Source organism: Pinus tabuliformis, chromosome Q, assembly GCF_031772625.1.
Source record: "Pinus tabuliformis cultivar Carrire ecotype Pingquan chromosome Q, CPIR1, whole genome shotgun sequence".
Lineage (NCBI taxonomy): Eukaryota > Viridiplantae > Streptophyta > Pinopsida > Pinales > Pinaceae > Pinus > Pinus tabuliformis.
In genome coordinates, this window is record NC_142296.1 from 519,505,025 (window position 1) to 519,577,113 (window position 72,089).

Below are 72,089 nucleotides of genomic sequence, written 5' to 3' on the forward strand. Positions count from 1 at the left end.
AATCATGAAAACATTTAAAAAACACTCTAGATATGCTAGAATAAATGGATAAATTCTAATGAAATGAAAATTTAATCCTCCCATTCTATTGATGGGCCAAGGAACTAACATCTTCTTTTCCAACTTGCTACTTTAATTTTTACTATTTTTATCCTATAGGAACCTTCATAGTCATCATTTCTATATACTTTTATAACATTCCATATGTACATTTTCCATTTTACCTACAAAAGGTTAAACGTAGGTAATGATTCCATTATTCTACAGTTTTATGTGCTTTTCTTTATAAAAAGAGACTAATCTGCGGACATTGTAGAAATCAACAAATTTCTACAGTTTTATGTGCTTTATTGTCAAATTGTAGCCGATTCAATGGTTAGCACATCTCCTAAGTCAATGAAGACAAACGAAGCATATATATGGGTGGAAAAAGTTGAAAGGATGGTGAATCACTTATCTAGTGAATCATAGAAGTAACTAAACTAGCGATTGCACCACATGTTGCAAAGGAATGCCGTAAGGCATAATTCGAGAAGCATCATGACATAAAAATTAGCAAACAAAATGTTGTTCATCTGTCTTAAATCATAAGCAACAATTTCATGTGAGCTATTAAATCCTTGAAAGTGTCCATTGCCAGTGGCATATCTCTGAAATGAAAATTCATTTAGCATCTGAAATTTGACAATCATATTCTATTAAGTTAAATTTGAGAAGCATCGTGACAAAAAAGATCATGAAGATAAAATTAGTAAACAAAATACTATTCATATGTCTTAAATCATAAACAACAATTTCATGTGAGCTATTAAATCCTTGAAAGTGTCCATTGCCAGTGGCATATCTCTTAAATGAAAATTCATTTAAATTCATTTACCACCTAAAATTTGACAATCATATTATGAATATCTATTTCCTTACATAAAATTATCAATTAAAAATTTAATTGAGAGTCTGTAAACAGAAGGGACCGAAACCAGATCTACTGCCTAGATTGAGTTATGAGGTCTGTTTTGTTCAGATCCATAATTATTGTCTAAGTTGACCTAGGTTGACTTGTGAATATTAAAATGTACCTTTGTTGAACTGAAGAATTTCTCCTAGAAAAGATTGTTGGGTTTTCTCTCAAGTTTGGGCTTCCCAGGTGAAAATAATTTTGTGTCTCTTTGTACGCTAAGTGCTTGGCTGTCTCTTTATGATCCTACTGTCATTATTGCATTATGGTTAAGAACTTGTTTAAGAGATCATTGGAAGTAATTATCAGATTAGAAGATCGTGAAACATCAACATGGTATCAGAGGGATGGTAAAAAAGCAGCCTTAATAAAGTTCTAGTCCAAGTTTTGTCAACAATGCTTTTGACCAGGACAAAGAGAGACCACAATTCTGTCTAAGGCCTTAGAAGGCTGTGACAAAGGGCCAATAGGTCTCAAGATTGACCTCAAGAAGGCCTCAAGACTGATTGAACAGAGGCCGAGCAGCCTCAGAAGTGGCCAAGAGGTGCAAAGGCCTGTGAAATAGCTAGTGAAGTTCTTAATAATTGGACCAAGGATATCATCAACATAATTATAAGCATTCTTAAAATCCTTTTGTTACTGATGAACTTCTAAATTGTTTTTCCAATAGGGATCCTTTGGGAGGAGGATGTTGACATTGAATTCTTAATTTGGATTCCATAAATCTCTAGCTGCTTACGAATGATAATGACATAAGCTATTGTGCAAAATCTTGGCCATGAGCAGGTCAGAGCTTGTACCAAACTAGGAGAGTGGTGATACAAGTTAAATTGTCTAAGAGGATTTGAAATCTTTTGCATCCCTGTTGATGAAAATTGTTTCACCATTGATTGCCTTTAGCTTCAAGGATTATATCAGAGGACACGCAGATAACATTTGTGGATTATATCTTCTACTTGCTGCATGTTGTAATCTATGTACTGAAGGAATTTTTCATAAGCTAATGGTTCATCTGAGGATCTAAATGTGTAGATTACATAGGACTTGTTTAGGCCTGCCTCTGAGGGAAGTCTGAGGATCTCTTATGATATTTGGAGAAAAGACCTACAATTGACACAAAGTAAACTCTTGTTCACTATCTATGCAACAAATTCCAGGGGATCAATGAGAGGTTTGAAATGATATGATGGCATCCAATATTGGCTACAGCAGGATAAATTTGCACATGTCAAGTCTGATGAAATTTTGGGCTTCGGGTTTGTAAGCCCTAGAAGACCTGAAGCAAGTCCTGAGTTAATTCTAACTTCTGTGACATTATTGAAGCCGTGGCATAAAATTGAATATTTTGTAAGAAAAACCTGAGCCCCATTCTAAATTGATCTTTAGACTTTTGCTGTAGCGAGTTTGTGCTTGTTGATATTCAATGCTTCATTGATAAACTGATGTTTAACTTTCCATGGCTATGTTGAGCTCATAATGATGTCATTGACTATAGTAAGATTGTTGGCTGTGTCATGATTAATGTACTTAAGTATGCTGAGTGAAAGGCTACCTGAGCTAAGATGACAATTGTTGCCATGATGACCAGGAAGAGGTTTTATACTGCAATGTGTATTGCTCTATCCATGATTTTTTTTTACTTAAGTCTGCTACTGCCCGTTTTGTTGAAACGGGAAGGGTATTTGGAAGAATCATTTATAACAGGAGTGCATGTAAGTATAATCTCCTCAAAATAGGCTTCCAAGGTCCTAACAGGTGTTTTATGAAAAAAATGTAGAAAAAGTGGATCATCTCTTTCTGACATGCCCATTTGTAGTCTCGATTTGGAGAGGAGTATTACACTCTTAACCTACAAGCAGCATAGCATTTGAGCTCCATAGATAGGTGCATTTCTCTGTGGGTTGAGGAGAACAGGACATTTCAAACATTACCCTTCAATATTCTGTGGGCATATGGAAAAGTAGGAACAAGAAGATATTTGAAAGAGACTACCCCAGATACAAGAGGCACCTGTTTAAAGATCTCTGCATATTTTATGGAAATAGGGCTGACAAAAGAGAAGGTTAACTCGATACAAATCCAATATAAAGAGATTTGGTCACAAAATCCAGATGATTTTTTTAAGGAGCTTCTACTAACAGGATCTGTGGCAGGGCAATTTTTCTTGTATAAAATCCTGGCAACTACTTTCAATTTTGTTGGAATAGTGGTACATGGACTAATAAAAGAGCATCGCGATTAGCTCTTTGGGGGGCACTCCTATTTGCTAACTGCCTAGCTATAGAGGATTTATTAGTTTTGGGAACCCCAAAATGATTCTGGATTGGGTACGGAGATCCACTTTTGGGGCAACCTTCCCTTATCTTCTGGATGCTACGCATCAGATCTTTCATGGGATCCTTCTAGAAAGTGACTTTCAGTCACATATTCAAAGAACAGAACCAAGAGGCAAATTTTCTCTCTAAAAAGAGTTGTTTCCAAGCACCGGGAAAGATCTTATTCACCGATTTTGACAATGGCATCCTCATCAGCACATGGAGTTTTAATTATTAAGGACATCACTGACTATTCACTGAGAACGATCCTCATATGTCTTTTCAAGTTTTCTGTTTATTTTCTTTTCTTTTTGAAGAATGGATGGGAAATAATATAACAATGTCGCTGAGAAGGAAAATTAGAGAGGTAAGAAATCTGTAATGATGTTATAGACCTTTAGAGACGCTAGTAGATACATACTGATTAAGATTCAAAATTATAATATCTTCTGAGTTTCTACTGAGACTTATCTAGAACATAGAGTTACATGGACATAAGATTTGTCACTACTACAAATTTATTTACTTTTATTTTGATTAATGGAAGTTAGGAGGTTTTTTTTCTCTGAAAAATCACAAATGTTTAGCCTACAAATAAATGTGCAAAAGTATCATATATAAGCCAATAATAATAATTAATTCTCTATCTAATCATAACCTCTTAAACAATATATTTAAATTTAAACCCCAATTCAACATCTACAACTTGTGCAAAGTAAAAAAGCATCAAAATACATCTTAAACACAAAGTAGCATGAAGTTGCATCCAAAAAGGCAGGGAAAAGACTACAGAGTAAACAAAATGAATAATTAATGTTAACCCTGTAACCTCTAACCACCCTTCCTTTGTCTAGCAGAGACATAAAAACTCTGAATATTCAATTGTCAATAGGTGGGTGGGGGTTGCTGCGTTGGCAGTAAGCCAAAGCGCTTCTTTAGCAAAGTGCAATGCTTTGAGTATTTATCATCTGGAGAAAATCGTGTTGTAACACAAGAAACCTCATGAGATAAAAGATTTTAAAAACATCAGTGCAGCAATGCTATCACATGACATCAAATAAAGTAGTATTATCATAAAAATAAAGGAGACATACCAGGGTGGGCTGACTGTGTTGGAGACCCTACGGGGGAATCCTTCTGCAAGAAAAAAACACATTAAATTAATGTGTGACTCAACATGTAAGTTAGTTTACGCTACATTGCATTGAATATAGAATATAAAAGCACTCATTCGTATCCCTTCATATCTACTTCCTAGCAACAGTGTGGAAGAAAACTCCACACATAAGACAACATGCCTTCAACCAAAGGTCATTTACATATCAATCTCTGCGTAATTTATGCCAAGCAACATACATGACTATCTAGTATCCAGGTTTCAAGCTTGATCAGAAAAGCATTAAAACAGGCAATCTGGGTAGCAGAGTTTAAGAGCGACGGGTTTCTGCTTGTAAGAGGCTGAATGGACTCAGATATGGAGACCTTGTTTCTATGAAAGAAAGACCGAAATAATTTTTTTGTGGATGGAGCGAAGTTCAAGAAGGATCTTATCTCTGTAAAGATATTTTATCTTTGTTGAAGGGCAGAATCCCTAGAAGATCCGAGACCTTTCTTTTCTATGGAGGGTCGAAGCCCTAGAGGAGGCCAAGAACCTCAGTCTGTAAACAGAAGGGACCAAAACCAGATCTACTGCCTAGATTGAGTTCTGAGGTCTGTTTTGTTCAGATCCATAATTATTGTCTAAGTTGACCTAGGTTGACTTGTGAATATTAAAATGTACCTTTGTTGAACTGAAGAATTTCTCCTAGAAAAGATTGTTGGGTTTTCTTTCAAGTTTGGGCTTCCCAGGTGAAAATTTTGTGTCTTTTTGTACGCTAAGTGCTTGGCTTTCTCTTTATGATCCTACTGTCATTATTGCATTATGATTAAGAACTTTTTTAAGAGATCATTGGAAGTAATTATCAGATTAGAATATGGAAACATCAACACATCAACATGGTATCAGAGGGATGGTAAAAAAGCAACCTTAATAAAGTTCTAGTCCAAGTTCTGTCAACAATGCTTTTGACCAGGACAAAGAGAGACCAAAATTCTGTCTAAGGCCTTAGAAGACTGTGACAAAGGGCCGATAGGTCTCAGGATTGACCTCGGGAAGGCCTCAAGACTGATTGAACAGAGGCCGAGCAGCCTCAGAAGTGGCCAAGAGGTGCTAAGTCCTGTGAAATAGCTAGTGAAGTTCTTAATAATTGGACCAAGGATATCATCAACATACTTATAAGCATTCTTAAAATCCTTTTGTTACTGATGAACTTTTAAATTGTTTTTCCAATAGGGATCCTTTGGGAGGAGGATGTTGACATTGAATTCTTAATTTGGATTCCATAAATCTCTAGCTGCTTATGAATGATAATGACATAAGTTGTTGTGCAAAATCTTGGCCATGAGCAGGTCAGAGCCTGTACCAAACTAGAAGAGTGGTGATACAAGTTAAATTGTCTAAAAGGATTTGAAATCTTTTGCATCCCTATTGATGAAAATTGTTTCACCATTGATTGCCTTTAGCTTCAAGGATTATATCAGAGGACACACAGATAACATTTGTGGATTATATCTTCTGCTTGCTGCATGTTGTAATCTATGTGCTAAAGGAATTTTTCATAAGCTAATGGTTCATCTGAGGATCTAAACATGTAGATTACAGAGGGCTTATTTAGGCCTACCTCTGAGGGAAGTCTGAGTATCTCTTATGATATTTGGAGAAAATACCTACAATTGACACAAATTCAAACTCTTGTTCACTATGTATGCAACAAATTCCAGGTGATCAATGAGAGGTTTGAAATGATATGATGGCATCCAATATTGACTACAACAGGATAAATTTGCGCATGTCAAGTCTGATGAAATTTTGGGCTTCGTGTTTGTAAGCCCTAGAATACCTGAAGCAAATCCTGAGTTATTTCTAAATTCTGTGGAATTTTTGAAGCCGTGGCATAAAATCGAATATTTTGAAACAAAACCCGAGCCCCATTCTAAATTGATCTTTAGACTTTTGTTGTAGCGAGTTTTCACTTGTTGTTTTTCAAGGATTCATTAATAGACTAATGTTTAACTTGCCACGGCTATGTTGAGCTCATAATGATGCCATTGACTATAGTAAAATTGTTGGTTGTGTCATGATTAATGTACTTAAGTATGTTGAGTAAAAGGCTACCTGAGCTAAGAAAAAAATTGTTGTCATGATGACGAGGAAGAGGTTTTATACTGCGATGTGTATTGCTCTATCCAAGAATATTTTTTACTAAAGCCTGCTACTGCCAGTTTTGTTGAAACAGGAAGGGTATTTGGAAGAATCATTTATAACAGGAGTGCTAACATTATGGCCTAATAGAAAAATGACTGATTTAGTACTAAAGCAGCAAGATTGATAGTAATCAAAAGGACAACTTGGTACAAAAATTGAAAATCCTAGACCTATATTCAACATTATAGGTCTTGATTAAGGTACTAAAGACTGGTGATACCAAAAAAAATGGAGTTTCCACCTCCTACACCTTTCACGCCATATAACTATTGTGAATGGAAGCGAAGGATTCCACTTTAACGTGTAGACTTTCTCTCAAAGCAGAAGCCAGAGGGCTTAAAGAATGAGACTTACCTTTAACGTGTAGAATTTCTCTCCATTTTCATTGATATAAAACATGAGATACATTGCTACTGGTGCGGTGTCTTCAAAATCACTCCAAATGTGTGTTTGTATGACTGTCTGTAAATTATGAGGTAGAGACACCAGAAGCATCTCAGTTGAATGCTGAAAAGGACAATTTAGAACAACATTATTTGAACATTTGTTTAGTTTGATTTGCACTCTATCTAAACATTTGTTTAGCTTGATTTGCACTTTATCTAAGAATAAGTCATATAAATATCCAAAAGACAAAATAATCAGCTGTGAATAAGAGTCATATATGTCTGGAAGGGTTTGTTAGCTTGATTTGCAATTTATCTAAGAAGATGTCATAGAAATATCCAAAAGACAAAATAATCAGCTATGAATAAGAGTCATATATGTCTGGAAGGGTTTGTTAAAAGAAATGTAGAGAACTATGTAGGAGGCTCTTTCTCAGATTCAACCCATGAAGCTAGAGCCAAAACCAAGTCAGAGTTAATGCCTGAGAGTCTGAATATAGCTAGAGCAGAATTTTGAGCAAGAGCCAAAACTAAGCGACAAGATCTGAAACCCACAGGACCCAGATTAAGCATGTGGAAAGTAAAGATAAAGATCCAGTTGATGGGGCCATCAACTAAACAAGGAAGGTCTGCTCTATAATCATACCTGTAACCAATTATTAAATATGGACACTAATGCCACTCCTGTGATATTTTTACCATATGCACAAAGGTAAATGGGGCACTGTCGTTGGGAGGATGCAGCACCTGCTGCAAGAAGAAGACCAACAATGGAAAAAAATGTTGTGGTCAATGCATGCAGCACCGGCTGGAGGAATATGAATCCAAAACCAAGCCAGATCTGGGCAAAATCCAAACCAGAGGGTTGAAAAAACACGAGAGTTTGAGCTACAGCCACAGCCGGAGGCACAAGATCTGGTCGCCACAGGTAGGCTCATTGAAGGAGAAGAGAGGAATCTTGCTTATGGGGGCCATAAACTTGATGCAAGGTCTCGTACCTTGAAATAATTACTCAACACAGTCACATGGGCATTCATACCATACTAGCAATACAGTCCCCTTCAAATGGTGGAAGCAAGATCAACTTTAGACATTAGGGTTTCTTAAAAAGAAGCATTGTGGTATATGGAAGGCGGGAACTAAAAAACAGTCATTTCGAGATTACCCACTCCATTTTGAAATTTACCTACACAGTGTCCAATAGACTTCATCCAAGATCGTGCATAACTGAGAAACCTCTGCAATTTCTAGTTTTTTGTCATAGAAATCCTGGCAATTTCCAGTTTTCCGTCACAGAATTCCTCGCAGTTAAAACCAAAAATCATTGAAAACTAAAAACAATCAATACTAGACAGTCCATTTTGAAATTTATTCCCTTGCTATTTGAAATTTACCTGCACAATGGCCAGGAGATTCAAGCAAGATCGTGGACAATTGGACGATTCAACTGCACAATGGGCAGGAGATTCAAAGATTCAAGAAAGCGGACATGGATTTGTAGAACAGTGTTTCATAAAACCTACAGAAGTCGTTATTTATATGGTTTCAAGGAAGGTAAGGTAGGGATAGTTTCAGTTATAACAAGAACTTAATCTAATGGTTGTAAATATTTTAATCGTCTAACATGAAATCAGATGGATCATAGCAGGATAGGAAAGGCCAGAGGAAAGTTGATTTCAAAGGGAAATGCTTTACGGCATAATTAAAAATGGTAAACATTGTGATATGGCAATGTGATAGTAAATTGCACATTTTCTTTGTAATTATGAGAGAAAAAATCCATAGCTAAAAAGTTACAAAAACACACCCTTTATCGAGCACTCTCTTCCTAGTCGTTTTGAAGGAGCTAAGAAACATCTTTTCTGAATTTCCTACACTGAAGTTCCTTATTATTCTTCAGTATTTTGGTCCAAGAGATGGTCATCTTCAACAAGGTCTTGCTGCATATCAATCCAAAACACCGAGATCAATGGAACAAAATAAAACAGGAAATACAAGCAAGTAACCCAAAACCGTAATTGACCTAAATGAACTGATCTGATGGGATCCAAATTAGAACCAATCATTGATAATTCCCATTCATCACATTGATAAAAACTGAGCCCTTTCCATCTCTAAAACCTGAAAAACACAATACTCAGTTAAAAATAGAAAAATACCATTTTGAATATTTGAATTTATTTCCTAGTAATGTTTCCAGCTTTAGACCCATATGCTCAATGAACTGAGGAGACCCTCAGAAACAAAAAAACTAACTAACCACAAAATGATGCAAATAAATCAATCCTCGATTGCTATTCTACTTCTGATCAACAAAAATAAAGTGTTCTGTTGCACTTCTGGTACAAAAATATAACTTATGCATTTAAAATCTGTAAGCATATAGTGAAGGCAGAACCGGCCGAATCTTCCAAGTGATTAAGATTGCACTTTGAATTAAGAAATCAATAGAATGAAACACGCTCACTACGGCAGTGGGCTACATTGCCAAACTGGTCACAGAGGAAACAACCCCAATCAAATTCAATCCCACCTCTCGTGTTATTATAAGTAGGGATTCTTCTTGCTTGACTAATGCAGATGTCATTTTAACTGTTGAGTGGCCACCTCCACTCCAACTGGCATATGTGCCAATCACCTTCAATATACATTTCTAACATGCTTAGTGTTTATCATAACAAAGAAGAGACTGTAGTCGATGCCATGTTTGTCAAAACAGCATAGGCGCCTAGGGCAGCAACAGTGAGGCTGGAAATGCCATCGCCCAAAAATTATAATAAACACGTCTACAATTTCTTGAATTTTCAATATGGTCACTACTCAAACACCATTCATATACAAAAGAAATGAACCATAACTCTACTGTTGTTTTAACCTAGCTACAATTATTAAGATGTCATTAATTCAAATGAAAACCAATCCTGATTTTGAAATAGGAGGAAAAAACAAAAAAAAAACAGAAGCATAGAAACCCTCAATTTTGCTTCAATGCTTTGAAAATACCAATATCCTCGCTTTGCTATTGAGGATGAAGCTCCTCCTGTCGGACCTTGGTCCACAAGCCCTCCTCGAGATGAGCCTTGAAGCATTCAGTTGTCCCGTAACTCAATGAGCTGGTTCAGAGTTTTACAAAAGGCGGGCATGGCTTTGACATCGGAGAAAACAAAGTTCAGTATGGCTTTGACACAAATCTGTGTTTCTGCAGACTCTTAGTGGCTCTATACAATCTCTTCTGGGATTGATTGAAACTTGGGAACAAACTGCATATCAATCCAAAACACTGAGATCAATGGAACAAAATAAAACAAGAAATACAAGCAAGTAACCCAAAACCGTAATTGACCTAAATGAACCGATCTGATGGGATTCAAAATTAGAACCAATCACTGATAATTGCCATTCATCACATCAATAAAAACTGAGCCCTTTCCATCTCTAAAACCTGAAAAACACAATACTCAGTTAAAAAAGAGAAAAATACCATTTTGAATATTTGAATTTATTTCCTAGTAATGTTTCCAACTTTAGAACCATATGGTCAATGAACTGAGAAGACCCTCAGAAACAAACAAACTAACTAACCACAAAATGATGCAAATAAATCAATCCTCGATTGCTATTCTAGTTCTTATCAACAAAAATAAAGTGTTCTATTGCACTTCTGGTATAGAAATATAAATTGTGCATTTAAAATCTGCAAGCATATAGTGAAGGCAGAACCGGCCGAACCTTCCAAGTGATTAAGATTTCACTTTGAATTAAGAAATCAATAGAATGAAACACGCTCACTACGGAAGTGGGCTACATTGCCAAACTGGTCACAGAGGAAACAACCCCAATCAAATTCAATCCCACCTCTCTTGTTATTATAAGTAGGGATTCTTCTTTCTTGACTAATGCAGATGTCATTTTAACTGTTGAGTGGCCACCTCCACTCCAACTGGCATATGTGCCAATCACCTTCAATATACATTTCTAACGTGCTTAGTGTGTATCATAACAAAGCAGAGACTGTAGCCGATGCCATGTCCGTCAAAACAGCGTAGGTGCCTAGGGCGGCAATGGTGAGGCTGGAAATGCCATCGCTCAAAAATTATAATAAACACGTCTACAATTTCTTGAATTTTCAATATGGTCACTACTCAAGCACCATTCATGTACAAAAGAAACAAACCATAACTTTACTGTTGTGTTAACCTAGCTACAATTATGAAGATTTCATTAATTCAAATGAAAACCAATCCTGATTTTGAAATAGGAGGAAAAAACCAAACAAAAACCAGAAGCATAGAAACCCTCAATTTTGCTTCAATGCTTTGAAAATATCAATATCCTCGCTTTGCTATTGAGGATGAAGCTCCTCCTGTGGGACCTTGGTCCACAAGCCCTCCTCAAGATGAGCCTTGAAGCATTCAGTTGTCCCGTAACTCAATGAGATGGTTCAGAGTTTTACAAAAGGCGGGCATGGCTTTGACACAGGAGAAAACAAAGTTCAGTATGGCTTTGACATAGGTCTGTGTTTCTACAGACTCTTAGTGGCTCTATACAGTCTCTTCTGAGATTGATTGAAACTTGGGAACAAACTCCTCTCATTTCCCTTGGGACCATGTCAAAAGTTTAGGAAATGTCTGCACAGGGCAAGCGTAGCGTCGAGCGAGGGCAAGCGTCGATCTGCTGGGTCGCATCGTATACCAGTTGTGGATGGGTAAGATTATTTTCATCGTCTAACACTTAAATTAAAGGCTCAGAAATGTGCACGTAACCCAAGAGGAAAGTTTATTTCAAAGGGAAACGCCTTACGGCGTAATTATCACTATGGCAATGTCAAAGTCATAGTCAACTCATCATGTGGCATAGCACAAAAATAGAGTATATCACAATTGCTAGAATGAAAAAGATGACGTTAGCATGATATTTTCATGGAATCCATCATTGTTTAAGAATAACACATTAATAGGTTACATGTTCATATGTACTCACAAAGTCATAAGCGAGGCGTAGGAATTTAATCTGAAAATTAGCAGTAGAACCCTTAGTCATCATCTTTCCTCTAATTTGTAGCATTTTAATTGTAAATGATGTTATTTCAAAAGAACTATATTTGTATCTAGCCAGGCACAGTAGAGGACACATAGATACATGAGTTTTGAATTAATACATGAGCTATTTTCTTTAATATACGCTCAGACAATTGATCATTTTCTTCCATTGTGCATTCATGCGTAATTGAAGTCATTAAGTGAGTACACTATTTTGTTTCTCTAAGGCTCACACGATTATCTAGAGGCCCCCCTTGTGGATGCATGATGCTACTTCGTAGTATAAATTTCTTATTGTCTCATAATTCATTCATTTCCATTTAACTTTTTATGATTTATTTTCATAGTAAGTACAAATTATTAGAGTTAGAGTTAGATAATTTATATTCATGCATTCAAGAATTTATATTTGCATACTAATTATTTAAAATTAGATCTCATTTCATGCTCATTCTCATGCAATTCTATATAAAATTTACAAAACTTTTATAGAATTAGTTTGAATGCTTTCATAGAATATAAATTTCAACACTTTCGTAAGCTAAATTTACCTTCCTTCTTATAGTAAATTTGAATTCTTTCATATAATAATTTTACATGATTTAGTATATTAAAATGCATGCTTTCATAGATAATTTTTACATGATCTCTTAGAATAGAGTTATATGATTTCTTAGATTAAATTTCAATGCTTTTATACATAATATTTATATTTTTTCATAGAATAAATTTATCTTTTTTCATAGATTAGATTTTAATGATTGAATATAAGAAGAACTTATCTTCTTAGATTAATATTTCCATTTCTTTAATAGAGTGATATTTATTTCATGTCGATTTATTTGCAGTAGAATTAGAATCTAAAATCATAACATATATTTTTTCATATACTTGATAAGTTTACAAATTCAAATTGATAATTTAATGTAATATAATTTATAGCATATTTAATTGACTAATACCTACAAACATGACTAAACTAGTGTTAGAAGGATTATTAGAAGATAAGAAAATCAATATTCTACACTCACAAGCCACGTACATGGACACCTTGTAAGTAAGGAAGAAATCGTATGTAGAGAGAGATTTGGCTATATTTTACCACAATTGTACCAAGAGGCATCCAAGAAATGAATTTCCACTTAATGCTATAGAGATTTTTGTAATCTTTCAGGAATCAAATAAAACTAACAAATTTCCTTCTTTTCTAAGATAGAATGAAGCCTATCAAGGAGGTTAGGAGAATGTGGACTAAATATGACTCATACATTAATGGAAACCAAGAGCAACTAGGCCATTTTAGAAGGGTATGAACTACAATCCTCTTAAGTATTTATGTTATCATAATATTAAATTATCTTCTCAACCTTCCTACCAATCTTTTCCACCTATTTGGACAATGAAAGGTTATTGGGAATATCCAATTCAACCTATCAACCTCACTCATAAACCATTTCAGACAATTCCTCTAGTAAAAAAACCCTCAATATAATAATCCTCCACAATGGAAGATATATACAAACCAACAAAAATAAACATTACTTCCTCCTCCTCCACTAGGAAACCCATTCATAGGTGTTATATGAGATTCTCAGAGTCAACCATAATATCTACACAAAGAGCCCCTAATGTGAGTGGCATGCAAGTGAAACTAGTATATAAAAATGAACCAACATGTATGAATCTGATTCCATATATCTTCAAGAAACCACCCTTACATCGTGAAGTAGGTTATCACTACCAATCTAATTGGACATTTACTTTCTAAAAGGAAAGATACCAATCCACAAAGAAAACCAATTCCTAAACCAAACTCACCATATCGTGAAATAATATACCTTAGGAAACCTTACACCTATATGAAAAATGAAGATTTGGTGGCTTAATAGTTTATGTGTCTAGATACCTCTCCAAGGGAAATCAAGGATGTTCACATTTATAATTAATTCATCAAGGAAGAATTCCTAAAGAGGTATGAAATGATGAAGAAATATTCCCATATAATAAACATAATAGCAACTTGTGAACCTTATGCTTGGAAAGTTGTTTATCCCAAAGTATTTGGACCTAGGAACCATGTAGTAACTGTAAAAAGCTTCAAAATTATGATCCACAATACCTTGATAAACATGGGGGAATCCATTAATATGTTGACAAAGCATACCGTGCTCACATTAGGACTCTCGAGATTGATGAGAGATACATCCAATATACTCCTATTTGTATATATATCAATAATGAATATTAAGGGAGTATTGGAGGATGTGTTAGTATTTATTGATTCCTAGAAATATACAATTGATTTCATTATCTTAGAAGCCACATATAAAATGAATGGGTACCCTCTTGTCATAGGAAATAACATGGTTGGAAATAATTAATTCATAAGTATTAGATGTAGATTAGGTAATGGTCAATCTTAAAAATATGTTTACATTTACCTCCACAATTAGCTATTAATTATGGGAAAATTCCCCATCTAAGTGGAAGATTACTAAGAGTCAATATAGAAATTTATTTATCCTCTCCTCACCATTAAGACAACTTTGGCTAGAAAAAGGTCTCTTGAATACACCTTTATTACCAATTTTATACAAAACATGTATCCTTCTAAAATAAAAATTTTGGCTTTTTGGGATAGGAATAGCTGCCTTATTTAGAATAAGTTATGATTACTAAATGGATTAGTGGGTGTAATATAATTCAAGTTATCTCTGAAAACCAAAACAAGATAACCTTTACCTACACTTAGGTTGAATTTTCTTATAATTTCCTTCCACTATATGTAGAGAACCTTGTAGCGTAGGTTCTTTTAGAAACACCCCCACCAAGATATTTATCCCTTCTCTATTTAAACTAAAGGTAGCTAGCAAATGTGCATGAAAAAGATTTTTTTATGGATTTTTTAATATTTCTTAATCATAAGAACAACTAGGTGCACATTAAAAAGTAACACATAGGTGGATAAACAATAAGGCACATCGATGTCCATTACTATTTTTTATGTGAGTTAGGAAGGAATTGTATGACATCAAGAAATCCATTGCACCTCTATAGATACTAGCCTACCACTTTGGAAATGAGACTAGTAGCACATACATAATTCCTTTCTCAAATTTATAAAACAAAATTTCATACAATATTTATATAAGTAATGGAATTTGATCCTATCATAGAAACTAGTAATTGGGCTAGGATTTAAACTAGTACCAATTCCATAATTCCTACTTAATCACAAGAAAATTGGAAAAATTAGAACTATAAACATGATTCAAACATTGGGGATTCCACCTAAGTAGTTGTTATATCACATTCCTCCTAGTTGCTACTACAGAAACTCAAGTAAGACATTTTATTAGTGATCAATAACACATTTTCATTTAGCTTGGAAAGATGCATCTATAGGGCATCCAAATTCCACACTAATCAATATCTCCTACTAAACCTCATTGTGCCCTACTAAAAAAATTCCCATAGTGTTTTTTGTCTACGATAAATATCTATTATCTCCATGCACCAATTCTCCATGAAGTGGGTATTACTAGTGTGTGGAATCCACTAGCCCACTTTCTCTACTACCTCTACATGAGAAAGAAGCAATCACTCAACTCTAGATTCATCCTAAGTCAAATTCATTTCCTTTCCAGTTATATGGGAGGTATGATCCTAGTAGAATTCCAATGAGGATGGTTTGGGCCCATTGTCCAATTAACATGAATTCTAACTAACCTAACCATCTATATCAAACTCAAAATTTTTAAAGATGTTGACTACATGGAAATGTGAATCTTTACATGGATAATTTTTATTTTTCATCATCATGGACATTGATGGCCATTATATTATTTAATGCTAAAATACCAATTTTTGTTTTATAAAATATACAAATACATAATTATGCTACAAAACAAATTAAAAGCACAAGTGCAATTGAGAAGAAAACACCATATCAAGAAAAAAATTATTATTTAATTTAAAAATGTAATTTTAAATCCCGTAAAAAATTGTCAATACACTTCACTAACGTCTCTTCCCATTTCGTATCAAATATTAATGTACCAAAAGAATTGATGTCACACTATTAGAATATAGAAGAAAGTCCAATCAATGTGTTACCAAAACCTAGATGTATTGATGCATTTAGGAACAAAAGCATCACATTACTAAGACACTCACTTATAAAGTATAAACTTTTTATATTTATAAATAAAATATATTATTTTTCATTTTTTCCCAAGGAAAAATATCATATATATTAATGACGAAAACGATATATACATTATTTGGATATCATCTATATTTTCTCTAGATTTGTCATTCTAGAAAAAAAATGACTTAAATGTGACTCACTATTTCCCTACTATCCAGTTACCAAAACTTAAGGGAGTAAAAACATGTATCCAAAAAAAATTATGCACTTACAACAAAAAATAAAGTATGTAAAGATATCAAAAAGCTAAAAGGAGAGATTGGCTGCCATCAACATAATCTCCTCACCATCTGCAAATTCATGGAGCACAACTAAGCGTAGTAGAAGTTGGAGAGATTCTTTGGATAAACATTTTATTCCATGTGAGGCTCATGTAAAATATTATAGCCACTAATTTGCTAAAAATAATTTTGAACAATCCTAATGTCTAATAATAAGGTTTTTATCCCAATTATGTTGACTCTCACCCTATGGTTTTCCCAATCAATAACCAACATTGAATCACCCATCACACATGCACACAATACCACATGTACACCAATACCATATATACAACATGTACATAGTACCACCTATACACCATACCACCTGCACAATATGTACACAACATCACACGTACAGACACCACTTGCACAATGCAACATGTACACCGCACCGCCTATACAATGTGTACACCATACAACATGTACACAAAACCACTTGCATGATATGTACATGACACCACATGTACACAGTACCACATGCATGACATGCACACGACACCACCTACAAACAGCACCACATGTATGACATCTACATAAAACCACATGCAAACAACATCACTTGTACAGTCATACACACAACACCATATGTACATAGCACCACATGTACAACATGCACACAACACCATATGTACATAGTACTGCATATACAACATGTATATAAAGCCATCTATACCCAAAACTGTATATGCAATATTCACACAATACTATCTATAACACCCTGTACATAGTATTGCATAAACAAGATGTACACACACTATATATACACAACACCAAATGAAAACAACATCACAGATTCAACATGTAGGACATATACAACATATGTACAATAGTAGTACCACTCATCCAAAACCACACTGTCTCTACCAAGAAACCTTGCTTCCATTGTCTTATGCATGCTTGTCGCATCATGCTGCAAACAACACTTATTTCATTCCACTGATGTATCCTTCAATATTACGTGTCATAAAATAAATATAGACATAATATAATCACATAATATCAAGTCATAACCACATGATATTTACCTCATATATTTTTTTAGGCTACACTTCCCACTTGATTCCCCATATGACTAAGAAACTTTTTCATGCCCTTCATCTACATATGCATTCATTCCTCCACATAATGACCCCTAACAACCTTGTCAGATATTGACATACATACATACATATGTATACATATAAATATTAGCATTAAAAAATCATGATCTGTGATGACCTTGCCTAAAATGGCATACATACACACATACATACATATATAAACATCATATTAATCATGATCATAGCCTAATTACCACATAGGATAAGATCAAGATTAAGAGAAGTCCCTTTATCTATGCATGCCATGCACATAATTGAGAACGATCCTTCACAGCATAGCCAAGACATATGGTGCCTCAAATTCATTCACCTTACCTTTCTTGATTACCTTCATCATGACTACTACCACTGTCCATTTGCACCAATCGACTTAGCCAGTTCAACTGGCTCTCATACGCTTGCCATCAACTGCCCTTATACAGGCACATATGTCATCCGAGTCTTACATTTCCTGATGGGTTTCATTCAGCTTCGCCTGAGCTCCATTAAATTTCCTCTTTCCTAAACCAATTCCTAGGACTCAAAACATAAAAGGAAAGCATAATAAACAAACAACAAGAAGACTATGAAAACAAATAACAACATGAAACCACAAGATAGTGGCAAGGCCTTGCAGGATACACAAAAAAAATTGTAATCAATCTCAATAAATCAGCAAGGACCAAAAGCACAAGACTAACAATAGACACCATGACTCAATCCCATGGCTCCCAAGGAAAGCTCAACCTAATCCTTCTACAAGATTTCATGGAAACCTCTCTTGCCATGCAACTCCCTGCATCACACTACCATAAACATATAACTGTCAGTACATAAATAAACATAAAAATACATCATTTACCTTACCTTGTTGTGCCAAGCATGTTGCTTGCAACTGAGCACATCCACACCGTCTCTCAAGGGACTCCAATTCCCTTGACATATCCACCTGTAACTACAGACTAACTAGTATACATGTCAAATACAAGTTCATGAATCTAGCACATATCCGAATAATGTCAAACAAGATTAAGGTTAAGAAGACTTCATGTATGCAAAGCACTCATTTGTTTGAAATTGGGGTTTCCAAACATAGCCAAAGGAATTCTTTCCTAATTCCTTTCTTCCACCTTTATACCAGGTTGCAATCGAGGCTTACTATGTATTGTCACATCACCCAAATATTAGTTATATAAACACATTAATTGTTTCATTATCACGCTAATACCAAGGATGTTTCCCTACAACTGCTCACATGTGATTCACATGTTCCAAAAATCAAGGCATCATATTTACTAATTTGAAATCAACCTTTACCCAGACTAATAGTCATGCCATAATCCATAGTCAACTCATAGTCATTAGACATAATGCTACAATTGTCACCTATTACACTCAAGTACATGTTAGTTATCTCAACACATCTGTGTTAGTAAAATCGTCTTACAACACAATTGGTCATTTAGGAAATCTTATAGACACATACTAATATCATGCAAGTAATCAAGTATTCAAACAATAGATAAGTGACATAATATACACCAAACACTCAATCACCAGATAGATGACATAATCAAACTATCAAGCACAAAATATATGACATAAGAAAACTCATATTTTAATGTATCTCAGGGGAGGATATATTGTCTTCACAATCAAGCTATATTAACATGATATAAATTCACAACATATCATCTCAAACATCAATACGATCATGATACCCATAACTATTTGTAACTAACATGTTCACATCATAAATTCATAAACATTTGTCATTTATGAATAGCAATCACATATGTACGATTAGTCTAGTTTAGTACAACACAATGTCACAAATAAGTCGACTCATTCTTGAATTTCATAACCCTAACCATATGCATAGGCCAATCCAATTTATCATGATATATATAACATCAAGAACTTAATGTAATAACCCTAATCATCAAGTTCGTAGCATATAAAACAACAAGTTATATATCATGCTCATCAACAATGTATAACCTAATCACCAATCTAACTATCACATAACAACGACAAGTTAACCTATAACATACTCATCAACAAAATATAACATAATAATCAGGTTATCTAACATAAAACAATAATAGAAATGCATAAAACCACACGTTACTACCACGCATGACTATCTTACACGTGCATATGACTGCGCTAATCAACTAGCATATGTCATGTATGTAACGATAACATCAATAGACATGTACAAAAGCCTAATCTATATAACCTAATGCATATAAAAATTCATTAAGTAACATACATGCATGCCCAACATGTAAACCCGTATGACGACCTGCTCTTGCCTCAATGTATAATGTTGCAACTTCACTTTAATTATTTGCATATCTTGCTCTATCTCAGCGAACACATCAACATCATAACAACCAACAACATTATGATGACCTAATTGTGTGCAATGACCTCACAATTCATGTCCAACCTATGATACATGCATAAAAAATGCATATACAGCCATACACTCATTAGGGCTCAGATATGGCTGAAAGAGAGTGTAATGCGCTCTGATACCACTCTATAACACCCTCCCCCCACATCTACCCAAGTAACTAGCCAACCATGGTAAACATGTGATCCAATATCTTTTTCTTATAGATGTGTTAAAGAATTACATGCATAAATTGTAGCTTAATAGAGAAAACTTAATGTGCACATGAGACAAGAGGAAAAACACATGAAGCATGAAAGAAGACAACAAGACTTGATAACGGAGTTCATCTGTCTTGGACTACGTTTCTGAGAACTACTCGATCAATGGGGAGGCCTTCATTCATTAAGTGGCATGCAAAAGAAGAGTACAATCATCACTTACAAAAAGGAGTCTTATACCTCCATATTGAAAAATGGCCAAAAAATGAAAGACTCTGATGGAGAAACGGACAACGCCATTACGTTCGTGGCATCGAGAAGTACTGAAACCATATAAAATTTGTCAAACTCTGACAAAGTGAAATTTCATCCCTCCTATAAAATTCTGCCTCGAACTACGTGCACTTCCTCCTCTGCCATAGCGCACTGAAAATCGGATTTTAAATAAAAATTGGGTTATACATTTCCCAAGAAATCTATTAGTGGAGTTGGTTATGATCCGATTTAATAGGGAGGAGGTCGGGAGGTCAAACCCCGCCTCCTCCATTTCTTATACATGAAATCTCGAACCCCTTTTTTTTATATTATGGTTGGGATCAGCCCGCTCACTATACCCACCTACATTGGCCATTAATGGTTAACATGGTGTGAGTTGGGTTGGGTCCGTGCCCCAAGGGCCGACCCACCCATGCATGCTTTCCGTTGTTTGAGCCTCATTCCGTGGGGTGGTTATGGTGGCTCCGTGGGAGCGGAGGAGTGGTGTGAGGTGAGGGACCCGTGGGAGGGGCCGAGGGTCATGGCCCACCCCTCCACCAATTATTTTATTTTAACTTTATTGTGTGGATTCGGTTGGGAGTTGGGGTGGTGGGGTTGGTGGCCTGCCACCCCTTTTTTTATATTTTTTTTGTTATATAAAACAAAATGTGCATTTTTGGAAATTTGGTTTTGGACTGAAGGGGTCATTTTAACGAGGCCACGAATTTTCCCGGAATCTGGCGAGACTTGGCCGTATTCCGTCTACTGGGAAATGCCAAATTGCACCTTCATTAATCTTGCCTAGTCATCAAAAGTCAACCCAAATTTGACTGCCTCTATCTTCTTCATCCGGACTCGGATTGGAGTGTCGTTCATACCATTTGAATTAGGTTGACGAGAACTTTGATCTGATGTCAAGTTCATCGCCTTTCCACTACTTTGGATTTTGATATTTTCCCATGCCATTGTGTCTAAAGATCCACCTGGATCAATCCTCCCCATTGAGGAGCTTTTGGACCGCCAAAAGCTTTATTAGTCAATTGGCAAGTGAGGAAATTATTCCCTCACTCTTTCTTTTTCTAGCCATTTCGCCTTGCTAGGGTGCATCCCCTTGAAACCAACTCGAAGGTATTCCACATCTCCCTGTCATGAAGTCGTGGTTCTTTTGTCAAGGATGATGTCTTCAGATAGCTCATCGAGATACTCTTGTGCAAAGTCATAAACTATAGAAATTGTGCCCACCTCTTCAGTGTCCATAATCAATGGTGGCCGATACAGCTTTAAGTTCTCCACATTCACTATGAAGTACATTTGCATATATATTGGAAAATTGAGATGAAAGGCATTGTTTCCAATATTCTCGAAAATGGTGAATCGACCATACCTGATTGGTTGCAACTTCTTCCCTTCTCCCTTCATCTTGTCCTTGCTGATATGAACCACACTTTGTCACCCACTTGAAATTGATAGTCGACTTGGTGTTTTTCATGTCGAGCCTTGTAATAAGCTTGACTTTTCTCCAACTGCTCTTGTACTACTTGGTGAATCAACTGGATCCACTGAATGAACTATTGCGCTTTGTCCTTGTCATCACATCTACTGGAGTCATCTTCCCTTCCAAAGACCATATTAAAAGGGTCTCTTGGCAGGTAGCCAAAACATGTCTCAAATGGTGAACGATGCATAGATGAGTGCACTGCTCAGTTGTAGGAATGCTGCACATATGGAAGCTACTCATCCCACAACTTAGGATGTTTCCCACAATAGCCTCACAACAAATGTACCACGGTGCGGTTTACAACCTCCATATGTCCAACAGTCTGTGGATGGAATGTCGTGCTTCTTTTCAACTTAGTGTCCATCATCTTCCACAAGCTAGTCCAAAACTCTCTGAGAAAGTGAGAGTCTCGATTTGACACAATCAATGTGGGCAGGCCAAAATGAACCCAAACATGCTGAAAGAAAATATGAGTAGTCTACTCTATAGTGATCTAGTTTTTACAAGGCATTAAAATACACATCTTACTAAAATGGTTAACGATGACATACAAATAGTCATGACTCTTTCTAGACAAAGGCAAATCTCCTACAAAATCCATCAACACACTTTCCCATGGATGACTCAGAATAGGGAGTGGTGTGTAGAGCTTGAGTTTTCTATTATAGGGCTTTGAAACAGAACACATCACACAACCCTTTACATAGCGAGTCACAATGTTCTTCATATGAGGCCAAAAACAAAGTCTTGGTACATGACACAAAGTTTTTTCAATAACAAAATTACCAGACACAAGGGAGGTGTGGGCCTCCCAGATTACATGTACCCTTTCTCCTGTGGGTATGCATAATTTTCCAAGGTGATACAATAGTTTCCCCTTCAAGTGATAGTTTTCCACCTATGAACCATGGGTTAGTTTTGCATAAATCTCCTTAAAGTCGTCATCATTAGCATACTGTTCAACATAACTTTCAAAATATAATGAAGCATTATGCAAAATAATAGAAGCAGAAATAGGAGGGTGAGATAGCATATTGACCACTTTGTTGCTAGTACCCTTCTTATACTTCATTACCAAATGAAACTGTTGCAGAAAAGCCATCCACCTAAAATGACAAGATTGTTGCAACTTGGTTTGTCACTGAAGATACTGCAAGGGTTGATGATCTGTATGGATGATGGTCTCCTTGCCGATCAGGTAGTGTTTCCAATTTTTCACACTCTGGACCAAGGCATATAATTCCTTTTCATAAGTGGGATAGTTTATCACAGCCTGAGAGAACTTCTCTGAATGGTAACATATCAGCTTCTTTTTCTGCATCAGTACAGCTCCCATGGTATATCTGCTGGCATCTGCCTCAATATCGAATGACTGTTGGAGATTTGGTATGACCAAAACTCGTGTGGTGCTAATCTTTTCTTTCAACGTTTTGAAGGACTTTTGTTGCTTTCCTCCCCATCGAAAGACTTTCTTTACACTTGTCAATGCATGAAAAGGTTATGCAATAATAGAGAAATGGGCAATAAATCTCCTCCAATACTGTATTGCACCCAAAAGGCTATGAACCTCGGTTACACTAGTAGGTTTAGGCCAATTTACAATAGCTTCAACTTTAGAAGGATCAATTTATAGCTGACCATGACCAACAATATGACCTAGGTAAACGAAAGTGGTTTTCCCAAACTCACACTTTGACAATTTTACATAGAGTTTTTCGTTTTTCAATACATCAAGCACTTTCTTCACATGACATACATGTTCATTCCAACTTTTACTAAAAATAAGGATATCATCTAGATATACAAGAACAAATTCATCAATGAAAGGCCTGAAGAGATCATTCATGACCCTCATGAAAGTGGTTGGAGCATTGCAAAGTCCGAATGGCATCACCATCCATTCGAACAACCCCTGTTTTGTCTTGTTTTCCACACATCCTGTTTTGTAATTCGGACCTGGTGATAAGCACTACGCAAATACAATTTGGTGCAATAGATAACATTCTTTAACTCATCTAATAAGTCATCAATGCGGGGAAGAGGGTAATGATTTTTCACCATGATTTTGCTTAGTGCATGATAATACACACACATCGTCCATGTGTCATCTTTATTTGGCACTAAGACAATTGGTGAGCTGCATGGAGAAGTGCTCGGTCTGATGACCCCTTGGTTCAATAGTTCCTGCACCTGCTTTTTGATCTCCTCCATCTCAATGCTTGACATCTTGTACATGCCAATATTCGGTAAAGGAGCATCAAGCTACAAATGGATCTCATGTTGGATTTCCCTCTTCAGAGGTAATCCCCTTGGTTCCTGAAACATCTCATCATAGTTAGAAATTAATTTACATAATTCCTTTTTATGCACATGATCACAACCTTGGAAAGCATCGAATAATTCTACATCTTTTCCCCTTACAATCATAAGCATGCAACCCTTACTGGAATTCACCAACCTCTTCATTTGTCTTGCACTTACAAGGCTAGCATTGATTTTAGTTTGATAAGCCCTTAAAATATATTCTACCCCATCTTTTGTGATTTGGTATTTGTTTTCATGACAGCAGAAGATTTCCTTTCTATCATATAGATATGGACTCCCTAACACCATGCCACAAATTTCCAATGGTATCACATCACATTTTACCTCATCCACTAACTTAGAAGCGATCACAAATTTAACCTTACACTCCTTAGTTACATTCAATTTTTCTTTATCATGTATCCACCCAAGTGGGTAAGGTTTTGTATGTGGTTTGGATTCCAAGCCTAGCTTCTTTACCAAGGACTCTGAAATTAGGTTTGCTTGGGATCTGGTATCAAATAGAGTTTCCACTTTTGTATGATTTATGATAACTCTAATATGAAATAGTTCAATTCTCTTTCATTTCATTAGGAAGAGACTCATCTATTGAACTAGTGCCTTCATGTGATTCAGAATTAACATGAGGTGTAAGAGCACCTTTTGTTCCTGCTACTGTGATCAATGCTTCATCTCCTGAATCGGATCCAAGGTCTTGCTGCAAAGGTTCCACTGTCTTCTACTTGCCTTTTCCTCCATACTTCTTTGGTATCTCTTCCAGGTACTATTTCCAACAATGATCATCGTCATGACCTTCCTTTTTGTAGTGATTGAAATGAGGTATTTCTCCTTCATCTTTCTTGGTTGATGTTGTCCTCTTCTCCTTTCCTTTTCCTTTCACTTTGGGTTTGCCATTTGGAGGTTTCAAAGGTGGTTTCTTGAAATGATCATCTCTTTCGTTTTTGCCCCTGTTCTCAAGATGGATTGCCTTCACACTGGCAGAGTCAATAGTAGTTGGTTCAAATAATAATAATGAATGTCTAAGGTAACTATGTAATGATCCAATATACTTAGTTACTACTTCAGGTGAGTCAAGTGCAATGTCCAAATTAAGTGCTTGTGTTCTAAATTCCTCTGTAAAGCTTTGAACATCTTGACCTCTGCCTTGCCTTAAGTATTGCCAATCCATTAAAGCTTTTTGTTTATAACCCAAGGGATAGAATTTTTCCTTTAATGCATAAATGAAACTAGGCCATGAGGAAAGAAGATTACCCACACTCTTACTGCTTCATAATTTTCTCTCCCACTAAATGAGAGCGGTGCTACTCAACCAAAGAGAGGCCAGCAAAATATTTGCCTCGTCCTCATCGATTTGTTGAATCCTGTAGTAGATTTCAATCTGCCTAATCTAGCTATTAAGCTTTTCTTCATTACTTTCACAGTTAAACATGGGAAGATCAAATTTGACATCTAATTTAAATAAAGGTTTCTTAGATGCATCCCTTGAATTTCTATGATGACGGTGATGAGAGGAAGAATAACTTTCACTCATGGAAGGAGAAGGAGGGGGTTCTTCTCCACCATTTCCATGCACTGAACCTTGTTCTTTTGGATTTATCTCTTTTGCTTTCTCCAACCTTGAATGTAACTGACCAACATTCTCTGCCATTGTATAGAAGGTTTTGCAGAAATTGCGCTCCTCTTCATGGCAAGCCGCTTCATCTATCATGTTTCTCCTTTGATGTGCATGCCCCGCTTCGGGATCGAAATACTTTAGTTTCCCTTTGCCACTTCGGAGCCTGTTTCTTGTTAGCATAAAAACATGCAATTCACATCTAAAAAGACTTGCTCTAATACCACTTGATGCAATATATTTTGCTTATAGATGTGTTAAAGAATTACATGCATAAATTGTAGCTTAACAGAGAAAACTTAATGTGCACATGAGACAAGAGGAGAAACACATAAAGAATGAAAGACAACAACAAGACTTGATAATAGATTCATCCATCTTGAACTACGTCTCCGGGCCTTGCTCGATCAATGGGGAGGCCTTCATTCATTAAGTGGCATGAAAAGGAAGAGTACAAGCATCAGTTAAAAAAGGAGTCTTATACCTCCATATTGAAAAATGGCTAAAAAATACAAAACTTTGATGCATTGTGTTCATGGCGTCGAGAAGTGTTGAAACCATATAAAATTTGTCAATTTCTGACCTTGGGTGACCTTAAGGAGCCATCCCAACCACACAAGTATCATGACCCTGGGTACCCCCGAGGTTTTAAGTTATTAAATGTCTAGAAGCTCCCATGTTATGGGCATGCCAACATCTAGAGAGCTATGGCTGGTCCCACAAGCCTGTATTCCTACATCCAGGGACTATTTCTAGCAGACCTGTGCGAGAGTCCACACGATTTAAGGCACTTTTCAAGCCCAAAATTTTGGCCACTTCCTAGAACTTGCTGTAACTTCCGAAATCCATTTAACACATGATGACAAGACTAATAAACCAAAAATTAACTCGAGGACTAGGCCTGACCATCCCCAACCAGGACTGACATTCTAGCAAACACTTCGCATCAATGCAATCTACAAGTGTAAACAACATATTTGAGCATAGGGGTCTCATACTTATCTGAGAATCACTAAGAAGTATTTTTCCCTTATATAATTTGTTACATTATCATCTATTAGGTCATAAATACATTGTTTATTCGTTTGCAAATAGAAACATGAGGAGATCCATACATCATCACTATCACAATACATGCCAATAACCAACAACATAATAATGGAAATACCATGAATACATTGGCCATAGAATCCGCATATGAACCAATACATTTACACATAGAAACCAAGGGAATGAATTTCTCTTTAATGAATGTAGAAACCAATCGAGGATGGGACTACCACGTTCCACCAGACCATATATTGGAAGAGCCAAATACCCCTTCAGCTAATCACCCCCGTACCATATTCATAACATGAATGTGGGACTCACAACCAACCAAAAAGAGCCAAAAAAACATGGACTATATCATAGATCACGACCTAAACTGTGAGCAATTTTAGTGACTCCTAGTCTCTTAGGCTTTACCGTAATCCACACTCTGATTCAGGGATCAGTAGGCCCTACACCGAGATCCAATCTCTAGGCTTTATTGTACATCCCATCTCGGGACTGCTAGGTCTAATGGAGAGCACTCCACCTCTTGGATTTACCATATATCCCGCTATTCATCGATAATGGTTCCTAGGCCCACCGAGGCACACAATCCTGGCTCTACCACAACCCATAGTCTAGCTCAGGGGTTACTAGGCTAGTGGCTTTACCCCGATCCACAGTCTAGCTCAAGGACCAATAGGCCATGTGTTTGTCATTTTAGTGATCCACCTTGCTCATCTTCGAATCCATCCATCAATCAACCTCAATCGAAGTATGAAAACCCACCTCATCAAAGCTATTTGGAAATGGAAAGGCTAGGTTGAAAACACTATCACACCTAGAAACTCCCATGCCATGACATAAAAGAACCACATGAAACACCATGCATGCGAAATTTAGTAAGGAAAACACACATGAAAACCGATACCTACAAAGAATCATGTTGTGGCTACTTGATCTTGCTCTTCCTTGCCTACTCCATCCAAGTATGCCACACTCCTCCAAGAGTGCTCCAAGAAAACTCTAAGTGTCCAAGAGTATGAGAGAGAGAGAGAATAATGAGAGAGCTCCAAAACTGAGCAAAATCTTTCCCAATAATCCTCGGAAGCCTTTTTATCAATGAGGCCTCTATTTTCTTCAATTTCCATTATTTTCCTTCAATTTCCTCCTCACATGCAACATGTGACCTTTCACCTTCCTTTTCTCCTAATTTCCATTATTTTCATAAATAAATGTGCCAAAAATGCCATTTTTCCTTTCCAAAGTCTTTACCCTTTCCTTTGTCAATTTCCTTTAGCCATAATAACCATAACAAATACCCACTAGGATGACTTGACCATGATTCAACTTGGAAAACATGTCTCATCAAATGTGGTCTTATATACTTTTACATGCACTTTTTTAACATTGTTAGAATGGCTATGATGGTTGGGAATCCCAAAGTTTGGAGGATATTATATCTCAAGAGATCAACATATTTTCTCCCAAAGGTGGCATAGTTAGATAATGTTATGGATGAGCTTTCCAATGGTATGTTGAAGTATCGAACAGTCCTTCTGGATCAGGAGATACAATGAGTTGAATTTTTTAGATAGAAGAGATCATTTTCATAGGACTTGGGCATATTTTGAACTAATGTCAGACTTAGGTGAGTTGGACCTAGTCAGAGGTCAGGCTGAGTAACAGAGTTAGAAAGAGGGTTAGTTGGGAGACGGGTCTAGTTGGGACCAGGTAGAATTCTGGTCATGCATTAAAGCTTAGGAGGAAGAATGAAACCCACACCTCCTAACCCCCAACCTACGTGCGACCTGGTACAAGAAAACAGATTGAAGAGTGTGATTGGCTCATGATAAATTTTTAGCATCTACGTGGGAGATGATGCCAACATGACATTATAGTACCAAGGACACATGGAAAACATTTTCGACATTTTTGGGTAGCTTAATGGGACAAATCCAGACAAAACATGTCACCATGTAGAAGGTGCCACATTGCCTAGATGATGATAACATGACATAAGATGATGTGGAAGAACCTCGAAGTCTATGCTAGGATGTTTTTTTGTTAAGTTTCTCCCATATGTTTAACCTTTGGCATTGAGATAATAGAATGGGCCAAAAAAGTGGAAGAGGACCCTATTTGGTCCTACGAGAAAGTCAGGTGTTGAGCCAAATATAGGCGCAAAAGTAGGAATATGAGGTCGCCTCAGGACCTGCTGACTAAAATTGAAAGGTTTTATAGGAATTAGTTTCACATGGTCTTCCTATGATATTAATGGCTTCAACAATGGTGGTAGAGGATCAAATTTGGTGCTAGTATTAATGGTGATTGGAGAGAATAGAGAAAGGAAACAACTACCTCAGCTTCCATAATAAATTTAATGGGCCTAGTTCAAATGAAAACAATCTCTCTCCAATCTTTATTTCATAACATGAAGAATTAAATGAAAACTATGCATGGGCATATAAGATATTGACTTGAAGCAAGAAAGTCATGACCAAGGTACGATTTGTTCACTAGGATCAATTCGTAAGCATGGAACACCTCTCTGGAGTGCACGATTTGACTCTCAACATAGGGAATCACTCAGAATTCCATACTCTGCATTAAATAAATTGCCATGATTGAGAAATAAGTTACAAAAACATGAAAGAGCCTCGTTGGATGGTTCAATTTGATTGGGAATTTATTCTCTATGTGGGAGACATTCAAGTGGTAATTCTTCATAGTAATTGTAATGCAGCGACAATTGTTGAGTGAAGAAAATGCTCCAGGGCTCATTCTCAGTTCTTAATTTAGTTGTAGTGTCCTTGTAATTTAATGGAACAATAGGATGGAGAGCCATATAGGAGTACACTCTAACATTGTGAATTGAAGAGTGGAGTTTGACAAAGACAATATCCATCATTGTGTTTTAGTGAAACAAAACCCAAGATTGGAGTTGTGAAATTGTGGGCGGATGAAAAATTGTTGAGTGTTACAGTGTGTAGTGCCATGAGTACGTGACTGAGCTAAGTGTCATTGAGAGACAGTGTATAACAGGGATGATACCTGAGTTATTTGAGTAGCAGAGAGCACAGTTCGAAGGAGAATGGGGCAGATGACAAAAAGGAATTGGTACTAGAGAAGACCCGGTTTGTATTTTTATATATATGCATTTGCCTTTGTTTTCAGTTTGAACATTATAATAAAAGTAGAACAATGGCTAGAATAGGTAGTTGGCTGCATTCATAAGAGGTTGGCGCCTCTTGGAAATTAATTTCTTTCTATCTTAAGGGGTTTGGTGCACCCTGTTAGTGGGTGTTCAAAAACAAGTTGTTGTTATTAATTAGGTGCTTAGTTTACATCATAACAACAAATAGATCGATGGTTTTATCCCTTTGGGTTTCCACGTAAAAATATATGTGTCACTATGTATATGCTACATGATGGATCGTATCTACATGTGAATGCCTTATCTTGATGTTCATTTTTATGGTGTATGAATGCTTTGACAAGTAATTGACAATAGTGAAAAGAATTAAAGACTTAAATTTTTAAGAACCTCACTATCACTGATTCACCCATCCCCCCCCCAAGCAATTCCTTATTCCAGCATAAGACCTATGATGTGTAAAACACTTGGAAATATTCTATAATATTGTTCCTTTGAGAGATTAATGGGGCTCCAAAATTTGAAGAAGTAGAAAATTTTGGTGGGTTATTGTAACTGCCCCAACCACATCATCATTGTTGACTTTCTCCTGATCAACCAACCTCTGGTAGTGGGAGGATCCCTTTTTCTCTCTTAGTTTGTGTGTTCTTGACTCCCTCGATTTGCTAGCGAGTGTTGTTTGGTTTAAGTCTACTTGGTCATACGAGTTTCTTAATTAATTTAATTTGTTAATAAAACATATTCACCATGGATTTAGCAAAGTATTCGAAATTCTCACAAACTTGTAAAAACTTTGTCCTAAAGAGGAAGGTCCACCACCTAGGATATGTAGGATAACTCTAACAATGGGGTCCTTATACCATATACGAGTTGAAGGGGATAGCCGTTGTCATCGAGGGGAAGACTTTTTATTGTTGAAATGATTAAAAAAATTACATTACCACACACCAAACCACCTTTAACTCACCCTTTTGGCCGTATTTTAGTGCAATTGAGAACTTATGGACATGAACAGTTTTCTTTGTTCTCTCATCATATGTCTAGCGAGAGTCGTACTTCCACTAAGGGTAATATGGATTCCTCATTACCATTCACATTAGTAGTATTTTATGTCATGTCATCATTACCATCGCTTAGTGTGACAAGATCCATTCCACCTACAACACCTCTAACCTCTTCATCGGGCATTCCACCAGTTATGTCTGTGACCTCTACAAGTTTTCTAAATTTTGATTTTTCTATACCTTAATCCACCTTTGTGTTTTTAATGGGGAGAAATCGCATTAAACTAGAAGTAGCTCAGATATTTACTCCTAGCTCATCTATACCTACATTTACATCATTTATCATAGGCATTTATACTTCGTAAAAAATGCAAAGGGGATATTCATTTTCTTATAGCCAAGCTAGGTGCAATAATATTTTTCGAAATATATATCAAACTTAGGATATGTCTATGTGAAGCAAGAGACCCTTCTCTAAAGGATATTTTTCCTTTGGAGGGTTTAGTTTACCTAGGGGAATTAACCCTACTAGTGCCACTATGCTGACAATCTCTTATGCATACAATGGTACTTTTCCATAGAGAGGTCCTTCTTATGGTGTTAGGTACAATCCCCTAAGAAATTATGCTTTTGGGAGACCTTTTTTCTTTGGGGGTATTTCCTCAAGGGAGAAGTATGGATTTCTCCACATCTATTAGCCTAGGAAATCAATTTTTTTGGGATGAACTACAACCTTAGTCCAAATTAATCTACCACTAACTATGATACAAGGAGACCATAAGGTTTGTTATGGGATCGTTGATTCCCTGTTGATCCATTTAACCAACACCATCTTCCATTTACGGCCTCTCTTGACTATCTATACTTGGATAAACTTAAGGATTCCCCCATATGCCATGATCCCTTGGTAGCCATCAATTCCTAGCAAACTTCCTTATGATATTTCCGAGTTGAAGGGGAGATGTGAGAAAAGGAATCCATGCAAATTATGACTTACCATCTCTAGTGTTATTATAATTCTTTGGTAGATGATTATGTGACGTTATGGACTTTGCAAATAACCATGACTGGTTATGCCACAAAATGGTACGTCAAAATCAATAGGGCATCTTATAGTGGCTATGATTCCTTGCCCCATACCTTTTTGAATCACGTTCAATTACCTTCATGACATGATCTTATGAGAAACCTTTTGTCTACCTTCAAGAAAGATAACTCTACTCACATATTTGATCATATTCATGAATATATGATACACAAGAGGTTAGAAAGAACCAAAATCCATGATGAGGTGCTTAAATGCTAGTTTACTTGATCCTTATTTCTACTTATAACCCAAGATTCCACTATGGATAGGGCGCCTATTGGGAAATGGGCTAGTTTACATGCTCAACATATTGACATTATTTTTTCTTAGTCATGCACTTTGTATGATGTTGTTCCTAATGCCCCTCAACCTTCACCTTATTCTCAATGACCCAGGTCATAACTGCACTCTAACGATGTCATGAGTTCCATTTTTTCTAATACTATGATCCTGTTAGCATCTCATCTAAGGAAATTCATTACTACATATCAAGCCCTAACAAGTGCATATGGTTCACAATAATCAAACTCTTCTATGTAGACCACTGAGCCTCTCACATTGAACTCCACAACACCTAAAAATCCTTAGCAACCTATAGTTAAAAATAAAGATAATAATCAAAATAATAACCCTAAAATTGTTGAGTCTCCTCAAAATAAACCTAATAAGGGCGGGGGCACAAATGAGAAATGTTGTAAGGTTGAATTTCCTTGTAATATTTTTCATGGAGATCATCTAACTCATGACTGCTCGCACATGGATGAATTCCATTACCGTTTTGAATCGCCAACACCCACCGAGTAGGCAACCATTTTGACTCATCTATTCCCTTCCCAACCACAATAGAAAATGATTGTGCAAGCTCCCCACCTCCACCTGGGTGAAATGGGGGGTGACACAATCTTCTTACACGCTATGCAATTGTCTGTGTTAGTAATGAGTAAGTTAAATTGTCTACGAGATCAAATATTTTAATGCTCATTATTCAAGTTACACTTCTAAGTAAAATGTTGTCCCTATTATTCCCACTAGACCTCTCATGCTAGATATACATTTGGAGCCAACATATCACCCACCTAACAATGTTCCCCATAATTCGATACAAAAACCTAATGCACATGTTATTTAACACTATATTATTATTAAAGGTTTATTCCAATCACCTTGTGCCATGTCTACTTTCGAGGTTTTTGAAGGCTTGTTGGGTGTGTGTTATATTCCTTTCACAACTAGCCCTACACTATATTAGGTGGGTAGACCTACCTATAGTTTTTTGCATGGGTTTTACACATGGTTTTGGGCATGATTGTTTTCTATCCATGGTATCTTGTAGATCCAGTCAAGGGAGATATGATTATGTTCTAATCCAGGGTTAATGGATTGGGGTTTATGAATGCTTCGACATGTATATATATGTGTTGTAACATTGAGAGGAATATAATGAAAATTCAATTTGGTAGTACCGATTTTGTGATCTAGGGGAAAATATTTGTGTATATATTTTTTATGTTTTATGGTCTCGCCATTGTTTATTTTATTTTTTTAGAATTCGTATGCAGGTTTATGTACAGGGTTAGAACCTACAAAGCTTCCCTACACAATGCAATGTTGTATTGACTGCAATGAGAGGGTTGACCCCACTAGGTTTTGTTCGATCATATTTGAAATTAATTCACCTCATTTTAGACTCACTCATCATTTCACTCTCTAGATATCAATACATGTTTTCATATTTGATATATTCCACATGCTCGTGGATGAGGGGCCTTTTACATGTGTTATGTTTGCATCATTTTGGATAGATGTTGCTTTATCCAACACTTATTAAGTCATGTAATACTCTACAAGCCTTCAATGGTCATACCTTTGTGCCTCAAGGTGCCCATTCTTCATTTTCCATAGGTCTAGGGAGGAAAACTACACATGTTGATGTTGTATTTGTTGAAGATCTCTATTTCAACCTGAGGTGGATGAGCTGGAGTTGAATTTTTAATTTAATTTTAAATGGATGAGTGGGGTTAATCTGGGCCGAATATGCTTCATCTTAGTCTCATCTAGACGACTCTTCCGCTTGGGAGCATAGAGCAGAAGGGGAAAAAGTTTTTCATGCTATTTTTAAAAATAAAATTGCATTGGGGGGGAGGATTTTGTCAGCTTGTTGTGTTCAATTCACTTAACTAGAGCATCAAAGGATTAGTGTAATACAAGTTGTTTTGCATGTCTATTCGATTAGATTCACTTAAGTGGCATAGTAAAGTGTTCATGCAATACAAATTTTTGGACACCAACAACGTGATATGTTAGTGGTTGTCCTAAAGGTTCTCATTTATGGTGGTACAATGAATGGAGGCACCTGTAAACATTGTCGAGACTCTGGTTCGAAGATACGAAGAGCCTCAAATTTGTAAGCACTTTGTCCGAAATCTCTCTAGGTGTGGGGATCTCAAGGTCAACATCTTGAGAAATGTTCAAGTCATGTCAGGTATTGTTGTTTCCACCAACACTGAGCGACTTGACATTCTAGATGGCGAGAGACACATTCCTAGATTCAGCATCGTGGGAGGTGATCACAGGCTCAGTAATTATCGATCCCTTACCACTCTGCATGAGAGGTCAATATATGGGAAACCCGAGACCATTGTGATCGAATCTTACATGGTGGATGTGCCACATGGAAATACTAAATAGGACACATGTTTGTTCATCCATACAATCGTCAAATGCAATTTGTGTTAGAAAAGGAATTTATGGAGAGAGGTAGAGGGGAGCAACACAATAAAACTTAGGATTAAATTATAATTTATGAAAATACATTCATATGAGACTACAACTCATTCACCAGGTAAAAACAAGGTTTACATTGATTTACACTTCACCAGGGGTTGCAGAGTAACACACAATAAAACACAGTAACTATTGTTTTCACGCGCCCACCAAAATTTTCTCCACGATTTTCTCTTCACTACCTCACAGACTCTCGCTCTCTTTCTCTCTCACTTGCAAAATGACTTTTACCTCCATATTTATCTCAACATACAATTTCACATTAATACATGACAGAGAAAATAAGTAATACACTATTGTTGTTGAGTGTGGACAGTAATTGCACATGTGTTTGTGGAGTATGGGAAATAGTCACGCAGTAAATTCTTGCACGCATTTACTAAACTTCATTAAATTCCCTAACACCTGTGATGTGTTGTGGAATGGTTCGTGCATTACTTCTGTTCTGGCTTCAATCCTTCCATCTTCAAACAAAGACGTAACCTGCAAAAATACTCCTAACAAGTATGGCTGTTGTGAGGGTTTTTAACGCGGTGGTTGGAATTAATATTTCCAACACTCCCCTTTAATCACAATTTCTGCCATTGACAATTCCCAAATAGATTCTAAGATTTAAACAAAACTTTCACGTGCCAATGGATTTGTGAAGATATTAGCAAATTGTTCCTGTGACTTGTAGTTTTGCAACAAAGGTTCATCATTGTTAATCAACTCTCTAATAAAATGATATTTAGCATCAATATTCTTGGTCCTCTTGTGAAAGACAAAATTATTTGACAATGAAATTGCTAAGGTGTTGTCACAGAAAATAGTTGTCATTCCCTCTTGGTCATGACGAAGATCCCTCAACATCCTTCTAATCCAAACTGCTAGACACAATGTTGTTGTTGCTATGACATATTCAGCTTCTGCTGTTGGCAGTGACAATATTGGCTATTTCTTGGAGGCCCATGAAATGGCTCTAGACCCCAAATGGAAAACATATCCTAACGTGCTCTTTCTATCATCAACACTTCCAACGCATTCACTGTCAGTGTAATGAACCAGCCTGAAATCACTTTTGTTGTGTACAAAATGCCATATTGTTTTGTCCCATTGACATACCTTAAAATCCTTTTTGTTGCTTGCCAATGTGTCTCCTTGGGTGTCTCCATGAACCTTGACACCAAACTTACTGCATACATTATATCCAGCCTAGTGGTAGTCAAATACATCAAGCTGCTTATTATGCTTTTGTATAATGTGGAATGACATTGTTGCTGCAATATTCTTTGCTCAACTTCAACCCCATGACAGTTGGAGTTGGTGCAAACTCATTGTTCTGCATTTTAAACCTGTCCGAAATGTGTACCACATACTTTTCTTAAGAGAACAAAATTCAATTTTCTGTTTGCTTCACTTTTATGCCCAAAAAATATCTTAATAGTCCTAAGTTAGTCATTTCAAATTCACTCTTCATGACTTGTTTGAAATCAATGATGAGGAAATCATCACTACCTATAAAATCAAATCATCTACATATAAGACAACAATAAGAATCTTACCATCGCTCTCTTTCATGTAGAGATTAGGTTCACTGTCACATTTGTTGGAACCATTATCCAACAAGTAGGCATCTATCTTGCTATACCATGTGTGTGATGCTTGCTTAATCCCATAAAGAGCTTTCTTCAACTGATACACTTTGTCTTCTTGGCCTTCTACCTCATAACCAGGAGGTTGCCTAACTTACACTTTCTCTTTCAACACTCCATTCAAGAACACTGATTTTACACCCATTTGATACACTTTCCATTTATGTTGCACGACAATCGCCACAACTGCGTGCACTATCTCCATCCTCACGACTGGCACAATGTCTCCATGTAATCTCTTCCATGCTATTGCGTGTATCCTTTGACAACTATCCTTTCTTTGTGCCTTTCAATCTTTCCCTTAATGTTGCTTTTGGTATTATAGACCTACTTCAATCCAATGACATGTTTTCCTTTCGGAAGGTTCACTAACTCTCATGTGTCATTCCTTTATATTTCTTCTGTTTTTTGTTCCCTTGCCACAACCCATTTTTCTTCTTTGACTGCATCCTCAAAATGGATTGGGTTATCTACATGACAAAACAAGGCAAATAAGGAATTCTGACCAGGGCTACTATCAATTTCATATTGCTCATAAATTTCATTTAAATTTCTGAATTTTGGTCTTCTTGTGCTTGTTGAAGTTGACATGTAACTTGGTGTTGCGCTTTGCGGCATGCTTGGAGAAGCGCTTGCTTGTTTGCGTGAAACTGATCTACTATTTTTTGATGGTGTTGCTGGTTTCCTAGTTTGTTGTGCTTGAATAGGAGTAGAGGGAGTCACCGTTGAGGAATTACTTTCTGTTGTTAATTCCTCTTTGTCCTCATGTGGTATACATGCTTTGACATTGACTGTATTTTCTAAACTTCCATCCCATGCTTCCTCTTGTATAAAATTCACATCTCTGCTGATTATGACCTTCTTGGTTAATGGAGTATAGAGTTTGTATGCCTTGGATTCATCACTGTATCCAACAAATATACATTTCTCCTCCTTGCTATCTAACTTCTTCTTCAACTCATCCGAGACATGTGCATATGCCACACGTCCAAAAACTCTCATGTGAGTGACATTATGCTTTCTTCCACTCCATGCCTATTCAGAAACTATGTTATAGACACTTTTGGTTGGACATCTATTCAAGATATATGTTGCACAAGTGACAACTTCAACCCAATAATCATTCAAAAAATGCTTTGCCTTCACCATACTCCTTGCCATTTCCATAATGGTCCTATTCTTCCTTTCTACCACACCATTTTGCTGAGGTGTATACCTTGTTGTAAATTTCTTGTGAATTCCATGCTCACTGCAAAATTGAAGGAAGTCATTTGAGATGTATTCGCCACCTCTATCAGTCCTAAGGACTTTGATGTAGTGTCCACTTTGCTTCTCAACAAGAGCTTTATATTGGCGAAAGGGCTCAAACACTTCACTTTTCTGTTTTAGGAAATAGACCCATGCCTTCCTTGTGTAATCATCTATGAAGGTCAATAAATAGTGGCTTCCACCAATTGATGGTGTCTGCATTGGTCCACATAAATCTGAGTGGACAATCTCAAAAGGTGCCTTTTCCCTTACTAACTTTCCTGCTAGAAATGTCTCTCTATGTTTCTTGCCCAAGTTACATCCTTCATATAGGTTGTCTGGTTTTTCTATGAGTGGTAGTCCCTTCACCATTCATTTCTTATGTAGCAAATTCAAACCTCCAAAGTTGATATGACCAAATCTCAAATTCCATAACCAATTTTCATCTTTGACCTCTTCTTGAAAGTTTACTTATATGAGAGCGGCATATTTTCTTGCATCCTCTTGTGAGTTCTTTGAGAGTTGTGCTTGTGCACCTTTTCTCTGCAAATCTGATCTTATTTTAGGGGAACCATTCTATTGTTTATCATCTGAACCTTTGCAATAAACTGTCTCCTTGGAGGTCTATCCAAAATTGTGCACACATCATTTTTGAAAAAGACATTATAGCCCTTTTGTATGAGTTGTCCAATGCTTATGAGGTTATGCTTCAGACCTGGGACAAAGTAAACATCTGAGATGTACCTCTTCTCCCCCTTCTTTGTTAGGATATTAACTCTTCCTTTGCCCATGAAAGAGAATTTTCTATGAATCCCTAATCTCACTTCAGATTTCACACTTTCATATAGATTGGAAAACATTTCTATGTTTCTTGACATGTGGTTGCTACACCCTGAATCTAGATACCATATATCACTTTGTTTTTCTTCTGCTACATTACAATCTAAAAACATGTTATCATGGTTCTGACTTTCTTTTGTGAAATTTACGTTTGGTTTGTTACTAATGTCATATTTCTTCTTTCTACATTAATTTGTATAATGACCATACTTCTTACAATAATGGCATTGAACTTGAGCTTTATCATACCTTTGACCTTGTGCTTCATTTTGGTTTGGGCCTTGACTTGGATTTTGATTGTTGCCTCTTCCATTTCAGCTTCAAGGGCTACTTATTCCACCTATGTGTGGGCTTCTTCCTCTTCTTCTGGCATATGATCTTCCTCTGCCTCGACCTTGACCAAATGATACTTGTGTCTTGAAGGCATTCTCCAATGAGGAGCTTGTTGCTCTATTTAGTCTATGTTCATGAGAAATCAGTGATGCGTTAAGCTCATCCACTAAGAACTGCGAGAGATCCTTTGTCTATTCTATGGCCACAACAATGGCATCAAATATCGTTGGCAAACTTGTCAAAATTTTCTCAACTATTCTTTTTTCCTCAAGTGTGTTACCATGAGACCTGATTTGAGTAACCAACCCAATTACATGTGAAAAAAATGATTCTACATTCTTAGACTCTTTCATACAAAGTGTTTCAAAATCTCTTCTCAACATTTGCAGTTTTGTTGTCTTGACTTTTGCTATACCTTGGTAGGTTGTCTCGAGGGTGTCCCATGCTTGCTTGGACTTAGTTGCTGCTACAACCCTTGGGAAAACACTTTCATGAATTCCTTGAAAAATGTAGAAGAGGGCTTTTGCATCCTTCTTCATGTTGTCCCTTAACAAACCTATTTCTCCTTGAGATATGACATTGTATGTTGTTGCATCTATTGGTTCTTGAAAACTATTCTCCACTAAATCCCAAATGTCTTGAGAAGAAAACAGGGCATTCATTGTAATAGCCCAATAATCATAATTTTTTCCATTCAATGAGATATTTGAGGATGAGTTGATGCTGCCATTTCTGAGTGCAAGAAAAAAAATTTCTACTTCCCGGTAAATATGCTAAAAACAACTTGCCCTCAAAATAATTTTAACTACTAGTAAAAACACTTGTTTTTTACACTAACAGAGTTTAACCCACTCTCATACCATCTTAGAAAAAAGAATTTATGTGAAGAGGCAGAGGGGAGAGGTTTCGCAAAGCTATGCAGATCCACGCACTACCAATTCAACTTGTAATAGTGCTTCAAATACTATTTAGACTTGTAATAGTCTCTCAAATACTATTTCTTTTAAACTACAGTCCCATTACCCATTTATTCATGTTGGTAAAAGCATTCCTGAAATAATTACACACTACTTAAAAGATCTCTATCACGGATCTCCCGTAGAAGTTGGTTCTGTCCGTTACTGAAAACCTTAAAATCGGCTTGGGATCAAAATTAGCCATTGCAAATATCTCAGTAGTCTTCTTGAAACTTGTCAAATTTTTGAAGATATTTGGAGTGGACGTAGTCTTTAACGCGACTTTTTGAAAGCCTTTCCGGCGATTTTTTCCGGTGAAAATCCGGCAGTGATTTATCGGAATCCAAGTTTGATAGCTAATTTCTGCACAATGAAAGCGTCCCAGGGGTTTTCCAGGGTGCTGAATCCGAATATGCAGTTAAAAAACCATTTTAACTGCAAAAAATCATGATTTCATCTCAATTTCTTCCGCCGGATTCCGTCACCGGAATCTCAAAAAGTCGCATTATAGACAACTCCTTTGGAGTGGGTCACTGGCGTCTGACACCTCCTGCAACATCAATAAAGACCGATTGATTTGACTTGACTTCAAATGATAATGTTTGCGAGACTCACATTTCGAGTTTCGATGATGAATTCTTGGTGGAAGGTGAACGATGCTTTCTGAGCATGTAAAATATAATTGTTTAATTGGAATATCCACATTGCTTAATTATATTGACGGAAAAATGAATAGCGAGTGATTTTTTTTTCGACAGAAGAAAACATGCTTGGACAAGCTCTTTGGGCATACGTAGTATTGCAAGTATCGTTCTACTTTAATAATTCAAATGCATGAGATATTAATAATATATAGAGTTTCCATTCGAAATGTTTGGAGGTCAACATCTTAAATTAATTTCAAAAATATTATTAATAATAATTAACCCTTATGGAATTAAAAGTAATCCAATTAAATATTTAAGTTAAACATGTAAATTTCCAAAATTCATTTGAAACATTATGGGTTATGGGTTGAATAAGATAAATTTATTATATACACCTTTCTGAAAAATATATTATATACACAAAAATAATAAATATTGTAGAATGTGCAACTCTATGATAAATGCTTATTCCGGGTGAACTCATGGTGAGGCCACGCCTCTCGCACTGCATGGAATCTAGCGATTCACCAAGGGTTAACCAATAATTGATTTTTCTTTTGACCAAAAATATTCTTCCTTTATTGAAATTTATCCAAAGTTTTGATTCGCATATTTTCCAACATTACATGTGCAAGGTTTGTCTTATAGAAAGTATGAAAATAATTAAATGCTTTCGAAAATCATATCCAAACTTTCTAAATCAAAGACATGAAGTAATTTTAATTTGAAAGCTAGCATTAAATCTCAAGCATTAAATGTTTGAATGTTTGATATGTATTTCATTGCATTAGTACTCTAATAGTTGTTCCTTCTCACATCTTGTCATTTCTTCTCATGATAGGTCTAGCCACTTGCTAACAAATCCAGCCATTTGCAACTATCACCCGCTAATAACTTTGACCATCTGCGACCATGTTTTATAAAATAATACATTGCAATCCATGGTCAACTATGGTTGAATGTCATATTGTGACAAATATTGTCTTGATATGAAAATTAACCACGGTTAAGAATGGTAAACCATGGTTCAACCTCACATTGTGACAAGGATTGTCTGAATTTAAAAATCAACCATGGTCAACCACATTTATTTTAGTGTTTATAATATTATTTTGTTGGGTTCATAATCCCTTGGGGCTTTAGTATTAATTCCTTGGTTTTATTATTCCTTTTGGATTATAATATCAATCCCTTGGGTTTATTATTCCCATGGGTTTATAATATCAATCATGGTCAACCATTGTCAATCATAGCCAACCATGACCAATGACAGTCAACCATGGTTGAATGTCACATTGTGACAATGATTTCCTCAATATGAAAATCAAACATTGTTAACCATTGTCCAACGTCATATTGTGAAAAAGATTGCCACTATATGAAAATCAATCATATTCAAGCATGGTCGAATGTTGCATTGTCCAACCATTGCTCAACCATGTTCAACCATGTTTTATAAAATCAAACATGGTCATCGATTTCCAATCATGGTCAACCATGGTCGAACTTCGCATTGTGACAAAAAATGTCTTGATATGAAAACCAACCATGGGTAAGAATGGTTGCCCATGGTCGAACGTCACATTGTGACAAGGATTGTCTCAATATGAAAATCAACCATGGTCAACCATGTTTATTTTAGTGTTTATAATATTTATCTTAGGGTTTATGCCTTGGGTTTATAATAATAGTCCCTTGGATTTAATATTATTCCCTTAGCTTCATAATCCCTTGGGCTTTTAGTATTAATCCATAAGGGTTCATTTTCCTAGGGTTTAATATTATTCCCTTAGTTTTATAATCCCTTGGGTTTTTAGTATTAGTCCCTTCAAAATCAACCATGGTCAGCCATGTGTTTATAATATTTATTTTAGGTTTTATATACCTTGGGTTTAATATTATGCCTTGGTTTGATATTAATGATGGTCAAGCATGGTTAATCATAGCGAGCCATGGTCGAATGTCACATTATGACAATTAATTTCTCAATATGAAAATCAACCATGGTCCAATGTCATATGGTGATAAAGATTGTCTTCATATGAAAATTAATCATGGTAAAGCATGGTCAACCATGGTCCAGTGTTGCATTGTGACAAGGATTATCTTAATATTGAAATCCATCATGGTCAAAAACATTAATTTTAGGGTTTGTAATACTTATTTTAGTGTTTATATACCTTCGGTTTATATTTTTATCCCTCAGGTTTATTGTTTCCATAGGTTTATAATATCAACCCCTTGGGTTTATTAATCTAAGGGTTCATATAAGTCCCAGGGTTTAATATTATTCCCTTAGGTTCATAATCCCCTAGGTGTTTAGTATATGAAAGTCAACCATGTTTATTCCCTTGGGTTTATTATCCCCATGGGTTTATAATATTAATTGTGGTTAATCATGGTCAATCATAGCCAACCATGGTCAACCATGGTTAGCCATGGTTGAATGTCGCATTGTGACAAAAATTGTTTCCATATGAAAATCGTGGATAATCATCGACAATCATGGTCAACCATGGTAAAATGTCACATTTCGAAAAAAAAAAATGGCTCGATATGAAGATCAACCATTATCAACCATGGTCAACCATGGTCAAACATTACATTGTGACAAAGATTGACTCGATATGAAAATCAACCATTGTTTAACATTGCATTGTGACAAGATTGTTTCGATATGAAAATCAACCATGGTCAACCATGGTCTAATGTGACATTTTGACAAAGATGTCTCGATATGTAAATCAACCATGGCTAACCATGGTCTAACATCACATTGCTTAAAGAATTGTCTCAATATGAAAGTCACCCCTGGTCAATCATGTTTCTGTAATATTTATCTTAGGGTTTATATACGTTGAGTTTATAATATTTGTCCCTTGGGTTTATTATTATCCCCTTGGGTTCATAATCCCTTGGGATTTTAGGATTAGTCCCTTGGGTTTATAATATTAATCCCTTGTGTTTATTGTTCCCTTGGGTTTATAATATCAATACCTTCGGTCAATCATGGTCAATGATAGTGAGTCATGGTCAACCATGGTCGAAGATCACATTATGAAAAAAAATGTCTCCATTTGAAAATCATGGACAATCATTGACAATAATGTTCAACAATGGTGAACCATGGTCAATCTTGCTCAACCATGGTTGAAGGTCTCATTTTGACAAAGATTGTCTCGATATGAAAATCAATAATGGTAAAACATGGTCAACCATGGTACAATGTCACATTGTGATAAGAATTGTCTCAATATGTAAATCAAAAAAAGATTATCTCGATATGTAAATCAACCATAGTCAACCATGGTCTAACGTCACATTGTGATAAGAATTGTCTCAATATTAAAATCAACCATGGTCAACTTTGTGTTTTTAATATTTTCCCCTTGGGTTTAATATTACTCCATTTGGTTCTTAATCCCTTTTGGATCTAGTATTAATTCGTTGGGTTTATTATTCCCTTCAGTTTATAATATCGATTCCTTGGGTTTATTATTTCCTTTGGTTTATAATACCAATCATGGTTAATCATCGTCAATCATAGCGAGCCATGGTTAACCAGTTAAATGTCACATTATGACAAAAATTGTCTCCATATAAAAATCATGGACAATCATGGAAAATCATCGTCAGCTATGGTAGGATGTCACATTGTGACAAAGATTGTCTTGATATGAAAATCTTCCATCATCACCCATGGGAATCCATGGTCCAATGTCGTATTGTGACAAAGATTGTCTCGATATGTAAATCAACCATGGTAAATGATGCTCTAATGTCGCATTGTGAGAGGGATTGTCTCAATATGGAAATAAACAATGTTCAAGCATGTTTATTTTAGTGTTCATAATATTTATCTTAGGGTTTATATACCTTGGGTTTATAATATTTGTCCCTTAGGTTTAATATTATCCCCTGGGGTTCATAATAACTTGGTGTTTTAGTATTAATCCCTTGGGTTTATAATATCAATCACTTCAGTCAATCATGGTCAATCATAGTCAATAATGATCAACCATGGTCGAATATAGCATTATGACCAAAATGGTCTCGATATGAAAATCATGGACAATCATGGTCAACCATGGTCAACCATGTTTTATACAATGAAACATGGTCAACCATGGTTAATATTGGTCAACCATGGCCAAATGTTGCATTGTGACAAAAATTGCCTTCATATAGAAATCAATCATGGTCATCGATGGTCCAACATTGCATTGTTATAAGAATTGTCTCAATATGTAAATCAACCAAAGATTGTATTGATATGTAAATTGACCATGGCCAACCATGGTCTAAGGTTACATTGTGATAAGAATTATCTTCATATGAAAACCAACCATGGTCAACCATGTGTTTATAATATTTATCTTAGGGTTTATATCCTTGGGTTTTTAATATTTGTCCCTTGGGTTTAATATTATTCCCTTTGGTTCATAATCCTTTTGGGTTTTAGTATTAATCATGTTATCACGTGGATTGAACCTCAGGCTGAAGGAAGGCAATGCCAGGGTAACCACAAACCACGCTTAGCCAAGTAGCTAGACCTAGTAGGACAAGAGAGGGCTCTCTCTGTAAGGATCTCATCCAAGATGATTGGATCAAGAAAATGATATTAGGCTAGGTATAGTAGCACAAGGTTTGATTTGATTTTGAAGGGTTTTGCTGGATCAAGAGGAGCCAAATAGTTAGGGCAAGGAAATTGGGTCAAAATTGTAGGGTGTTTGATGGGGCAAGGTAGGCACAAGGCTCAACACTCTAGGGTTTGATGGGTGAGGTGATTCAAGATCGATGAGGAGCTAGAAAGAGCATGTAAGAAACATGGATTCTTCCTAAACTGAAGAAAACATAGACTGTGAATATTTTCCCAAAACAGAGCATAGATATTATGGGTTCTGCCTATCAACTTGAAAACATCCACTTAAAAGAAATGAAATGATTGATGAAGTAGAAAAAACATTTTAACATATGATTGCATTAGAGAAAACTGAACTGAACATCATACCACATGGATCCCAAGAAATAGCTGCAACTTTTCATTAATATCCTACTGAAAACTGATACAAAATGACTTCTACTCCAAGCATAAGCATCCAACTGAGTCCAACCCTTTACAATGAGAAAGAATAAGAAGATATAGACATTGATTCAACCTTCTCCCATCCTCAGGGGTCGAATTCCTAATATGAGGAGCTAATCTAACCAAAACTGAATAAGAAATTGGAATCTAGGCATCATAACAACTTGCCTTTAAAAGTAAGGAAACTGATTCATTTGTCCTCAAGATAACTTTTAATCTAATGAATCTACCTTCTAGTACTTATTATCCATGATATTTACATGCCTAGTAATCATTTACATCAATGAAACATAATCCATGAGAGGAAACCCAAAATTACAGTCAAGGCACAGTGAAATGGAAACTTGGCACAACTTTTGTCCTATGCGCGGTGCCCAAGCCCTATGCACAACGCTTTTTGCAGGTCCATTTTGGAGGCCTTCCTAGTATCCACATTCAGAAAATGATAGCTCATTGGAAATCTTTTCAAGTCTTCTTTCTAGAACATCTTGAATTTTTTCATTTTAAGCTCATGTCACCCCTCAAACTCTGATTCTCCCAAGACTACTTTTGTGTGTCCAAAAAAGGGCAGAAAGGTCATTTTTTAGGTGTTTTTTGACCTTTTGCTTGACCAGTTATGCTCTAAAAGCTTAGAAAATTCTCACAGTGCATGTAATCATCATTAGGAATCCAAACATTCTGACCATTCACTCATTCGATGCCCCTAGGAAAAGTGCAGCACCAGTGGCGCTGCGCATAGAGCCAAAATTTATGTGTCAAAAATCGCCAAATTCTTCAAAAGGCAAAAATTCTTCAAAACTTGCCCAAAATTTGTGGAGAAAACCACCTTAAAGTGTCTTGGTTAGACAAGGAAGCTTCAGCAAGTAAACTAAGCCCATCATCTTCCGTTTTGCCCTTGAGTGCATGTTTTAGCCTTGTCTTCATTTGCTTGACCCTTATGTTGCAAATCTTGTTCCGGGTCCTATAATGGTGAGCCATGTGCCTGATGATTTGATAGTCCCTATTGGCCTTTTCTACCAGCTTCTCCAAATGAAAATTTACCATGTCAAGCTAAGTTTCTCTACCCTCCTCGATTTCCTTCTCAATTCTTTGTCTTGCATTCAAGATAGCTGGTGTTTCTTCCTCTTGCATTATTGACTTTCCCTTGTCACTTTGCCTCTTTACTTTGAGAAGTTCCATCTCCATGAGGACTTGTTTGTAACTTAGTTTCTTGTTCTCTTGCTTAAGGTATGAAATGACATACTTAGCTCTTGCCAAGTTGTCCATCAGTGCTTGGATCTATGCATCTTTTTCCGTTATGGTTATGTTTTCGTTTGTTGCCTCATCTTGGGCCTCCAAGTCAACTATCTCAATGCCATGATGGATATGTGGCTGTTTTGGTTCATCATCTTCCATAAAATCAAAATCCCTTTCCTCCTCATCATCAAAGGTTTCCTCCAGCACCTTTTCTTTCCCTTTATGCACCTACTTCACCTATTGTACTTGTTGTGTCGATGAAGAAGCCAAATCCCCTTCCACATTTTGTGGAGCAAGAATTTTCCTATGAGCTGATGAAGAAGACAAGGCCCCTTCCACATCAAGTGGAGTAAACACTTTCCTATCTACTGCAAACAACTTCCTAGCCCCTCTCTGATATGTCTTGTAGGCTTCTGGATCCTCAACATGTTTAGTATATTTAACCTTCTCATCTTTCATTTCTTTGGCACTGCTGGAAGGCGTTTTTGCTTCTAGAGGCACCGATTGAGGAATTTGAGGACCATTGAAGATGTCATTGGCAATAAATATATCCTAGGAGATGTTGAGGAGGTTAAGATGATATAGCACAATCATCTTAATTAGGGAATAGTGATATATACTACTCATCTGTTGGGTGTATGTCTTTTTCTGTACAATGTAGGCCATCTTCTCAATGTTCTTGAATAAGAAATACAGGATGTTCAACATTTTCACTCTTGTGACATGCATAAGAAGCCTAATGTGATAGGTGTACAATCTAGAAAATCTTCCCTCACATCTAAAATAGTTCATAATGATCCTCATCATTGGGGCATACTTGTCTTTAAGGAACTTGAAAGGGAAAGTCCTCTTCCTTTCATTTATGTACCTAGATTTGATGTATGGTTCATAGTAGTGCTCATCCAAATCTTGTGCCTGTTAGTGCCTAGATTTACCTCAGGCCAAAAAGGCAGGATCCAGGACCACCATCAAACCACGCTCAACCACGTAGCTAGCCCTACGAGGACAGGAGAGGGCTCTCTCCGAGTCAATCTCAGCAAATGATGATCTATGGGGCTTGAGATGACTGAAATATCTTCTAATATTAGGCTAGGTATGAAGTGCAAGGATTTGATTTGATTTTTTGGGAGTTTTGTTGGAATCAAGGGAAAGACAAATTTGGGTCTAGGGATGAAGGCTAGTTTTGCAGAGTTCTGATTGGGGCAAGAAAGGAAATCGTTTTGATGCTTTGATTTGTAAATATGGAGGGATCAGATCGGTGAGAAGCTGAAGAGGGAGAGAGGGTACCAAGAATCCTCTTCAAACTGAAGAAAACATAGAAAATTAAACAAAACTAACAGGAAGAGCACAATAAGATAATGAATTCTACCTTTATCACTCATTTGTTTAATTTCAGAAGAAAAGAGAAAAGGAAATGATGCACATAAATATCAGTGAACTCAAAAATTACATAGAGAGGAACACCATCAAAACACAGAGCCATAGGAATCCCAAAGAGTGTTGCAAAACCTTGGTCTTTCCTTTGCCAAAAATGCAGAAATGAGATGTACAATGGAGTGCCAAGCAATCCCAAGTGTCCAACCCTGAAAATGACTGAGAAATTACATGATATAGGCAATCTTAACTCATTCCCATGCCTCTAGGGGTAGATCTCATCATTCCAGGAGCTGTTTCCACCATATCTAAACAAGGAACTGAAAAATAGGAAATAAAACAACTTGCCTCTATATGTTAGGAAACTGATTCATTAAGTGGTTTTTCACTTTTTAGTGAATGAATATACTAAAACAAGTAAATATATGCCAAAATTACATCATTTTCATGAAATTACATCAAGGTAGATCAAGAGTTACATGAAAAAGTGAAACTAGTCAAAACTGGGTGAAATTCTGAGCTGCTGAGTGAAAAATAGACCAAAATTCTCTATGCGCCACACCCAAAACCTGTATGCATAGCACAAATTTGGAGCTGATTTTTAGGCACTTCTCGAAGTCCAAATTGAGCTCAAGATAGCTCGTGGAAAATCCCTACCTGTCTACGTTCCAACGTAATTGGAATTTCTAGATTTGGATGTCATTTTCCCCTCTAAAACATCAATCTGCCAAGACTACTTCTTGTGGGTGCAAAAGGTGGCAGAGAGGTTAGTTTTAGGGTGTTTTTGACCCTTTAGGCAACCAATAACTTGATGAAATCCTTAGGTAATCCATGAGCCTACATAAATTTTGATGAAAAATCCAAAAATGTAAAGTTTTCCTCCAGAGGATCTCCCAATTATAAGCGCGCGCCAAGTGGCGCTATGCGTTGGGCAGGAAAATCTGTTTTGAAGCCAAAAAATTCAAAATTGACAAAATTTTCTCCAAATTTGTTGAAATTTGGACTGAAGGTCCATCATCAAGTATCATGCTCAGCCAAAGAAGCTTCAGCCAAGATTTGGAGCCTATCATGCCTTTTGCGTCGTTTTAGTGCCCTCCTTAGTCTTGCCTTTAGGATTTTGATCCTTGCATTGCAAACATGAGTTCGTGCCCAATAATGATTTTTCATGTGCCTGAGCATGTCCTTGTCTTTGTTTGCCTTCGCCAACAGCTTCTCAAGATGAATATTGGCCCTCTCAAGCCAAGTCTCTCGATCAGCCTCAATCTCCTGCTCCAATGAAGCGAACTCTATCCTCCTCCTTTAGGAAACTTGATGGTTTCGCCGAATGTTTTGTAACTCCATGACTGTAAGCTGATCCTCGAATTGTTTGTTTCACTGCTCCAAATAGTTTACGTCCCATTGAGCTCTCTACAACGTTTTGGTCAATGCATCTATCTCAGCTTTCTGCTCCTGAATGACCTCCCTCAGCTTTGAGCTAGGAGAGCTCACATCATCATCGATGAGTATAAAATCAGTGTCTAGGCCTCTTGAAGGGCTCTCATCCTGCATAGGCCTCTTGCCTCTGTCTTGTACCTATACCTATGCTGCTGATGACAGCAACGAGACCCATTCCACCCCAGGTGGAGATAGTACTCGTCGGGCTGCTGCAAACAATCATCTCATGCCTCTCTGATAGGTGACATATGTCGGCACACTAGTAGTCTTTGCCTCCCGACCTCCATGCTGATATGAAGGCTCACCTACATGATGGAAAACCTCCTAATGAGCTGCTGAAGCTGTGAAAAAGTCACGGGAAATGAAGTCTTCCCATGTGATATCCTGCAAGCCAAGCTGATGCACAACAATGATCTTGATGAGCACATAGTGATAAATGCTGTTGTACTACTGTTCAAGAGTATTCCTTTGCACAAGAGTAGTCATCCTCTCAATGTTTCGACACATGAAATATGGAATGTTCATCATCTTCACTCTCATGAAATGCATCAATAACCTGATATGGTATGCATAGAGGCATGAGAAGCGGCCTCCACAATTGAAATATCTGATAATGAGTCTCATCAACGACGCATAGGATTCTTTCAAAAAACAAAATGGGAACACCCTGCTGAGCTGTTTCACATAGCTAGGCCTGACATATGGTTCATAATGTACTCTTTCTACCTGCATTCGTTTCTTCCACTCCTCACCTACATTCGGTATTCCTGCTGCTTAAGAAATGGTCTCTGGTGTTAAGATGAAATTTACACCAGCAAGAGTTACCTGGCCATCATGCAAATGCAAAACAAATAATTGAGCCAACTCCTCATGATGTTGAATCTGAGCAATCATTTCACAATACTGAAAGCATGACTATTGTTGGAAGCATGCCATGGCAAGTGGGTAGGCTTGCAGCTCAGTCAAAGAGGTGGGCTCTTCTCTAACATGTCTGCCACCCTTATGAGGCCTACTCAGTGCATGAATCTCTGTGGTAGAATCATTGTCTTGTTCATATGACGAATCAATGTCTGTCATGGTGCTGCAAGGGTGTATGTCAAGTATGTCTTTGGCTTGGTTTGAAAATGATAAATGAGTGTTTTGTCTTCAATGCCAAATGTGCCAAAGAGAAATGAGGGAGTGTGATAAATAGGGACAGTGGGTATAGTGGATTGTGGGAAAAATATGGTTCAATCAAGTGAAGGTGAGGACAGTCACTTGATTGTGTTTGGAAATTGGGATTTAGGGATTTTTTGCAAATGACATGGAAAGTGATAGGGATGGGATATTGTAGGGTTTAGGAATAAGGATAGGAATAAATGATTTGGGATGTGAGGGAATAAGGGAAGGGACTGTATGATGATAGTATAACAGTGAGGGAGAATCCAGTGAGTAATGAAATTCTTGGCACAAAATTGTTTTTTAAACCACCAATTGTAAAACCCTAAGGAGCAGCTTAAATAAGAGGATAGGGTTTGTAGTTTAGCATTCAAGATCTTCAACCAATCTTTGAAACCACACCCAAAACTGATCAATGGAAACTTACAAGACAATTCGACTTACTTGGAGCAGAAGAGCCAAGAAATTTGGGATTTCGTTGAAGGCAGTGAAAAAACTGGAGTATCGGCCCTGTGCACCGCGCGCACAACCCAGTGCACTACGCCTGGTGAGTGCGCCACACACGTTCAAGTTTTCACTGTGAACGGCAGCTCTATGCGCCGCGACCTCCCGGTGCGCTGCGACTACCTCCCAATGTGCCGCGCAACATTCCAACACATAGTCCCGGCCTCAAACATAAAATTCGCTCCTCCTTGATTTTCCTTTGGGTCTTTGACAACCTCTTGTGTGCAAATGACATCTGAATGGTGAAAATATCTTGTATAGTCATGGATTTGATTTTTATTTTTCAAAAACCCACTTTCTTATGTTTGGAATTTGGCACTTTCCACTTTTAAATACCAACTCTATTTTTTGTTGTTTCCTTTGACTTTTGACTGAAATGATGAAACTCTTGGCAATTTTTTGCAGTGATGATGGCTTTGGATTTATGAAAAGGATGACCATGGCTGCACTGAAGAACTGTAGAATTTTGAACAACCATAAATATTACATATTTATTACAAAAAATACATTTGACGATTTCTTCTTCAAAACAGAGTTTTGAAGAAGAATCATTCTCAAGCATTATTTATAATGAAAAATTCGGAATGAAAACTTATTGAGACATGCTGGCATTATTGGACACTTTGAAGAAAAAATTTGTGAAACCCTAGACCTAATGACTGAAATGACTCTTGGCTGACCAAAAGACCATCCATAATGACTGTAAAATTGATTTGATGAACTTTGATGATCAGACACAAACCAGCAGGTACATGACATGGGAGAAGTATGGAGACAAGACCCTTTCGTCAGAAGATCGATGCTTCTAATGGAATGCAGATGATCGAGTTGAATGAGACACCTAAAATGAAATGCAACAAAGAGGTTTTGATCTCTGACGGAGGGCTGAACAGACCGACTCTAACAGTGGCTCCAATGGGGATGGTAGCTCCTTGGAGGTGCCAAGAACTACAGATCTCTGGGAGAGATAGACAGTGCCTTCGTCCATTGGCCTATGGAGTCGATAACTCAACAAAATGACACAAGAGTTTTGACTCATTTATTGACTGAAATTTGACTCAAACTGAGTTTTGAAACCAAAATGACTTAAAAACGTGACTCGACACACTCAAACCAAAGCTGAAATCATTCTCCATATTTATAGCCTTCACTTCGGGCCCCAAACTGAAGAAAAGATCACAGCACACTCTTACAATGAAACTGAAATAAAATGGTATATACAATGACAATGTAATCACCAGAAAACATCTCAAAAATTATACCGCTTGAGCAGCCAGCCATTGACTGGCCCTCCTGGATAGTCTTTCCAGTTCATCTCCTTAAGAAGAAAAGCATTCTGACCCCGATATGCAGCAATTTTGAAGGGACCTTTCCAGGCATTCTCGAACTTACCGTGTTCACCCTTTTCCTCATTCCTTGCATCCCATTTCAGCACAACGTCCTCCAATTGGAATTTGTCCGCCTTTGCTTTTCTGTCATAGGTTTTCTCAATTCTCTCCTGTAGTTTGTGTTAGCACCTGAATCTGCCTTAGGCTGAAGGAAGGCAAAAATTAGGGTAACCACAAACCACGCTTAGTGTGGTAGCTAGCCCTACCAGAGCAAGAGAGGGCTCTCTCCGAGTCACGCTCAGTGAATAGATAATCGAAAACGGCCTGAGATGACTTACAATGAAATATTTACCTTAGGCTAGTAAGTGAATAGGGATTTCGGGAAACAATTTTCATGAATGACCGAGCTTCTGGGATGGTATGGGACCAATGGTCAACAAAGAACAGAGAATTTAATACAAGGCACAGATTATTCCGTGAGGCAAGGTAGGTGTTATCACTCAGGTTGTTCCCTTTGACTCCCAAGGGAATATGGCCGAGGTAACCACTAACCAATCTTTTAGCTACAGGTCCTAGCCTACCTACAACTAGAGAGGGCTCTCCCTTTATGATTTAACTTTGTTCTGGTGTAATTTTAGGCTATGTTATAAGGCATAGGATTTTATTTTGAGTTTGGTTGGATGATGATTTAAAATAGAACTAATATGCAGTCCTCAGAATAGCTTAGACCATTGGGAAATGCTGTCAGTGATTGTATATTGTTGAAAGTGCTTGTTGGGGAAAAGGTAATACTACAGAGCCAGACAGGTATCCATGAAACAAATCTTCAAATCTAGGAATCGATGGCCTGGAATCAGGGAATGAAAGGCAGTCAAGGATCTTTCACTAGGAGTAGTTAAGAATTCCTAAACAACATTCATAATGAGAGAATCAGTGGAAACATGAGCAATTAAGAATTCATGTTCATGACCAATTCTGCAGAAAACATGGTTAGAAACAGAGATTGAGCAAAAGGTGTATTTAAACAAGTCCTGAGCTATTCTTTTTCTCTGTTGCTGAGATCATGAAACATATATGTGAATTTAGAAAACATAGAAAAGACAAAACATGGTTTAGAAAAACTTATTGTTTCATTAAACAACACAGGAATTCTGTAGCAGAACACAACTCATCACATTCAGATCCAGATAGTGCAGAAATCATAAACTTCATCAGCTCTTGGTATTAGAAAATCTGAAAGTTACAGCGCAGCTCTTAGAGCGAGAATCATCAACCAACCCGAAATACGTTCTATGGGGAGGTATATATACAAAAGTATGATACAAAATATCTAGATGATGAGTCTTCATGTAATAAATTGCATCACCAACTCCTCCAAGGGAGTAAATGAAGAATTAAACACTGTAGTTAATATTGGCTTGCTAGCTGTCTATTATGTCAGAGAATTTTTGACTTTTTGGGCTGAATGAGTCGGCTGCCTGCCGCGCATTTATTCTGCTTGTGCTTTTCCGATGCTGTTATGCTGCCTGTTGTTGTCTTGGTCTTCATCTTTGGTGCTGGGCTACTTTACTTTTAATTAGTTGTAATTAACCTTCCAATTATGCTTTATGCTGCTTTGCTGGACCGTGCCATTTGTATATGCTGAACTATAGTTTACAAAAAAGAATTAATACCCAAAATCACCTGAGCAATGTCTCCATCATTCCTCTCCACCAATCTTCTGTAGGTAGCTGATGCCTTTGTATATTTATCAGTTTTTCAACAGCTTCTGTGTATCTGTAAAAGTTTGGCTGGTCTTCAAAGAGATGATTTATCTCATGTGCAATATAGAATAGATTTTCTAATTTATTAAAGATAGCTTGTCCAGATGGAGGCCTTGTATCATCTGAAGTGATTGAGGAAGCTGTGATTTGATTGGCAGCATAATTATTCACTCTGTTGGCATAATGCTCATGTGACAACAGTCTTCCAGCACTGGTTACTAGGCTAGGTAGCCCTCTGCTCTGTAATGCTATGATCTTTATTCTGAAGTCATCCACCTCTGCTTGCATCTCTTGGCATTTTCTCTCCAATGTCTGCACAAAATTCCTAAGGGTTAGCACCCTTTTTATTAGCAAAATAGTTTCAGTCCTGTTCCTGATTCCCATTTCGGCCAACTTCCCTTTGGTGCGAGTATTCAAAAATTGGATCATTCTGTTAGCTTGCTCGGGCATGTTTCCTAGAGATGTTCTAGCCTTTTGGTTTTCAAACTCAGCCAAGCTTATCAAATCCATTTGCTCATGAATAGTTTCAATGGATTGCCATTGGTCTGTAATGGATTGGCCAATCTTGGCCCACAAAATTTTCTTGATATCTGTTAGAGTCCTATCAAAAGTGAGCTCTTTCTCCAGCTCCTTTATTCTTCTTTCTAAGGCTTTGACTTCCCTTGTCTTCTCAGCCACTTCTTGTTTTGATTTGTCATATTTTTCCTCAATTCTAGCCAGCTTTTCCTTGGTCTCTTTCAATTCTGCCATTTGAAATTCCAAGGCTTCTATTTCTTTCATCATGTTGTCCATTCTCAAGCTGGTGCCTTGCTCTGTAGGTGTTGAAGTAGTTGCTGAAATTGGTGCTGAGCTTGAGGCACATGCTTTTGATGTTGTAGCAGTGGGAGGGACTGTTGTGATGGCCGTGGGAGGAGCAGCTATGAGAATCTGAGCTGTTTGAATTGGCCGAGAGGCCAACTCTCCCTGTCTTCCATGTAATGATGCCTCCAAGGCACTTTCTATCTCTACCAACCTTTTATGTAAGGTTGTAAGCAAAGCTACTACATCCTGCTCCTCTTTCTGTTGTTCCACCTCTGTAGCTTGAGGATGCAATGAGGGTGACAACTTGGTTTGTCTTCTTATGGTAGCTATGTCTTCATCCTTATTTTTTATCAAAGCTTGCACACCCTTGGGATCAGTGGGATCATGTCTCAGCTTTATGATGATCTCCTCCAAGGACTTGATTCTATTGTCCTTGGCCTGTGATGAAGCTTTCTCCAACTCTAGTTGGGCATCAGTATTGTGCAAAGAGTTTTGCAAGGGCTAACAATGTTTTATCTGCTAAAGTGGAATATACCATCTCCCCAGTCTGCTTGTGCAATTCAATATGGTCCATTGGATGGATATCCTTGCCGAACACTTCCAGATTGGTTCTAATGTAATCAACAGCTGATTGGGTTGTTGAGTTGTAAGTCTGAAGTGACCGAGGGTCATTCTCCCTTCCTGGATGTCATAGGCTGCCATTAGCCTTTGCTGGTTGGTAGGGGCCATCCTTATTAGCTGGTTGTACAGCTGTAGTCTCACTGGCTCATTCCTAGCTTTGATATCAATGAATTCTTTTTTAATATCAGAGTCATGTCTGCCATGTTGCCTGGTGGATGTTACTTCCACCCCCTGCTGTCTCTCTTGCTCCTGCTGAAAGGAGTTGGCCGATGTCTCCATGCTTGGGGGAATTTGTTGTTCTGTGGGACCCTCTAGCATTTCCTCCTCCAAAAAAGGATTTAACCTTTGCTTCTTTTCTCCTTGCTGCTCTGTGGATGTCCCTGGAGGGGTCTCTTCATGTCTATCCCTCTTCTTTGCCCTTTCCTCGTTTAGAGGTGTCTGCAACATAGGAATTTCAGTCACTTTTGTTTGAGTTATAGGGTCTTGCCCTTGACTCTGTCCATCTGTAGAAGTAGGCTGATCTGCCATCGTTTCTTGCTGTTCCAAATTTTTCACTTACTCTTCTGAATGCTGCACTGCTTTTCCTTTATCTATTGCTACAGGTGGGGCACTTACTTGGGTAGTTTGCTGGGGAGCTGTGGCAGAAGAGGTGCCTTCTCCAAGATGCCGAGGGGCTGTGAAAAACACCTGTCCAAAAGATTCCAATTCAACTGCTTTTTCAAGATCTTTGATTGATTTTTCTGCTATTTCTTCCTCAAAAAATTCTTCAACTAGAGTGCCCTTTACCCATTCTTGTTGATTAGCAAATTGCTCAATTTGAGGGATAGTGCAATGTTCATATTCTGCGAGCCTGTATTTGATTCTTCTAAGACTTATAAAGTGATTTGGGTCATATGGTGCCCAATAAAAGCTTGTTTTTAGTAACAGAATTTTTTTCAACATTTTATCGCCCTCCACCCAGGCTTCTTCTCTCTTATTGAAAATGAATGGGCCCAATTGATGTCTGATTTTCAGCTGTATCTTTTTTCTTTTGCCATAGGAATGGATCAGATCTGCATTGCCAAATGGCCGGAAGTATTCCAAGGAAAATAGTCTCATGGGGACATATTTGAGCAGTCTGTAAGGGGCCAATTCATATCCATAAACCCTGATTACTGTGTGGTTTTGGTAAAAATACCAATCACCAATGTTGTAGCTTTTGGAAAGTTGCAGGATCTTTTGCATCTCATCAGTAAGTCTGGGAGGAGGACTTGTTGATAATAAGCGGGTAGCTGGATAGACAAAAAGGTCAATGAACTCATAATATGTAAATGGAGAGTAATAAACATGGTGGCAGACTGGTGACTAGAATATTACAGACCTTCGCTCCCCCTTAGCATCTAATTTTCTGAGGAAAACAGGGAAACTATCAGGCTGATAGTACATTAGCAAGTGATATATATAGGAGGTATGTTTGAACACCCTTTCTCTCTCCAGGTTTGTGAATTTCTCATGAATCTTATCAGCTATGAAGGTGGCATAATCATATTGGACAGTAGGGGGCTGTCCTGGAGCAAACATAGACAACATTACTAAAACTGTCTCATCCACATACTCACTGGTATTGAATCCCAAGATGTAGGATATGATATCTACCAGCATTTTTCCTATTCCATTAAACCATACATGCAGATAAGGAGGAGGCTGCTGGAATTGGCAATCTGGTTTCATGAACAGCTGGGCAATTCTTCTGATCTCTGAGCTGGGCAGCTTGGCACCTTGGTCCAGCAAAAGTTTCATGGAGAGAGGAACCAGAGGCTTTTTTGGCTTGAAATTGAGCATCATGTTTATGGCTTGAGGGGTGGTGTGAAACAAAACAGTCCCAGATGGAGCCAAAACTGCTCTTTGAGTGGGCTCATAATTCTCACAGCATTGATGGATAAGGTCAGGGAATACATTAACTTGTGGGAGATAATATATTGGCAGATTGGACTCCCAGATACCAAGGATATCAACATTGCTCCTGTATTTCTTTCTTAACTCACAAAAGGTTTCAAGGTGATATTTGTTGGTGAGTTCCATTGTTTCGTTTGTTTGGTAATCTCTGTCAGCAAGCGACAGCCATTCCAGGTTCCTATGTGGTGCATTCAAAGGAGCAATATTTAATGCTGTGGGAGTGGCCATTTTGAGGTTTATATATGCTTATCCTTGGGAACAGGATTAGTGTAACAACAGGCTGAAAAGAGATTCTGAGGATTTGCAAAATAGCTACACAATGAGTTCAAATGAGGCAATAACCTTTCAAGGTCTGTGGCTATTATAAAGAGGTCACTTTGCAGAGTTTTTGAAAAACTTCTCTTTTCTTTGATGAATTCACAAGGATTAAAAAGAATGTGGGCAAACTGCAGAGGGAAATGGAGATAATTCTCAGCCTAATTACTGGAGTTTTTACAGTGGAATGTGGTAAAAAGGGGATAATGCTGAGCCTTATGGGGTTTGCCAGTCACCCGAGCTAAAAAAACGATTTTTAATGGCGAATTTGCAAGTTGCCGCGAGTTCGGAGGGTTCCTGGTGAATGTAGGGTTTCTGAGTAAATTGAGGCCGCCTTTAGGTGCGGAAATGTCCTTGGTTTGGATAGTTGCAGAGTTTTAAGCAAGAAAAATAAAGAAATCGGTGAAAACAGGGGTAAACAGGTAGAATTTGGGCAAATACCTAGTTTGTATAGAGCCGAGGGTGTCAAGCTGGTTCAATGACGAGCAATTGAGTCGAAGTTGCAGGAGGCAACGGATGGGATAGTCAAATTTGCATTTGGACAGACAAACAACGTAAAACGACATGCACTGGTGCTTCCAACTTGTCCAATAAAAATGAACAAAATGGTCGAAACACATGTTTTATGAAAATTTGTCATATTTGGCGCTTTTGGCACTTTTCTGTGATGACGTCAGCATGAAGTCATTGGCGGGTCTCGGGTACGGTAGGATGATGTGGTAGGTGACTTGGGTGACGACGTGGCACAGGACACGGTGGCAAGGTGGGGACATAGGCAGATGAGCTGGCGGTCATATGGCACGGCGGCAGGTGACGCGGAGGTGACATCAAGGGGAGGACGTGGTACAGGATAGAAGGCGGTTTGTGGTTTTATCGGACCGCCTTCTTTACAAGGGTGGTAACTATCAGAGGCCTCCCGATGCAATAGAAAGCGGACACACGTCTTTTGTATGACGGGAAAACTGTCATGCTATCGAAAGCTAACTCCCGTACATCAGGGGCACTCCGAAATCCACCTGGGCCGTTGGATCTGCAGGGCACAGATCAACGGTTGATGGAACAAGAACATGGCGGGGTGATATGGCGTGGGGACCTGCCCGTATATTTTAATATTATTCAGAATGAAATGGGGGAAAACTCAGGTTAAGTGGGTTTATGTGCATACGTCAGGGTAACGTTTAATGTTTATTTGAAACATTTAACACTAATCCTTAGGAAAATGACTACGGGGGGACAGAACCATAAGGTTTTGCTGGGTAGAGGAGTAGGTCTAGGTTATTAACCTAACCAGAGGTTAGGTTAATCCCAGGTTTGGGACACTGATGGGTTCATAATAGTCCCAAATGGACTATTATTTCCCAAGACTGAATTACAAAGATATAGTGCTTTAGGGTGGGATATTTAATATACTTTTTGGGATTTTTACATAGTTTTTGTAGAAAATAGGGGTGAGGACATAGGTTAGGGAGCTATATAATAGAATTAGAAGTTAATATGACCTTGTGGAGTGAAAGTGTAGGGGCATGAAACCAAGTTTATAAAGGAAAACTTAGAAGTGAATGGAATGTGGAAGAAAAGGTTTTTACACAAGAAATGTGGCGTCTTCTCCTTAAGAAAACCTAAAACTTGACTTAGTATTTGACAAAATGAAGTGAGAGTAGAACTTATTGGGCAGATCCCAAGGTCGTTAAGGGGTGTTAGTAAGAAACTTTGAGGGAGAGGGTGAAAGGGAGTTAGACATGCTTCCATAGTTCTGCCATCAAAGAACTGCTTTGACATTTCTGTCACCGATGATATAAGCTCTGATTGATAATACATCAGGTGATCCTGACCTTGCCTCTGCAACCTCAAACTACCTACCCAGCCTAATACACCTAACATTTTTTCTTCCTTTTGCATGGGTGCACTTAGAGTTGCAGACCCTGATTATGCTCTTTTCTTTTGACTTCCCTCCTATCTATATCTACCCTTATCTCTTCCAAGGGACGAGATTAAGCAGTTGGGCTCCTTAATTTCTCTACTTAGCTAGTGATCTGCCAAGCTTGAACTGTTTGGACAGATATTCATTCTCTAGTCTAGAACAAGCAATTTAGAATCTGGCATGGTCCAGACTGAACTATTGGGCCATCCATCAAGCTAGTAGTGGCATTTGGGCTAGCCACTTTCTTGGTCTTTCTTTGGGGTTCATTTTTATCATTTTTTTTGACCAATTGATTTTTCTTGCCCTTTGATTTTTCTTTTAGGGCATACCCTCTTTACATTTTTTAACTCTCTCTAACTCTTTTATAAAATATGGAACCTTTGCATCATGAAAAGATGAACATATTTGGCATTTCCCAGGTCAATCATGAAAAATGAAACCTATTGGTATAGGAACCTAACAGTAGGAAGGAAATGTAACAATTTAGTTTGAGGTACCACGGCATGAATATATTGCTAAAGAAAGTGAAAAGGGCATAGTGCCATGAATCCTTTTCAACAGAAGAATAACACTGAACATGAAATTTTCCCAGAGGCAGAGCAATAAAATTGAATTCTACCTAATCTCACTCAGAAAATTTCACTGGAAATCAACATGAATTGACTTATGAAACATAACGAAATACATATGAAAACATAAGACACACATTTGCTACACTCACAACCACAAGAATCTCATGGAACAGAGCCGCTGCCTTTCATTAATTCTCTGTCAAAAATACACAGTGAAGAAACAAAGTTTCTTTCCCACAGTCTCCCAGAAGTTACAAGCAAACCAACCCTTTGCAAATAACTTGCATACAATATATAGAATGTGTAAGGAAGAGATAGAATGCCCAGGGGTTGGGGAGTTACTCGAATCATTACAAAGTGGAGATGGAGCATGGAAAATTTTAAGAACCCCCCCTAAATTTATAAATATAATAAATGGGTGAATCTCCATGGTATATAGGAAAAATGGAAGGCGATTTTATCAATAATATAATATGTATATATAATTTTTTGGCGAATCTCTCACCAGGCATGGCGAATATTTTACTCAATTATAAAATCTTGTAAGATCTTGGCGAGTCTTTCACTAAATAATAAAACTTTGTAAAGTCCTAGTGAATCTTAGCATAGGCTACATGCTGGTTTAATTCCCCCATTTAAATAGGCTACATTCGAGGTGAATACCATGGGTCAATACCATGTGCCATTTTGGTGAATACCATGGGTCAATACCATGTGCCATTTTTATTTTTATTAATTCTAATATTAGGGTTAATAATGGTTTTTTGCATGGTATTAATAACAATCTAGTCCATGGTATTTGTCCCATAGTATTTTGGCCATAGGTTTCACCTAAATATAACCCATTTTTTGAGTGTCCTTAAATATAAGGTGACTTATGGAGTAAATATAAAAAAATGTTTTATTTGTTTACCATACCTCTCTTTTATTTATATTTTTATTAATTTACCATACCTCTGTTACAAATATGGCATTTGGCCCATAGGATTCACTTAAATAAAACCTCTTTCTTGAGCCTTCATAAATAGAACAAGGGTTATGGATTAAATATAAAAAGAGGTTTTATTTATTTACGATAAGTCTAGTTTATTTATATTTTTATTTATTTACCATACCTTTTGAGTAAGTATAAAAAGACGTTTTATTTATTTACCATACCTCCACTTTACTTATATTTTTATTTGTTTACACCCTTACATGTATATAAGGTGACTTATGGAGTAAATATAAAAAATGTTTTATTTATTTACCATACCTCTCATTTATTTATATTTTTATTAATTTACCATACCTCTTTTATAAATATGGTATTTGGCCCATAGTATTCACTTAAATAAAACCTATTCTTGAAAATGGGCGAATGGATTCACTTAAATAAAACCTATTCTTGAAAATGGGCGAATGGAAGGTTGTAAGTCCTAATTTCAAGGGCTAAATTTACCTTTTTTGCCCTCTCCCTTAAAATAAGGTGGGCTATTTGAGGTGATTTGTAAAAATGTACTATGATACAAAATATTCGCCCACTAAAAATTTAAAACCCCTTAATTTCACCAAAGGGTGAACATGCGCCCCTAAAATTATCCTTGAGATGGAGAGCCAACCATTAGCTACAGGTGCATCGCTACGAACATGACATTTGGCTTGGGTGACCATTTTCCTTCCTTCGCCACTTGGATGAAGCCAATCTGGAGAAAAAACAATTTAAATGCTGCGTTTGGTGACAAAAAACCAAAGTGTAGATGAGCGGGCCCACTTGGAGAAGTCGCGAACCGAAATTTCGCAAAACAGAAGCAAATTGGCAAATTTTCCTCTGTGCGCCGCGCCATTTTCTCAGTGCGTCACACTAATTTGGGGCGTGTTTTGGGGCACTTGTAGGTGTCCAAAATGTGCCCAAGTGGGCTTGCTGGAAAGCCTGTCCTATCTAATTTCTAACCCAACTATAATTTTTAAATTTTATGCTCATTTTACCCTCCAAATCTCCATTCTCCCAAGGCTACTTTCTGTGTGTCAAAAAAGTGGTAGAGAGGCCATTTTTGGGTGTTTTTTGACCTTTAAGAGACCCGAATCTTGTCAAAATTTCTTTCCCGGACACCAGTAGTCGTGATTTTCCATGCTGAATCAAAAAATGCAAGCCATTCCTCATTTGGAGCTCTAGAATTTTAGCGTCGCGCCACTGGGAGAAAATCCCTGTTTTTTGCCTAAAATATTACCATGTGACCAAAAATTCCCCAATTTTTTTGAAATTTGGGTTGGAGGATATCTATGGGGTGTTATGATGGGCCAAGGAAGCCTCAGCCAAGATTCGAAGTCCATCTTGCTCTTTTTCCCTTTTTTGCTTTCTTATTGCTTTCCTTAATTTTGCCTTCAAGTTCCTTATCCGGGCCTGTGCACTCATGTTTCGCACCATGTAACGAAAAGCCATGTGTCCCAGTAGAGCAAGGTCATGTTCGGCTCTGTCTAGCAGCCTCTCCAAATGCATGTCAACCCCCTCAAGGTTGGCCTCTTGATCCTCCTTGATTTCTTGCTCCAAAGATGTGAGCGCAACCCTTCTTCTTTGAGCAGCTTGGCGATGCTCACGAATGTTTTGCAGCTTCATGATCATCTGTTGGTCCTCAAGCTGCTTGTTTCTCTGCTCCAGGTACTTCATGTTCCACTTGGCCCTCTCCAAGTCAAGGGATAAGGACTGAATCACTGACTGCTGCTCCTGGATGATCTCTGTAAGCTTCGCATTTGTTGGTTTTGCATCTGTCTCATCATCATGGAGGAGAACAGACTCAGTCTCTAACTCACCTAATGGCCCTTCCTCCTGCACTGGCTCCTTACCCTTGCCCTGCTCCTGTGATGCTAATGTTGGAAGCGAGGCCACTTCCACCCCAGGTGGAGATAACACTCACTTCGTTGCTGCAAATAAGGGTCTACTGCCTCTCTGATAGGTGATGTATACTGGCATAGCAGCAGTCTCATGTCGCTCATACTGATGAGATGGGCTCCCTATCTCATGCTATGCCTCTGATACCACTTGTGGAGTGCTGAAGAAGTCGTGGGAGATGAAGTCCTCCCAAGCAATACCCTGCAATCCCAACTGATGGTCCACCAAAATCCGAATAAGGGCAAAGTGATAAACACTGTTGAGCTGTTGTCAAGGGGACTTGTGCTGCATGAAATTCTTCATCCTCTCTATGTTCCTGCAGATGAAAAATGGGAGGTTCATCATCCACACCCTAGTAAAGTGCATGAGCAACCTGATGTGATAGGCATAAAGGTGAGAAAACCTCCCCTCACAACTGAAGTACTTCATGATCAATTTCATGAGCGGAGCATACTCATCTCTCAAAAATCTGAATGGAAAAACTCTCGTGAGATGGCTCAAACAACTGTCCTTAATGTAAGGCTCATAATGATTCCTCTCCACCTTCTTCTTCTTATGCCATTGTTCTCCAATGTTTGGTATGCATGTTGCCACTGATATGGTTTCGGGTGTCAATGTGAAAGTGACCCCAGCCAAGATAGACTATTGTCCATGTAGATGAAGTGCAAAAAGACAGGCCAACTCACGATGAACTCTGACATTTTCCACCCTATGACAAAATCCAAAACATGCTAAGTGCTAGAAACAAGACATAGCAAGAGGGCATGCCTGCAACTTGGTGAGGGTGTTTGGCTCATCTCTAAGATGTCTGCCACTCCGGGGATGTCTCCTGGGGGCCTGTTCTCCCGAAGATGTGTCACTGTGGGTCTCCTCCTCATATTCTGATGAAACCTCAGATGCCATGACTGTTGTTTGTACACTAAATTTTAGGCTGCCCTTTGATTTAAATGAAGCTGGTAGGTGCTTTGACAATCTACCACCAAGTGGACAATTAAACAGGGAGTATTAGGAAGGGAATGATGTAATGGGAATAGGGGTTATAGGGAGAAGTTTTTAGGGACTTAGGAGGAGTTTGGGTATTGTGTTGATGGGGTAGGGATTGGGATCTTGTGTTGACCGAATAGTGGAGGGATACGGAGAGGGTTTGGTAGTAATTTAGGGCAGGGGTTTTAGGAAAAATGATAAAGGGAGGATGGGAAAAATGATAGGTGAGGGGAAATAGGTGAGTGGAGTGAAACCTTGGCACTAACAACACATTTTAACAGCCCTAGCCATCATTTTCTTGGTGATTTCTTATGGTTGAGCTTATGCATTTTGGTAACATTCAAACATCTCTATAAACACCATATCATTGATAAAATTTAATGAACAGGTGATGTCATAAGGCCTACCTCTCGATTTGATAGCATTCACCAAGATTTGGAGTGATTTGGCAATGTTTTTCGGCCGTAGGTCTGTGTGCACCGCGCGCAAAACCCAGTGCATCTCATGCTGGGTTTGCACCACGCCCTTAGCAAATTTGAACTGTGGGCAGGTTGTGTGTGCGTCGCGCCCTCTTTGTGCGCCGCACTCATGGGTATGTGCGCTGCGCTCTCTAAAACCAGCTCCCACTCACTCAAACGCTCACGATTTCGCACTCACACCTTTGCAATGTCTCTCCAAGGCTTGTAGTAGCACAATGCCCTTGATTTGGATAAAAACATGTATATATAGCCTTGGAAGAGATGGGTTTAATTTTTGCTTCCTTGAAAACCCATTTTTCTAATGTTGTGTTTTGCACTTTTTCACTGACTTTCACACTGATTTTCACTTTCCCTTTGAAATTTTGGCTCAAATGATGAAATTTTCAGCACATCTTTGCAAGGACTGTATGAAAGGACATTTGGCCACAGAAACCATGACTGAATCTGAAAAAGTCAACTGGCGATTTTTTTTTGGAATTTTTTTTCATAAATGACACTGTTTGACTTTTCTTCAAAACGGAGTTTTGAAGAAGAGTCGAAGTCTATCCACATGACGATGAAGCTCTCTGAATCATAGCTGTGTAAGGGCCTCACTCTAGCCTGCATGGCTTTACTGGGCATGTTTCAAAGACCAAATTGATGAATTCCTTGACCTAAACATAGAAAATGACTTTTGTCCTTTAGAGGAATAGACCTTGACTGTCATGGATTTTTGATTATTTGACGCAAAGACTTAAGCCAGCATTAACCAGACATGAGGGGAAATGACTAGCATGACCTTCTCCATCAGATTATGGCATGCCCCTAGCGGAATGCAGTTGAGTGAATGGAGCAGGACACCTAGAAATGAAATGCATAAAGAGTTTTGATCTCTGACGGAGGGCTGACCATACCGACTCTAACATTGGCTCCAATGGGGGATGGTAGCTCCTTGGAGGTGCCGAGAATAGCAGGTCTCTCGAGGAGGTAGACAGTGCCTTTTTTCCATTGGGATATGGAGTCATCATTTCGATAAACAACACAAGACTTTGACTTATTTATGAAACTGAAATGACCAAGAAATTGACTCAAACTTGACATTGAAATAATTCAAAAACTAACTTGACAGACTGAAACCAAACTGAAATAAAAATGGTATTACAATTATAGTGGAAGCAGTGTTAATAAATCAGCAGTGGTACCGCTTGAGCAGCCGACCATTGATCGGCCCTCTTGGACAATCTTCCCCGTTCATTTCCTTTAGAAGAAAGGCATTCTAACCCCTATATGCTGCAATCTTGAAAGGACCTTTCCAAAGATTCTCGAACTTTCCGTGCTTACCTTTCTCTTCATTCCTTGCATCCCACTTCAGCACCACATCATCCAACTAAAATTTATCTGCTTTTGCTTTTCTTTCATAGATTTTCTTTATTTTCTCCTACAATTTGGATGTGTTCTTGAAAACTTCTTCTCTTGTTTGCTGCAAGTGGATAATTTGATTCAAACTTCTCTGCATGGGATCTTCTTCACTGTCGTCCTCCTGAAGAAGTCTGACTACCGGGGCAGCAAGAGAGGTGGGAAATACTGTGTCAACTCCATAAACAAGCTCAAACGGTGACATACCAATGGACTTTTTCTGACTGATCCGATCTGCCCAAAGCGAATGGACCAACCTCTTATTCCAACTCTTTTTATTTATTTCTAGTAGCTTCTTGATGATGTTGACCAATGATTTATTTGAATATTCCGCCAATCCATTGCCTTGCAGATGATAGGAAGTTGAATGACCCAAAATGATGTGATACTTATGACAAAATTCTACCATCCTCTTTGATTTGAAAGCTGCTGCATTATCGGTGATTAATTTTTTTGGACAACCAAAGCGAGACAAGATGTTATTTTCGAGAAATGAAATGATTACCATGTCTGTAGCTTATCTCGTGGGAGCCGTCTCAATCCATTTTGTGAAATAGTCCGTCGCTGTAAGGATCCATCTATGCTGTCCGGAAGAGGCGGGATGAATTTCCCCAATGAAATCCAACCCCCACTGCTAGAAAGGAGCACTCACCTCAATAGGCTTAAGTAGCAAAGGCTGTAATTTCTGTTTTCCTTCGAAAATATTACATTTATGACAACACTTGACCATCTTATACACATCAGCAAACAAAGTAGGCCAGTAGTAGCCTGCTCTCAAAATCCTGTTCGCTGTTGACTTCCAAAAAAGGTGACCACAACACCTCTCCTCCGTGGAAATCCTCCATGACTTTCTTTGCCTCCTCTTCCACCAAACAATTTAGCAAAATGCCACTGGGATCTTTCCAATACAGTGTAGAATTCAAAATACAAAACTTGGCAGCCTTCAATTGGAGTGTTCTCGCTTTGTTTCTAGTTATGCCGGGTGGTGGTGACAAAATTTTTAGCACATATATTATATCTGAATACCATGGGGACAAAGCAAAAATTTCGGATACCTGAATTGATGCTCCTTCCTCATTCTCATCGGACATGGCAGCGATCAGATTTATGTCCAAGGCATGCAAGTTTGATTTGACCATTAGCTTCACCAACCCCTGTCCTTTGACTAGCTTTGTGGGCTTTATTTCCACATCATATTCCAACAAAGCCATGATCCATTTGCCTCTTCTCCCTTCTGGATCGGTCTGCACTAAAACATCTTGTACAACAGTATTAGGAACATAGGCCAGAATGTGAGAATGTAAGATATATACCCGGAAATCCTTCAATGATTTCACCAATGCCAGGGCTTGCTTCTCAATGATGTTGTACTTTAACGTTGCATCCCTTATAGCCTTGTTGAAGAATGCAATGGGTCTTTCATGATCATTTGTCTTCTGCAATAATACCACTGCCATAGTGTGCTTAGAAGCAAATGAAAACAATATGAAATCCTGAGTGCAGTCCGGGCTGACTAGAACTGGAGTTGAAGAAGGGAAAATTTGACCAAGTTGAAAGATTTTACAGCCTCCTCTGTCCATTTCACCTGGCTATCCTTCTTGAGCATGGTAGTCATCTCTCTCAAATGTTCAGCAAGATTAGGCACAAAGCGATGCAGAAAATTCATCTTACCATTGAACGATTGTATCTCCTTTTTATTTTGGGGCAGATCGATTTGCTCAATTGCTTGCACCCGTGTTGGGTCAATACGAATTCCATCCTTTGAAATGATGTGCCCAAGTAATTTTCCTTCATGGCGAACAAGCTCTTCTTAGGATTCAGCGATAGACCATATTTTCTGCACTTTTGAAAGATAATTTTTAGGTGATGCATGTTCTCTTCATTAGATTTGGAAAATACCGTCAAATCATCTAGGTACACCACCAAAAACACATCCTTCTCATTTGCAAAATCCAAATCCATCGCCCGCTGAAATGTGGCACCTGCATTCTTTGAACCGAAGGGCATTTTGGCATAGTGAAAGGTTCCCCATGGAGTGGTGAATGCTGTCTTGTCTCTATCATCTTCATGGACAGAAATTTGGTTATATCCTGAATAACCATCAAGCAGTGACATATGAGATTCCCCCACTACTCGCTGAAGTATATGGTCCATCTTGGGCAGTGGATAGTTGTCCTTCGATGAGACTTTATTTAGATTTCTAAAATAAATGCATAGGCGGATCTCACCGGTCTTCTTGCGTACAGGCACTAAGTTAGATATCCAATCTAAAAATATGATGGGCACAATGATACCTGACTTGTACAACCTGTTTACCTCCTTTTCGATAGATGGCAACAACTTTGGATTTATTCTTCTTAGCTTTTGTCTAAATGGTTTTTGATTGGGCTTGATGGGTATCGTGTGCTGAATAATATTGGTATCATAGGTCTTTAAATCAGAATAGTCCCAAGCAAACACATCCGCAAATGAAGCCATCAAACTGATGTATTTGTCCTTGATCTTTGGCGGTAATGCTTTAGACAATTTTACCAACTTTGGATTGGCAACTATACCGATGTTGACCTCTTCTACACCCCTCTTTGTTGGCTGTAATGTTGGCTTGCGGGCTACATCATCCTGATCAAAAAGTTCTTCTAGAGGTATCAACCCTTTAGGAATGATGTTATTATTCAGCTGCAACACGTCCATTTCATTGATCTGCACTTCATCTGTACCATTCCCTTTGCCCTCATCGTTTTATACATCAATTGAGGTTTCTTTGAACTTGCCTTTGTTTAGGAGAAAATCCTTAATCTCCTCATCATCTTGAAACACTTGCCAATATCGCTGATTGTCTAGAATGGTTGGACGATGCTTGACATGGATTTCAAATTTATTGCTGGAGTTCATGGGGATCTTCAAACTACTTGCTTCCTTGGCGAGAGCATCAACAATACTATTTTGTATATGATGCACACATGTCAAGGTGTATTATGAAAATAAATTCAAGATGTCTAAAACTACATTACGATAGCCCTGCATCCTAGAGTGTTTTGCTTGATACTCACCTCTGACCTGCTTTATTACCAATTCAGGGTCACCATATACCGAAATTCTTTTTGCATTCAGCTTTCTAAGAATATTCAAGCTAGCAATTAGAGCTTCATACTCAGCTTCATTGTTTGAACACTCAAAGGCCAGCGTGTAAGAGAAAACCCTCACGCTACTAGGCACTTTGTTTGGGGTGGGGAAAGGACTGCGTACCCAAATACCAATTCCAACGCCATCATTTCCTACTGCTCCATCGAAATCCATGGTCCACAAGCCTTCTTTCTCCTCTTGTAAGTGCTGAAAATCTGTTTGTTGCACCTTGTCTGCTCACTGTCCATTACTTTCAGCTGATTGCCCAACATTTTCTTGCTTTTATTGTCCTTCTTTCTTCAAAATTTCTCTGAAATTTTCTGTTATTTCCGGAATGTCATCTACTTCTACTATCTGACTATCTATATCATTTAAACTATCTGAAAATAAAACAAAAGACTCTAAATCTGTATGTACATAGTTAATTGGATGATTTATAGGTTTCTCCTTGCTGGTGATCATATATTTCATTTTTTTTTCGCGATATAACTTCCTCATTTGTCCAAACACAGGGATTGTTGCATAGGAGAAATCCAGCTATAATGTCCCTTTCAATTTCACTACCCAAGACCTGGAAAGAAGCATGCCAAACCTTGGAGGAATATCTGCTACCACCACATCCATCAAAACATTTTTCATAGGAAGCTGATCCAAACTCACAACCAAGTCTTTGATGAGTCCTATACATCTTACTCTGCTGGAATCAAATGAATAAAGATCATGATATTGCTGGGTGATGTCTAGACCAAGCTTATCCATGATAGCCTTGGGCATGAGATTGTGAGAAGCTCTAGAATCGAACATGGCACTGTGTAACACAAAATCATGCAATCTTAAACTGATATAGAAGGGTGGCACATCGCTATCAGGAGACTCACCATTAGATGCTGGTCCAAAAATCATTTCAGGTTGATCATCTTCTACATTTACCATCTCGGACATTGGGTCCAAATTCAACATTTTAGAAATCTGTCCTTTATAACTGTTGTTCTTCATTATTTCAGTCAAGGGGATGGATACCTTTAACTTAGAAATCTCATTCTCTAAGCTAAAAGTGGGAGTATTTGCTACCTCTTTGACTGGGATCTCTTTCTTTTCCTTTTCTTTTGATATGGCTTGCTGCTGTGATTGTTCTGCTGATTTTGATTTGCTGCTCTCCGGACCAACCGCCTCCTTTCCTTTTCTTTGTGTAGTTGATGAAACATTTTTTGCTGCTTCAACCTCCTTATTTTTCTGAATTGGTTTGGCCAGAACATCTCTGTTTCTAAGTGAATATCACTGATGTTGTGCGGACAGAGGATTGATATATCCCCTTTGATATTCTTCTGATTCTTCTTCCAAAATGGTGTCGCTAGCTAGAATAAAATCCATGTCTTGGTGTGCAGCTGAATTCACTGCACATTGTTCTTCTTCGGTAATATAAGTAGGCAACTCATCTGGAGTAAAGAGGTGGTTTTCTTCACCTATTACATTCCTGTCCTTATCTGACTCTGGTCCATGCACAAAATTCTGCTGCAAAGGTGTTTGTATGGCTATTGTGTTGTCTACTCTTGAGTTCGCTGATATATCTATCTTATTCTAGATTGTGGCTGTTGCTGGCCACGGAAGTTAGGATTCCTAACTTGTGGCTCAGGCTTGTCACGTTTTACCCTTTCAAGCATTTTCTCTACCTTTTTGAGTAGTTGATCCATTGAAGAAGACTCTTCTTTCACAGTGATTTTCTTTTCCGCTTTCGCTCTAGCTCTTTTGGACAACAGATTTTCTTCAATGCTGATCGCGATTTTCTGCACATCTTCCATTGTGGCCAGTTCTCTCTCTCTTAATTGGTACGCCATGTCAACATCAAAACCATCTGGAAACTTCATCATTACTAGTCCCACAGGTGGCTTTATATGATCTGGAATTTCATTATAGACTGCATTAAATCTAACACAATAGTCTTGGACCGACTCACTAGCGTTCCGTTTGATTTGTTCATATTCGGCCAGAATTTGAAGGGGATTCTTTTTCACTTCCCACTGGTTCAAAAATTATCTTTGTAGTTTAGCCAAGGTAGTGATACTTGCTGCCGAAAAACCTTTGAACCATTTCCTCACATCACCTGCAAATGTCTATACAAAGAGCCTCATTTCCACGTTCTCCGCATCAATCTCATGAAGTTCATAGAAGTTTGCCATTTTGTCTACATGTTGCTGAGCAGTAATGCTGTTAGGAGTGCCATCAAAAAATGGGATTTTACTTTGATAGTCTGTTGGCATGTCATCTAGAACTTGGGGTAGAACAAGGGGTGCGAAACGGGCAGCCATCATTCTCGGTGGATTTGGCCTTGGAGGTGTTGGAGGAGTGTGTAGTTTGAAAGGGGCTTGCAATTAGAGTTTGGGGCTGTGTTGCAATGTAATTATCAATTAACCTATTAGATCTTTCTGTTTCGAGGTCTACAGGAAATTGCGGATTGGGGACAGTATAATCAACAACCCTTTCGGATTTAGACTCAAACAATGATATCTCAAACCGTTTGTCAAACTCAAGCTCTTCAAGATACTCAAAAATGTTGGGACATGAATGGGATTTAAATACGGGAGTTATGGTGCTTTCTTGATGAAGGA

At 37.7% G+C, this 72,089-nt stretch overlaps 1 long non-coding RNA gene across 1 annotated transcript; it reads right to left on the reverse strand.

Moving 5' to 3' along the window:
- Positions 1-3,916: 3,916 nt before the first annotated feature.
- Positions 3,917-11,710, reverse strand: LOC149220462 (uncharacterized). The gene is made up of 3 exons (XR_016249284.1): positions 8,768-11,710; positions 4,365-7,081; positions 3,917-4,238 (listed from the first exon to the last, which is right to left on the reverse strand). It is a non-coding gene; the product is annotated as an uncharacterized LOC149220462 (long non-coding RNA).
- Positions 11,711-72,089: the final 60,379 nt, after the last annotated feature.